This window comes from Benincasa hispida, chromosome 11, assembly GCF_009727055.1.
Source record: "Benincasa hispida cultivar B227 chromosome 11, ASM972705v1, whole genome shotgun sequence".
NCBI lineage: Eukaryota > Viridiplantae > Streptophyta > Magnoliopsida > Cucurbitales > Cucurbitaceae > Benincasa > Benincasa hispida.
Window position 1 is genome coordinate 58792848 of NC_052359.1, and position 64985 is coordinate 58857832.

The 64985-nt window shown below is 31.8% G+C and overlaps 4 protein-coding genes across 5 annotated transcripts; 3 read left to right on the top strand and 1 right to left on the bottom strand.

The window, feature by feature from the left end:
• The first annotated feature begins 5563 nt into the window (after nucleotides 1–5563).
• Nucleotides 5564–8959, top strand: LOC120089909. 2 transcript variants are annotated; one of them, XM_039047349.1, is made up of 5 exons: nucleotides 5564–5882; nucleotides 8032–8187; nucleotides 8330–8417; nucleotides 8548–8614; nucleotides 8695–8959. In XM_039047349.1, the coding sequence occupies exons 2-5, from the start codon at nucleotides 8064–8066 to the stop codon at nucleotides 8746–8748; spliced, it is 333 nt and encodes a 110-aa protein (XP_038903277.1). In that variant the 5' UTR covers nucleotides 5564–5882; nucleotides 8032–8063; the 3' UTR covers nucleotides 8749–8959. The 2 variants fall into 2 exon arrangements, with proteins under 2 accessions (XP_038903277.1, XP_038903278.1); XM_039047350.1 differs by lacking the exon at nucleotides 5564–5882 and adding an exon at nucleotides 5931–6075.
• Nucleotides 8960–9864: 905 nt separating this feature from the next.
• On the top strand, nucleotides 9865–15508 carry LOC120091721 (FAD synthase). The gene is made up of 17 exons (XM_039049834.1): nucleotides 9865–10204; nucleotides 10431–10536; nucleotides 11150–11195; nucleotides 11276–11433; nucleotides 11525–11642; nucleotides 11786–11868; nucleotides 12061–12120; nucleotides 12266–12514; nucleotides 13032–13128; nucleotides 13376–13426; nucleotides 13521–13601; nucleotides 13773–13844; nucleotides 13913–13975; nucleotides 14141–14293; nucleotides 14703–14760; nucleotides 14847–14899; nucleotides 14993–15508. Exons 2-17 carry the CDS (start codon nucleotides 10436–10438, stop codon nucleotides 15086–15088), a joined length of 1539 nt encoding a protein of 512 aa, XP_038905762.1. The 5' UTR covers nucleotides 9865–10204; nucleotides 10431–10435; the 3' UTR covers nucleotides 15089–15508.
• Nucleotides 15509–33152: 17644 nt separating this feature from the next.
• Nucleotides 33153–35787, top strand: LOC120091401 (transcription factor RAX2). Its single transcript, XM_039049407.1, has 3 exons — nucleotides 33153–33608; nucleotides 33840–33969; nucleotides 34883–35787. The coding sequence occupies exons 1-3, from the start codon at nucleotides 33473–33475 to the stop codon at nucleotides 35535–35537; spliced, it is 921 nt and encodes a 306-aa protein (XP_038905335.1). The 5' UTR covers nucleotides 33153–33472; the 3' UTR covers nucleotides 35538–35787.
• Nucleotides 35788–47358: 11571 nt separating this feature from the next.
• On the bottom strand, nucleotides 47359–49195 carry LOC120091234. The gene is made up of 5 exons (XM_039049173.1): nucleotides 48769–49195; nucleotides 48288–48388; nucleotides 48021–48137; nucleotides 47832–47933; nucleotides 47359–47698 (listed from the first exon to the last, which is right to left on the bottom strand). Exons 1-5 carry the CDS (start codon nucleotides 49001–49003, stop codon nucleotides 47528–47530), a joined length of 726 nt encoding a protein of 241 aa, XP_038905101.1. The 5' UTR covers nucleotides 49004–49195; the 3' UTR covers nucleotides 47359–47527.
• Between the last annotated feature and the right edge of the window lie 15790 nt (nucleotides 49196–64985).

Consider the following 64985-nt stretch of genomic DNA (forward strand, 5'->3'; position numbering starts at 1 on the left):
GATCATGGTGATTATTGTGTTCGAGATTGTTGTGGGTCGTGCAGTGTAGCCGTCGAAGTGTTCAAGCGTTCGTGGTTGCCGTCTTGCTATGAATGGGGGTTTGTGATCAAGGGAGTTGAAGATGATTCTTCAAAGGTATGTGAATTCTTCCCTTGATCGTGTAATAAAACATGCTGTAATTTCTGTTTTGCGCATAGCCTGTTGTTTCTGTTTGTGATTGTAATTATAATGTTCATATATGAATTAAATTTGGAACGATCCTTCCATTGCTCATGGAAATTCTCATGTCCGATTTCCTTCAATGATAGACATGGCACGTAGTGCCAGTGTCTATCCACCACCCCTCAGAATCATCGATCACATTTTATTCTGTCATCATGGAAATTAACGTTTCTTCTGTCAAGTTTTCCTGGCCAGTAAGATGACGCCAGTTTCTATAATTCCTAGCCATGTGTTCAGGTTTATTACAGTTAAAGCAAAGAAACTGTACCGTTTCTCTTGAGGGGGGTTTTTGCTTCTTCTAATTGTTCTGGTTGTTGGAACCACGAGTACGACCTTTCCTTTTAGTTCCCTTAGACTTTTGGTCAGGCTTTATCACGATAAAGGCAGATTTTTTAAGAATAATGTTCACCTCCTCCCTCTAGTCCTGCTTCCGGGCTTCTTCCTCAATCTTCAATCGGGTGATCAGACTCTCCAAGAAAAACTTCTTGGTCTTATGCCTCAAGGTGTTCTTGAAATCCTCCACAAAGGAGGCAACTTATCAATAATAATGACAACTTGGAACTACTCGTTTAGTTGCATACCTTCACATATTATTTCATGGGCTATCTTCTGCAGCTTATGGGATTGACCTCCACATATTTGTTATTCGTCATTTGGAACTTAAGGTAGCGGCTGATGGCATACTTTTTCGACCTGACTTCCTCGGTATCGTACTTATTCTACAGGGCGTCTCAAACTTCATTTGTTGTTTTCATTGTCTTATAGTAACCATATAGATCATAAGTCAAACCATTTAATATGAAATTTTTACACAATTTTTTTTCTTCCCAGTCAACAGCTTCTTTTATTTGTTGTTCAGTCGGATCTTCGTTCGAAACAGTTGGCTTCTCCATGGTACAAATGTCAGTGACCTTGACTGTAAGGAAAAATAGCATCTTCTGCTTTCACTGTCTAAAGTTCGCTCTTTCAAACCGAAGCGGACAATTGAGGTCGGAGGTTATAATGGATTTTTTATTTGAAAAGGCCATGATAAAATAGGCAGATGAATTGTCTTAAAAGTGTTGAAACCGATTACCCTTCGACGGTCAAGATTTCATAGCAATGAACAGTCACAAACGTCAATTGTCAGAAAAATGGAACCTGCAAAACAGAAATTCGTTATAGGCTGAGTCGTGGATCTCGCTCTCTTTAAGATGTTTCGCAGATCTGCGCAAGTGTGCAAGCAGTTTTATAAAATTACCATGTAGTCCCCAGGATAAAACAAACCAGAATATATAAAACTGTCTCGACCGGAGCTGCATAGTAGCCTACTGGAAAATTCACTCTTCAGAAGACTTGCTCGAAAAGCAAGAGAATATGAGAGGTCGAAGGAGAAGATGGAAGAATTAATTTGCGTTGTGATTAAAATGAGAAATGGCTTGCGCCTTTTATAGGTGTTGAGGACCAACAGAAAACTACGCAGAAAACGCACAACCAATGAACTTGCAGGCGCGGAAAGCGTACAGAAGACTTGACCGGTTCGCAACACGTGTTGGAGAATTAAAATAATTAGTAATAAGAAAATAAGAAAAAAAATATTTTTAACCAAAAAATAATGCCAGACACTCACTTGGCTCGCATCGCCCGATTGGACGGCGATGGTGCGTATGTGTGGGATGTCTACCATACTCACATTATCCTATCTTCTCACTCACTCTAAAACATGGGCACCCTTTGGGGCCCAAACCCACAACTCAAGGTGGGAGTATAAAAAGAAGATTCCACTTTCCAACCTAAGCAATGTGAGATTTTTAAAAGCATTTTTCCTTTTTCAAACTGAAATTTTCACGAACAACAAAAAACAAAGTTGTTTCTTCTTCCTCCAACAATATCCAAAAATTGATTGCAACAAATCGAGTTTTTCACACACCAAAAACAAACCAAGTGTAGATGGTAAGAGTGATAAAATGAGCAAGAGCCACAAAAAAGTGAACAATAACTAGAGCAAGAGCTAGAAAGTGAGTTGAAATTAAAACGAGAACAAGAAAGCAAGGTATAAGGTGAGTTAGAACTAGAATAAGGAGAAAGTAAGCTAAAATTGGAGCAAGAGTAAGAAAAAAAAATATGGAATAGATTGAATGACCCCTTCAAAAGGTTAGAGCTTTGTTTAGAAAGTCAAATTATATTTTTCTATAATATATATTGACAAGAAATTTCCAAATATCATATGCATAATCAAATTGTGCAATTTTATCACATATTTTACTATCCAAAACATTACATATGATATTTATGACTCGAGCATTAAAAGAGAGTAATTTATCATTCAATTTTAATTTTGACAAATTATGTTCACAAACTTAAAAGATATTAAAATCAATAGCAAGCAAAATTGTCTTCATTTTCTTTTTCCAAACATCAAAATTTAAAGAGAAGAGGTGTATCAACATATTGACCTTTTAAAGTTGCCATAGCTCTAGCAATTAAGCTTTCAAATAAAATTTCAAAATATGAATAAAATACTTCAAAATCAAAAGAATATTTGAAAAATGATTTATGTAAAAGAACTATCTCTCTGATACCAATTGTAGGATCGGTATGGCAACTGTAGAGCGGTGAATAGAGTTTATTCAAACTAACTAAAACTTTTTGCTAATGCAAGCCCAATTAAACAAATTAACAAACTTTTTGCTTACAAATAATTTACAAATAATATCACTTTGAATTAAACAAGAAAATAAGAATCACACTTTAAAACATCCTATTTAATTATAATAAAAATATTGGTAATGAATATAGATCAAAACAAATCAATATAATCAATTAATTTACAATTAATTTAAAGAAAAAATATTTAATTAATTTAATGTAATAAAAAATAATAACACATTAATTACAAAATTAAAGTACATAGGGATAGAGAAATTGACACAAGTAATTTTATAGTGGTTCGGCACAATCAGCCTATATCTACTTCCCCAGCTCCTTTTGGGTATGTCACTACGAATGTATCTATTTCTACGGCTTAGAGTCGAATCGCTACAACATTTTTTTGCAGGAGTCAGAATAAACCTGATCCTTCCCACGGTTGAGAATCAAACGTTATCAATGACTCTTTTTCTAAGATCAAGAGCAACCTTTACAATAGTTTGGAAAAGTAAAGAGCATACTTGATAAACTCTCTACAAGAATGGATTTACAAATTTTAGCTCACAACTAACAATCACATAAAATAACTCTTTCAAGAAGAAGATGAAAAAGAAGAAAATTGAAGTTTAGAGAGAGAATAACAATGGTGACTTTGAGTTATGAAGGATTGAAAAAATGGCGTAAAATTGTTCTTGGAATTTAGGGAAGAATATGGATTTAAATGAAGAGGAAAAATTACTGGAATCCACATTCAATTTGGACCATTGGATCTTGAAAAAGAAAAATCAATGGTGGAAATTTTAAATTAAACTAGTCATTAGACACAAATATAATATATATATCTTAAGTCATTTTCTTTTAAAACCAACAAAAAGTAAAAGTTCATCCTGTGTTTAACTAGCCATTAGACACAAACATAAAATAATAATAAATTGATTTTTATTTTTTTTAAAATTCAACAAAAAGCAAAAACTCACTATGTGTCCAAAATTAGGTTAGATACAAATATAAAATAATATTAAATCAATTTTCCTTTTAAATTTATTTTCTTTTTAAAACCAATCAAAGAGTCAAAAGATCACCATGTGTCACTCCTCCTCCAGTACTCCAAGTGACACATTTTAATTGGTCCACTTTTATGACAAAAATTATACCATGTCATCCGTTCGAGTTTTTTATTTAAGATTGTTTCGGATCGGTCATATCTTTTTCGTTTGAGGTCCAATTTAGGCAATTTAAATAGCATTAGAATCGTTGTTCCGAACTCTGTACAATGAACACTTTAAAACACTCAAATTGTTAATAAATAAAAACACATTTGTTATCATCAAAATATTAATTAATTAATTTATTAAAATTAATTAATTTGAAGTTAAAGGCAAAAAGCCAACACCATGCCTACTACCCAATTTGTTGTATTAAAAAATAGTAAAGTTGTCAGAAATAAAACATTTTAAGTTTTCACATCACGAAACTAGCACCTTTTTGAAAACTTGTTCAAATAACTTTTATTGGATCATCTCGGGCGAGATTGACCACTAAGATTTAGTTAAAAAAAATTATTTTTTTCTAACTTATAGATTGTTTTGGCCCTTTTGAATTTTTTTCCAAAATATCATGTGATCTTTCTAAATCTTATACCAAATCTTATATATTTACAAATTTTCTTCAAATTCAATTATGTTTACCAAATATTATATCAAAATCTTACGTATTTTAATCTTTAGCCAAATTTCTAATTTCCAAATCAATATATACCAATTATCTAAATGAATTTTTTTAAATGGGTCTCAGATGATTGAGTTTGAATTTTAAATGTTTGGAAAGATTTTTTTAAAAAAATAAAAAATGGAAAATATATAAAATATCGGCATGAATCTTGGTTAGATTAACTCCGACAATAAATTATTGGGTAGATTAATATTGAGATTTTATATATTTTTATATCTTACCTTTTTTATTTTGTAAAATTTAACATTTTCGAAAATTTAAAAATCAAAATGCAATCATCTATTTGAAAATTTTAATTAGTAAATTCATTTGGAAATTTATATAATAATGTAAACAGAAATTGGCCTAAAATTATATAAGAATTGAATATAATATTAGACAAAGATAACCGAATTTAGAGTAAATTTGAAAATGTATAAGATTTGGTATAAAATTTGAATAGATTATCTACTATTTGGAAAAAAAAAAAACTAAAATCTTACCGTTTAATCTCTTCTAGATGTTCCAAGCCAAAACAATTTATAAGTTAGAAAAAGTTAATTTTTCAATTAAATTTCGATAGTCTCCGATATCCACCGATAAAAACTAGTTTAACCACTCATAAAAAAAAAAGAGTAGGGTAGTTGTGAAAGATAGAAAGTTGGGATGATATTATATTAACGAAAATATAAGCTGAAATTGTGATACAATCAATAAGGGAGAAGAATTTACTTAGGAAATGAAACGAAAACAGAGAAAAAGGGAAATTTGATGATGACCTCCAGGAAGATCCGAAAGGCTCCATTATTGGTTCCATAAAATCTTAAATGAAGATCGTACGATCTGTACCAGTCCCCGGCATTACCAAACTTCATAAATTTGGATTCATAATTGAATGGCGATGGGGTAACATTTTGAACGGTCTACAGAAAGATGATAATCCGTATCCCCAAGAAAAATACAAAAGTGAAATGCCATTAAAGCAAGAGACCCAAAATGTAGGATTCCCAAATCCACCGCACCCCAGACTCTGTTCTTTCTTCTTCATTTGTTGGGACCCCAGATGGGGTTTCGACAGTAACCTTCAACCACACATCGCTAGTCACTTGGCAGCATTTCAGCCGTTGGATCAAAGGAAACTGTCAGTATTCTTCGCCGTTTAGTGCAGAAGAATCCACTTTCTTTCCCCCTTTTCTGTAGTGAATGCTGAAAAGGGGGGGCTGTTTCTTCTCTTCTTCGGTAATTTTCCTAAGGATCAACCCCAATCTCAACGCTTCACTACAGGAGGATTCACTGTTTACTCCTTTTTTCAGGGTCAAAAGGTACTGAGACTGACTACCCTCTGCCCTACTTGTTCTAATTCTTGTGCCATTTCTGTTTATGTGAAGGTTTCTGGGACCTTTTTGCGTTTCACTTTCGAAAATGGATGTGGGTTTTCTGTAATGAGCTGATCTGAATCATAGTTTCTTTTCTTATGGTGATTGTTTCTCTGATGATTTGTAGTTCTGAAATGCGGTAAGCCATGGATTTGTGAGTTTATTGACAAACGTGAATAGTTGATTCTAATTCTGAGAATTGAGCATGATATTTCATTGATGAATCTTTAATTTATATGTCTTAAATGTGGATTTCTTCATATGGTTAGGTGTTATTTTGTGTAATGAAGAGAGTGGATATTAAGCTAGAGCAGTAGAGAGTGCACTATTTTCAGTGGGATGGAGTGGAATATCCTTAGGGACAAGGTTCACTTCCTTGACATTTTGAACTTTCTAGGATTAGTTCGAAGAGTGAGTGATTCGCTTTCAGTTTTGAACTAGGTTCGGCTAGATTAGGGATTTCGAGTAGTCTGAGGGGGGAACCCTGTGGCGGTGTTGGAGGAACAAACTTGATGTGACTAAGGAGTTGGCCGGATGAGCTCAGCAAGAAAAAACTCTTTTATGTTTCAGTAATTACCATATTTCTCCGGAATAAGTAGAGTTGTATGTCATGCAGGAAACTAGAGAACAAAATAAAAAATCTATTTTCTTTTCTGCTGGCTTTAAAGTCTAAAAGACGATGACTGCACACAAGTAAGAGGGTCAAAATTGTTTTGGAGAAGTTAATGAAATATCATAACTTTATTGGCTGAAGTTCCCAACTAGGCAAATCGGAAGGTCGAAGCACAGGTCTCGCACTTTGGTTCATGTTGAGCAAGGCAATGCCGCTGAAATATGTTCCCTTTCTGCTTTGATGTAATTTGTGTTGGCATAGACTTTCAATATTTTCATACTTCTTTTAACTAATAAAACACTTTCTGAATTCTTCCATGACATCTAGCTAGATACACATCAAAATGTGTTGTAAGAAGCACTGAAGTGTTTATGGAGTAAACATTTGATTAGTGTCTGATGTCTACTAGAACACTACTTTACCTAGTTATTTATTTATTTTTATGAGAAACATGAACCTTTATTTCATTGATGCTTCGAATTACCAAAAAGAAAAAAAGGGCAAAAGGAGGCCTTATGTATTACAGAAGACATTCCCAATGCATAACGAGGGATGTAAGACTACAATCACATAAGCATGTAGAGAATTTACAACAAGAGATAGCGAGAAAAATCAGATGTTAAAAAAAGGAGTCAAAATCCACAGCCTTATGTTAAAAACTACTTTACTTGTAAACTAACTCCAAAAGTTATGTGGAACACAATCTTAGTTGCTCATTGTATCTAGACACTTGAGTGCCTTTTCTTTTCATTTTCTTACCCACATCACCAAACGTTGGTGGTTGTTTCTTGTTATAAGTTAATGCAACAAAAAGACCAGAAAATAAATAATAATGAAACTATGCTTGGCTTCTTAGCTCTTTCTTCTTTTTGAGCATATATCCCTTATTTTTTTCAGCAGTGAGAATATATTTGCTATTATAGAATCTTTGCAACTAACAACCTTCATGGTTTTAAAATAGACAAAGTGTTATATTATAACAGTGTCTTCCCAAAGTATATTGTTAAAAAATTTATGCATTCATACAATTTTGTTGCAAGGGTTTTAAAACACGTCTTCTTATTAGAATTCAAGCTCAGTTATGCATATGTAATATTTGATTGGTAATTATAGAAACAGCAAAATAGTTGATTGGAATTAGTGAGCACGAGATAAAGGTTTGTGTGATCTTGTATAGTATGAGATGGGCAAGGTGTTAAAATCAACAATATTTCTCTTCAATAGGGTGGATATTTATAATTATACATTACGTTATATGGTCAAGTATTATAAAATTATCTACGTTTTGCTCTTTATTAGATTATTAATGCGGATATTGTAAAAGGTGAATGTGTATTGTATATAAAATATCGACAATTCATAAGGATTACATCAAATGATCTCAAACTTCAATCCAAAACCATACTCTTGTCTCAATTTTTTTTTCTCTATCCCCCATAAATTCTCTTAAAGGGACTGTTTATGTTTATCTCATGTGTACAGGTCACAGTTTTTCAAGGCAATGGTTGTTCATTATGGAGAAAATGGAAATCAATGGTAGAAATCCTAATTTGAATGGAGATGGGAACCATTCTTCAGGTGATTCAAAGGTTGCCTTAAATGGCAAGTCTAACGAGACGCCTATGTTCATCAACCACGGTAAGTCTCCTTTGCTCAAACCATCGATTGTCAAGATATAATGTTCAATATCAACACACCATAGTCTTTGGTGACATCTCCATTGGATTTACGAGCAAAGTATCCTCGTAAATATCGTGTTGGTGCATCCTTTTCTATACAGCGGAGATAGCTTGGCATGAAAGAAGAAGGGAATGGGTAGGTGACCATTCTGAAAATGTGCAACGAGCACCTATGGAACCAATCTTGAGGTATTCATTTAGCTTCAGGCATTCCCTGTACTTGGTTATTGAAGAAGGCTTTGTCCACAAGATGGTTATTTTCAAATTTCAATTGATGTATCGATTTGTTTAGTCCTTGACGACGTGTTTCATGTTGTAGTTGGACAACAACTTATGCAGATCTTCTTTTAACTGCAGAGCCTTTTCAGCAGCCTATTCCTTTAGCTGTAAGGTTTCTTTGTTCATCCTCACCTTTTCCTTTTGTTTATTTTTACTTTATAAAGCTTCTCTATATTGGATTCTGCAGGAAATGGTGGACTTCTTGGTTGATATCTGGCATGAAGACGGCCTCTATGATTAGGCATTCTCATATAATCTATCAGAATTGCTTTTTTCTTCTTTCTTTGCCCCTTTTTTCCAAGGCTTCTATTCATTTTTGCTATTATCATTGAACAGATTTGATGATCAGAATAGATGGTTCTCTTTTACTCTATACTGATTTGTAACTAACAAAGTGGGGATTTCTAATTCACGAGTCTTAAATGCTATTTGTCATTGATTTAACTTGTTAATATAAAATTTATCTATGGCTATAAAATAATACCTCTCTTTACGTTTTCACTCATAAATTTTTGAGTTCGAACATTGAATTGAATAATAATAATAATAATAATAATAATAATAATAATAAAAATAAAAATAAAAGCATGGAGTACTGCATTTTTAATTACTAGTAAATAAAAGCACACACTTAGTTATAATAATAAAACAAGAAAGTGGAAAAATTCGTGCATGTATTTTTGTTATTTCTATTGCATCTAATTAATAAGTATTTTCACACAAATTTTTTTGAGCTCTATAGCAAGGATAAAAATATCCGTAGATATGTTGATATATCTGCTGACATATCTGCAAATAAAGGGTTAAATATTGATATTAAGTATCTACAGATATTTTCAACATATTTTATATCTTAAAACATAAAAAATATCATCTATTTAGTCTGACATGAATATGATTACTGATAACAATATCCACAACTTAGTTTTGGAGTAAAAATAACTTAATTATTGATTCAAATAAATTTTTAAAAATTTCACGACTTACATAAATATCCGTTAATGATATTTTATCGATATATCTGTTGATATATCGGTAACGATATCAAAATCGATATTTACCATAGTTTCACATCTTCATTTCTTTTTTCTAGCAATCCTTGCCATAGATTCAAACCTACATCTACAAATTTAAAATAATGTTGTAAAAGTTCATTTTACAATATGGAAGATTTTTAAATTGATTTAATTGTGATGTTCTACTTAACTTTTGGGCTTTCTGGTGGGCCGAACCAAATCAAATCCGAAATTGAGCCCACATAAAATGGGCCGTGGACGACATCTAGAAGAACACAAAAAGGGAAGGGGATTAATAAAAATAGAAAAAAGGCATTTTGTGTGTAAACTGTAAGGTGCGAGGAAGGAGAGGGCAGAGGGGATATTACCAGAGAGAGTATCCATTTTCATTACCATTACACGACGAATTGAATCAAATTTCAGTTTTCACTTTCAACTTTCAACGGCATGAGCCGTGCCCACTTCCCCTTCTTTCCATTTTCCCTTCCACGATTAGAGTAAGACCAAGACCCTCAACAAAACTTCCAATCAATTTCCACAGATAAACAATCTGTGGCATTCAAACGACCCGTCTTTGAGATCCTTTACCTCAATAAAGGGGGGTCCTTTTTCTCTTTTCTCCCCCTTCTCTTTGTTTTCCACTTTCCCCTCTCAATTGGCGCATCTTCTGTGTTGATTAAGGTGAGTTACTTCACTTTTACTTACGTATCTTAGCTGAATATAGCTTCTATACTTCAATTCATGAATACCCATTTTGCTTACTTGGTTTAAGAGAGGTTTCATATTCTTGGAAATGAGCGAATGCCCCATCTCCCCATCTTCTGGGTCGCAAAAAGTGTTTCAGACTTTGTTTGTATTTAGTTTTATTCAATTGAAAAAGTAATGTAAATTGAGTTTAATGTACCAGAGGGCATGGAAATCGATAAAGCAATCAGAGATTGTGACGATCGAAGACTCAAGACCAAGTACAATAACGCCATCTATGTTGTTAAGAGAGCTCTGGCTTTATATTCGTAAGTACTTCTTTGTCGATTTCTGGTGATTGTTTGGCGGGTTGTCCTTCTTGAGTTATTGTTGATTGGTTTTTTGCTCGTTGCCTCGAAACTTGTGGTTATAGAAAGGGAAAATTTTAAATCTTATGTTGACTTTAATTCGTAATGTACGAAGAACCTTTTTAATTGTTTGAATTTTTCCACTTTCACCGATGTAATTGTTGGTAGTTCTTGTATGGAAGTTATTAGTTGAACTTGGGAAAATGATTTGTTTGAAGGGATTCATTTAGTACATGTTGAATGCTAGTAAAGGAAAATGACAGATGGAACCCATTCAACTTATTTAGAATTTGCATCACTGGTAACTCTGGTTTCCCATGCATCTGCATCTTGTAAGTTCTTTTAACTTCAAAAAATTCCATACGTTAATGAAGTTAGTGAATTGGCATTGTGATTGCAAGTGTTCAGCATTTTACTGGTGACTAGATGTTGAATGGGATAGGTTAAAAAATCTCAATAATAAGCTAAGGAAATGAAAGATTGACATCTATGGTACCATTTCCTGAAACATAGAATTGCTATTTGCCTCAGTTTTTCCCATGTTATAACATATTGTAACTTGCATCATCAACAGCACTGAAGAGGTCGCATTCAGCTTCAATGGCGGAAAAGATTCAACTGTAAGTTTTGATGTTAGACCTTCTGTTCATTACGAGCCTCTTTTTTCTTCATTGATTCTCATGGCAAATTGATTGTGCAGGTTTTACTGCACATACTTCGAGCAGCATTTTTCCTGCATAAAGAGGAAGAAGGCTGTTCTGTTGATGGACTCAAGGAATTTCCTATTCGAACAATATATTTTGAGAGCCCATCTGCTTTTCCTGAAATTAACTCATTTACTTATGATATGGCAACTAAGTAAGAGAAACACCTTTGATTTCACTTCAGGGATTTAAATCTATAGCCTCACTTTTAGCTAACTGTTAATAAACTCATTCTTACATAACAGCTATGGCTTGCTAATGGATATCATCCGGACAGATTTCAAATCTGGCTTGGAGTCTTTATTGAAGAATAGACCTGTTAGAGCTATTTTCCTTGGTGTTCGCATTGGGGATCCAACTGCGGTATTGTTTGTGCTTTATCTCCATGAACTTCAACTTTTGTAGTAGGTTATTAATTTTGATCCATTTCTTTTCAAGTTCTTATAAAGTCAGTTGAAATGAAGATGCCTTGATTTGTCTACTCCCCTCCCCCTCAAAACAAACAGGTTGGCCAGGAACAATTTTCCCCCAGTTCACCTGGATGGCCACCATTTATGAGAGTGAACCCCATTTTGGATTGGTCGTACAGGTGTGGTCTGGTTCCACATGCTCCTCTATTTCTATTTTACCAGCTTAATTTTTCTTTAGTTAACTCCTCAATTTGAGATGAAAAATCAATGAGTACAATGGCCGTGACAGAATGTCCACTTTTTTACTTAATGTGACTTGGTTAATTTTCTCCTCATTCTCTTCTTCTTCTTCTTCTTCTTCTTCTTCCCAGAGATGTGTGGGCATTCATATTAACTTGCAAGGTCCAGTACTGCAGTCTTTATGATCAAGGGTAATGATACCAAGCAAACACAGAATGCTAGTTATTTATCTTGCTCTTGTAGCTGCAGGGTTGTGTTTGTTTGTGATGCCCTACTTCACTCGTTTCAAAGCTTTTCCTTGATACTTCAAGTTACTTATTTAGTTTTCTTTTGTAGATATACTTCAATTGGGAGTATACATGATACTCTTCCAAATGCGTTGTTATGCATTAGTAATTCCTCTGGAAGCAAGGAGAAATTTAGGCCCGCATACCTGCTTTCAGATGGAAGGTCAGAAAGAGCAGGGAGAGCAAAAAGGTTTTCACCTTCCGTACTAAATTCTATGAGTAATGGGACGAGCAATGTGGATTTGCAGAAACAGAGTATGCTCACTGCGTCAGTCATAGCTGTTGGAGATGAGATCCTGTAAGTTTCTCGTTTGCACCATGATTAGTTACTAAATGTCTCCATTCTTCCGAGTAAACTGTTTATTTTATTTTTAATACTAAAGGAAGTAAACCTTTGTTATAATGAATCTCAACCAATCTTCTAACCTTTCGCTCTTGCTTTTTGTTCCCACAATTTTGAACATCTTGTCCTCGTCGAACTGATCGCTTTTTGTGATATTCTGCCTTGTGATATCTATAAATATAAACTGCTCTGGATTGAATGAATGAAAACTTTACAATTCCATTTCCTCTAAAACTTCTTACTTCGTGTGATTTATGTGATCACCCTTGTGCTTGTATGATCATAAGTTTTATTCTCTGTCTTAAATTTGCATGCGCATGCTGCCATGTTGCAGTTGCAACAGTTGTATGGAATGTCATTGTTACTGCAAAAAAGAGTGAAGAAATAGAAAACAAAGTGCTGTTTGGTTTTGAATTTTATGGACTGTTATTGCTGAAGTCCTTCATTATCCTTTATCTGCCCCATAGCTCAGCTTCGGCACTGTTGAGGATCAATTGGGACTCTCACTGCGAAGAAAGGTGCACTCTATTGGTTGGTCTATATCACATACTTCCATGGTTCGGAATGATGTAAGTTAACTACGACAACAGACTTCTAGATCTTGGTTGAATCAGCTTACCTGTTTGAATTGTGTATAGTAACTTATTGTATGTAATAATTATATTGAAGACATCAGAAAATTAGTACCGGCTGTATTTCTTTAATGACGTTTAATGTAAATTTCGTGTATGTGTTAGACTTACACAAACTTTCTTTTTTAAGAAAGAGATGGACCTTTGTTAATCTTTCATCTTCTGTTCTTTCACCTTGTATCAGATAGATTCTGTTGCTGAAGAAGTAGAGTTAAGAAGGTCTGCCAATGAGATGGTAAACTACTCAACCTGCAAACAACTTTTCTTTTGGTTTTTGTTGTCATAAAATTATAAGAATCTAGACTCCTTTTACTTGCTGGCTATTGCAGGTGTTTATATATGGAGGAGTTGGCCCATTGTTTTCTGATGCAACTTTAGGGGGTATTGCAAAGGCATTTGGGGTTCGACTGGTGCGTTGTTTTATTTATTTGGCAATTTTGAATTGAGATAATTGAAAGAAATTCACAATATCATACTCTGAATGGAAGGAGAACTTTTTTCCTTTGTGTTTATCAACTGGCGTAAAAAAATTAAATCAGATTATTGGTCTTCATCACATGCTTGTATTTAAACTTCAATAGGCTCCTGATGAAGAATTTGAAGAATACCTGAGGCATCTTATAGGAGAGCATTGCACTGGTGACCGAAATGAGGTAATTCCGAACCAAACATAGATGTTTGGGTTTGGTTCTGTTGTGATAAACTTGTGTTTTCTTTTCAGATGGCTCAGCTGCCTGAAGGGATCACTGAATTATTGCATCACGAAAAGTTGCCCGTCCCATTGGTACGGTTAGGATGTGTGTGTGTGTGTGTGTTTTCCATTCCCCATGAATTGTAGAAGGGACGGTTTGCCTTTAATATGTTGAATGTCCTTGAATTTAAATCTATCTGACATAATTTCTGCAGTGATGTTTCTTCAAATCAGTAGCTAAAGATTTCTCTCTTGTAGATCAAGTGTCACAATGTGATAGTTTTTACTGCAACAAACATAGTGGAACTGGACTTGCAGTGGGATTGTTTGATTGAGTTAACAAGAACTGGTGACCTTTTCCCATTGTTGGAACCATATAAGTCGAAGCACTTAACCACAAAACTGTCAGATGTATGTGTGAGATTTTCCTTTCCTTTCCACGCAGCTGAATTTTTGGCATATTTGCGGATGAATTATTTCATTAAATCTTTCTATAACATCGATGTTCTGTGCCAAGTTGGCTACATAGCCACACTTTTAAGGGTTTGGACATGCTAGTAAACACTTAGGACACCTCTGGTAGACTGATGTGGGAAATGATCAAATGATTATGTACTTGAACTTGCAAATAATTAAATTTAAGGTACTAAAGATATATAAATGTTCTTCAGCTTGACTTTTAATATGCTGCTTGCATTCAGTTTATTCAACCAAAACACAGAGTTGGTATATTTGCCTTTCTCTCCAATCTGTTTACTGGTTCCATTAGTCTCCAACTCTCCATTTGTGTTTTTTTTTTTTTTTTTTGTATTAAATGCAGGTAGAAATTGCTCCATCTCTGGCCAAACTCTGTCTTGAATTCCCAGACATACAAATTGGTGAGTCTTTAAACTGGTTTAGTTTTCACAGTCTGACTATATATATTCTGCAATCTCTTCCCAACTATTTCATTTGCCTCGTTAAGGATGTTATCGAGAATCCAGATCTGGGCCGATTATTATAAGTTTCAAAGGCAAGGTACAAGTAGTCTCCCCCTTCCCATTAAACAATATCAAACCTATGAATGGAACCAAACGAGAAGGTTGTAACGTTTTGCTTGTTTGATCTCAGAATGAAGAAAGAAACCAGTTAGCTGCAGAAGCCTTGAGCAAGAAGTTCCAAACTGGGGCGTTCTCCGACATCAACTTGAATTTTCAAGAAACCTGAAGGCTAAAATTTAGAAAGTTGCAAGCAAACAGCAGGCATTACCAATATCACACAGGAAACCCGAAGCTTTGATAAAGATGTAAAGATGTAGGTGGAATGAGGGTGCAACTAGGATTTGTTAAACTGAGAAGGAAGGAGAGAAGATTAACAAATAGCTCTTGTTCATAACCGTGCTAAGCCATGGAAGACGAGGAAGGAAACTATCAAATTTACTGCTATTGACATACATTATATAATAAAAATGGTCGGTCATTGTTGTTTTCTGGGTAGGAAGGAATGTATAACAGCCCAATGTTGGAGTATCAAAAACCTTATAATTTTGGATTTTTTCTGTAGTTGTGCACCAGATCATTCTCAAACTTACAAAATAATGAAACCAAGAAGCTCAAGATGGGTTAGATAAAAGGTTTGGAATTTCAATGACTGATCATCATTAAACAAAAAAATTTACTCAGAAAACTTCCCTACTGACCTCTTCCTTACTTTCATTTATTATTATTTTTTCTTTCAAAAGTGTGTTCAAATGCAAGTCAGGGCTGGAGGTTTTTGCAGCATCCTTTTGGAATGTTCCAAAAAATCTATGTTGCAACTTTTTCTGTTTAATTAGAACTCATCTGTTTGCTGTGTTTTGTTTTTGTTATTGGTTTTCTTACAACATTTAATTTTCTTTTATAACTATAATTTTCTTTATTCTGCTAAAAGGAAGTTATTTAACTGTGACAACTTTTAGGTGGCCCAACCTGCCTAAAGCTCTGACACTTTTAGCCAAATACAAACTCTGAGTCATTGGGAGAAGAGAAGTTAATGTGGGAAAGAACCAACTTTTGATGGTTGAGAATGGATGATCAATATTTTTTGTTTGGGGGAGATCTTAACTAGGGATCTATATATAACTTTTGTCAACTTGATAAACTATTAGATTTATTAATAATTTAAAATTGAATTAGGCGGTTTGAAATGACACATATTTGTTTCCCAAAAATTCTTTTTCTTTTAAACATTTTTTAAAAATAAAAACTCCTTAAAATAAAAGCACACGTCTTTCTCAAAAGTGTATTTATATACAAGTTTTTGATTTGTAATATACTAAAAGTGTTTTTATTAATTTCAAATGACTATAATATAGGTGGCCGATAGCGGTCATCGAAGGTGGTGGTTGGAGTTTTGCTGATGGTAATTGTTGGAGGTTGTGGCTGAAATTGACTGGAGGTGGCCACTAGTGATGGTTGTCAGAAAATAGCCGCCACTGGTATTCGACAAAGATGATAGGTAGAGGGCGGTGGTAGCCACACAATATAGTGGAAGTGCGAAATTAGAGAGAGATTAACCATTAAACACTCAAAATTCATTTTTTTAACCGTTGGTTTCAAGTGTTTATCTTAAATCAATTTATTTTATAAATTTATTTTTTCAAAATCCATTTTGAATGGTTGTCAATCACTCAATTTTTTTTCTTCTAAAATGATTTTTTTTTTTTAAATTAAACACTTGAGAAAGTATTTCAAACAACGTTCTTAATGTTTGTTTTTATATTTATAGGTGATTTTCCTCTATCACAATTGATTTTAAAACATTTGAACATGTTAAAAATGATTTTGACAATTTTAAAATCACTTTTTAAATATGCCTTATATTATTATTTTAATTGGTATAATAAACTAAATCCATTTGCTAGTAAATTTCCTTGTGATTTCAAGTCAAACCTGAACAATAATAACTTGAACAGAAAACAATCAATGGAAGGATTTCAACCCCACATATTTTCTACAAGAAACTAAAAAACATTGGTTCTCACAAGATAAATATAGATTTGGTAGCTAAGAAGAAATTTACAAACTTAGACTTCACTCTATACATATTTATTTAATTAATTCGATCAACGTCTTAGGCCTACATATAACATTGGTCTTTGAGTACGTGATGCTACAAAAATATACATGTGAATAATATCTTAACTTTTAAAACAAAAATGTCTTAAAAAAATATGAATGTCCTCATATTTGTATACTTTAAAAATAAAGGTGGTTACAAATATAGCAATTGGATTCAAAGTATTAACAAATATAATATGATGCAAAAATTTACAGATACAACAAAATTTAGATTAAGTTTTTAAAGTATGTCAATAATAAACTCAACTATAGGATCTATCACTCATAGAAGCCTATCAGCAATAGAGTATACCATTGATAGATTTTTCTATGTTTTGTAATTCTTTAAAATTTTTATTATATATTTAATTATTAGTCTTAAAAATACTACCCACTGCAATTACTCTTAACAAAATGATTACTTAAATTCAATTGACTAAATTAAAAAATTTATTCCCTAAATTTTTAAACTTATATCTAAAAGGTCCACATCTATCCCCGAAGGATTTTGTGTTTAAGAGTTTCAAAAATTTTAAGAATGTCTAAATAGGTATTGAACTTTTTAATTTTGTATCTCATACATCTTTATCATATTCGAAAATTTTAAAAGATAACTACTACATTAAACATAAAATTAAATTTTGTGTATGAAAGGACTTAATAGGTCATGGACTTTAAAAAATGTCAAATAATAAAATTTCAAAGAGATTTATTGAAAATACAAAATACAAAATTTAAGAATTTATTTGACAATTTTTAATGTTTAAAGATTCGATAAATACAAATATAAAAATTTAAAGATTTATTAAACACATTCAAAAGTTGAAGAATCAAATAAAAATGGATTTAAGCGTTGTTGTAAAATAACCCATCAAAGTGTAATGGAAGAGGAGTACGGGTCAATTCTTCCATCCCAAAACACGAGACATTATTGTCTTTGTCTATATGCTTTGTTTTTCTAGAAAAATACTTTGAAATTTGAGAGAAAGAGAAAATCGTATAAATCACTAAAAGCTTTGACTTGTATATTTTTGTCACTATGCTTTTAATTAATAATAATGACTTGTAGTCATTCTTTTATATATCTAATAAAATTGCAATTTATTAACATATGGAAACTAAAAAAAGATATATGTAATGCATTCGGCTGAAAAATAGCAGTGACATCAAGTATCAACTAGTAATATATTAAAAAAAATTAAAGAACTTCAGTTTGATATACTATTTTTTCATGTACTTTGTTTTTCTATTCTCGTTATTTATTCATTGATGTTTTTTTAATACATATCACTTTACCATATATATACCTTTTGAGTATAAACACTTGTTATCTTACTTATATCTGACTCCAAAAGATCTCATATCAATGGAGATAATTGTCCTTACTTATATACTCATGAACACTTCCTTTCCTAACCAATGTGGGATTTTGTTCGCACTCCTAACAATCATCTTCACGAACAAAGTACCACATTGAGATGGATTTGTTCGAGGAGAGGCTCAAAGTGCTACTTAAGTTTCTTCAAATTCCAGTATGTCATTTTAGTGTGTCAGTGAGGAAAGAAAAAATATAGAGAGTATTATTTCTTGTTGGGTTGAGGGTTTTTCTTATTGTTTATTCTAAGTTACCGAGAATTGTGGTACTGGATTCAAATAGTTTCTATTGGGCTATTTGGGGAGAGATTTGTAGCGCGAATTTAGATTTCTTTGCTATATTCATCACAGTAGAACCTACTATAGCAAAAGGCTGGACGTAATTTCGAGCTTGAGGCGAACCAATATATTTTTTTGGTGTCGTTTTCTTTTTCCCTTATCCACTTTATTTGCTATTTTATGATTGATTACTTACTTTGGCTCTAACCTGTGAAGTAGAAGTTTGAGATATAATTTAGTTTATCCCACATTTATTTATATCTTGCATAAATTCCCAACAGAATAAATGACAAATAAATAACTAAAGTCCGTTTGATAACTATTTTAATACTAATAGATAAAGTTTATGTTTATAAGATCAATTTTTTATTCCAAAAATTGTAAATTAAATGGTTATTTAGGTCAATAATACAAGTAATTATTGTTGTGGAAAGTTTAGAGATATTATAAATATGTTAAATTAGGTGTAATGTAGATACTCATTATTAGTGTCCATTGGCCATATGCCACTTATCCATTATCCCATGTGTTGTCCATATGTCTCAAGATTACACACTATTAATATCCATGTAATCCACCTTCTACTTACCAAATTACCTATCCATATAATCCACCTTCTACTTACCAAATTACCTATAAATAGTGGTATTTGGTGGGTTTTGAAAGACACATATTGATGATCAATCCAAAAAGATGAAAGTAAGTGGAGAAATCCATTCTTTGTTATTTTATTTTATTTTTATTATTTATTTATTATATATATATATATATATTATATTATATTTTCTCCATATTCGTGTTCTCATTGTGTGTTGTTGTACTCCTTAAATTCATAACATGTTATCAGCACGAGCTTCTATCATTTTCCTCGTTAAAGATAGGTCCTAAAGGTATGTAGATTTTTCCCTCGTCTTTATAATCAATAAATTTAATGTTACTTTACATATTTAATATTTATTAAAATTTTAATATAAATACAATATTTTATGATAGTGATGCCATGACAAATCTCATAAAATTAGAATTTTTCGCCCTTGATATTAACAACAGTAATTATTTGTCATGGGTACTTGATACTGAAATCCACCTGGATGCTATGAATCTTGAAGAGACTATTAAAGAAGAAAATATGACATCTAGTTAGGACAAAGCAAAAGATATGATTTTTCTTCGTCATCATTTCCATGGAGGATTGAGAATGGAGTATCTTACAATAAAAGATCCTCGTTAAAGGAACTCTAAAACTAGAAGACCTTTGAGCGGAAGTAGATTGTTCTAAACTCTATTGTGAAAGAACTCAAACATTTACAATCATACTAAAATAGATTATGCATTAAAGATAAATTACAACATGCTTCTTAAGTAAATACAAGGGATCGAGTGACAATACCTTTGAAGAACTCTTTCTTCACGTATTTTCCTCGATCTTTCAGCAACGCAGCAAACAAAAACTCAAACTCAATCTCCCTCAAGCATTAACAACGAGTATAACTCGATCCTCGATCAATCAAACACAACCACAAGATTACCTTGGTATTCTCGGTGTGAGAATCCAGGAGTTTTGGACTCTAGATGATTTTGGATAGAGGGAATGATTGGAGTAAACGATTGAGTATGCGATCATACAATCGTGTAGTAGACGAAGTCTATCGTATAGACTCGACACTCGATCATTTAGTAAACGAGTACTATCGCATAGTAAACTCGATGCTCAATCGTTTAGGCTCTGTAAAACTATCGTGTAGTAAAACTCCTTTTACTCGATCGTGAATTATGTGAGACGTTTTCAATTCAATGATTTGAAAAACTATTTTTTCTTTTATCTCATGGTTACCATAAAACCGTGTATAACTACCCACTAAGGTCGGTTATTTAGAAAAAGAAATATTAATCGGTTATTTAGAAAAAGAAATATTAATTATCATATAATTAATAAATTATAAATAAATACAATAACTAACTTATCATATTATATTTATAATCTATAGTTTTAATATTGCATCATATGCAACATATAAACCATAGTTCTTTTTCTATTTTTATGACATTTAATATAAATCATATTTATATTAATTCCTCCAATTAAATAATGTATCAAATACATCATATCAATTATATCATATATAATTGAATTAATTAAATTATATCATATATAATCAAATTCCCTCTTGTTAATTTGAACATTTCAAACTAACCCAAAAACTAATTCTCAACATGAATCCATCGAGCTACCAAGAAGACTTTATGGACCTGTAGCTTGAAGCTCCAACGGTACATGAATAACTGACTAAACTCTTTAATCATGATATCCACCATCTGTTAACTGTTGGGCACTCCACTAAAGACCAACAACTACACTCTTCGCACTATAGATATATTTTTGTGTCCATTAGATATAACCAATCAACAGTGCGATGATCCTTCACAACTTGCTCGTAAGTATAACTGGGCCAAATTACCATTTTTCTCCTGTAGTTACATCTAACTTCTTAAGTACCACGGATTCCTCTAATGAACAATAAGTCATACTCCCACTATGACTGAGTCCTCTCTTCCCAAGAGAGGGTGTGACCACTATGTTCAAGACCCGGAATTAGCCCTTAAGGGAGCAATTTATCTACTTACTCCTGCATTAGGGAATGAGTGAATTCCGTCTTGTGAAGTTGAGTTCCCAGCTCCCCAATCAGATGAATCCTCAAAATGGTAGGCTTATTGAATTGGCAATCTGGTCACTCTCACCCATATAAATCAAAGGACCTCCTTCATGAGCAGGAGTTCACAACTCACTTAGGATTCAGATCATGTCACCTATGGTCATCCTAGTGAAATGTAAGTTTTTATTATCAACGGTGTTATATAAAGAGACTAATCATTTTGTGGTCTGGTTTTATATAAACTCTTTGTATAGGATACCCCCGCTCACATGTCTCCACATGAATGATCAGAATCAGATCGTTTGTAGCACTTTACAACATTCGTAACATCTACAAAGTAGGTCGTATCCATAGTGTCACCAAGTTAAGGTACCCAACCTTATTTATCTACTACAGACCATTTAGGTTATTATTTAAACAAGATCCACTTGTATGTCTCTACATACTAGGCACCAAACCTTATCCATCTACTACAGACCATTTGGGTTATTATTTAAACAAGATTCACCTATATGTCTCTACATACTTGTTTAAATTTACATAAAATAACCTTGAATCTTAGTTTATTGGATTGACTAAATGCTTATAAAATAACACTTATTTTATTAATAACAATATGTTTATACAAAGTTTACAAACTACGAGATTATAAGGAGATTTAGGACACCATTCCCAACAATCTTGTGAAAAATTTGAAAGAGAGGTATGATCATTTAAAAAAAAAATAGTTATTCTTCCTAAAGCTCGTTATGAGTGGATGCACTTAAGGCTACAAGATTTCACGGTAAGTTATTACGACTTCACATTATTTAAAATTACTTTGAAATTATTGTTATGCGAAGAGAAAATTACTGATGCTGATATATTAGAGAAGACATTTTCTACATTTCATGTCTCGAATATGCTCTAGCAGTAGTAATATCGAGAGAAAGATTTTAAACAATATTTTGAACTAATTTTATGTTTTCTCGTGGCCGAACATAATAACAAGTTATTAATGGAAAATCATGAATCTCGACCAATTGAGACAACACATTCCTTGAAATGAATGCTGTGAATTTTAATAATAATCGTGGTCGAGATTGTGTTCCTGGTCGAGGTTGTGACTGTTGCAAAGAAAGAAATAATTATTATTTTCATGGTGGTCGTTCTAATCATTCAAATTTCAAAGATGCACACAATGATGATCACAAAGAAAAAGCTCCACAAGATAAGAGTTCAAAAAGTGTTGAAAATAAATGCTTCCGATGTATAATGATTGAGCATTGATCACGTACTTGTTATACGTCAAAACACTTAGTTGATCTTTATCAAGCATCCTTGAAGGAAAAAAAGAAAAATGTGGAAGCAAATTTTGCATACTAGGATCATAACATATTTGACCCATTTCATATGAAAAATTTGGATGTGGTGAACTTCTTTAAATCTCTTGAAAAAAAATCGACAGACTTGATGGAACATCAAGTGTTTCCTTTGACTTTAAAAATATCTAGACTTAATGTTGTTTTTTTATTCATCTTTATGTTTTTTTCTCCTCTTAGTAGATGTTGACCCTTGTATATTTCAAATGTTGTTTAATGAACAAACCTGGATTATTTTCATATGTTAGGTGACTAAAAAATGAGTAAAGAAGATCTATGTCTGGAAAACAGTGCAATCACACATACAATATTTCAAACTGATAATGTTGGAAGCAAAAGTCAACACAATATCGGGTTCTGTAAAACAAACCTAATTGAAGGGTTTGAAAAGGAAAATATTATTTTGTCTAGAGAAACAAATTTACAATTGAGAATGCATTGTTCTCTAGTCAATCAAAGAGAAATCTACTTAGTTTTAAAGATATATGTTGCAATGGTTATCATATTGAAACTGATAGAAAGAATAATATGGACAGAGTTTCCTGCTTTATCTTTTGGATTATATTATACTCATATACGAGTAATTGAAACATATGCAACAATGAACCTGAAATTCATGGATCCAGATATATTTACAATTTGACATGACAGATTAGGTCATCCAAGGTCTATAATGATGAGAAGAATTATTGAAAATTCAAGTGGACATCCATTGAAGAGCCATAAGATTCTTCGATCTAATGAATTATCATGTGATGTTTTCTCTTAAGGAAAATTAATCATTAAACCATCACCAGCCAAAGTGATGACTGAATCACCTGCATTTTTAGAACGAATTCATGGTGATATATATATGGACCTATTAACTCATCAAGTGGACCATTTAGATATTTTATGGTATTAATAGACGCATCAAGCAGATGGTCACACTTGTTTTTATTATCAAGTCGAAATCTTGCATTTGTAAGATTACTTGCTCAAATAATTAAGTTAAGAGCATATTTTTCTGATTATACAATTAAGATCATTCATCTTGATAATGCTCGTAAATTTACATCCCAAGCTTTTGATAATTATTGTATGTCAATTGGAATAACTCATGTTCATACACAAAATGGTTTAACAGAATCATTCCTAAAACGTTTGCAGTTAATTGCTAGACCATTGCTTGTGAGAGCTAAGCTTCCTACATCTGTATGGGGACATGCTATTTTGCATGCAGCGTCACTTGTACGCATTAGGCCAATATCTTATCATAAGTACTCACTATTACAATTAGCATATGACCATGAGCAAAATATTTCTCATTTGAGAATTTTTTGATGTGCGGTATATATTCCAATTGTTCCACCACAACGTACTAAGATGGGTCCTCAAAGGAGGTTAGGAATATATATTGGATATGATTCCCCATCAATTATCAAATATCTTGAACCCCGATAGGTGATGTATTTACTGCACGATTTGCTAATTGTCATTTTAATGAGACAAAATTTCCAACATTAGGGGGAGGAATTAAGAAGTTTGAAAAAGAAATTACATAAAATGCATCGTTATGGTCTCATTTAGATTCCTGTACATATTAATGTAAACTTGAAGTTCAGAAGATAATTCATTTGTAAAATATAACAAATCAGTTATCAAATGCATTTATAGATGCAACGAAAATAACTAAGTCACATATACCAGCTGCAAATATTTCATCGAAAATTAATATCCCAACACAGCAAGTTGTCACTAATGAGTCTAGAACACGCTAGAAGCGTGGGTTCCAAAAATAAAAATCTTCGAAAAAGAAAAATAATTAATAGTCAAGAAGATTTAGTCGAGGAAGTAAATACCCATGAAAAAATTCATGACATGACTAATAAGGAAGATGAAATACATAAAGATAATAATGAGATTTCAATAAACTATGTCATGATAGAAAAAAGATGGAACTGAACTCATGTAGTTATTGACAACATTTTTGCGTATAATGTTGCTTTTGATATTATATTTGAAAATGAGGATTTTGAATGAAAATTTGTTGAAGAATGTCAACATAGAAAATATTGGCTTCAGTGGAAAGAAGCAATCGAGGAAAAATTAAACTCACTTTCAAAACGTCAGGTTTTTGAACCAGTAGTTCGAACACCAGAAGGTGGCAGACCTGTAGGATCCAAATGATTATTTGTGAGGAAAAGAAATGAAAATAATGAGGTCACAAAATACAAAGCAAGACTAGTTGCACAAGATTTTTCATAAAGACCTGCTATTAAGGGTGTACATGGGTTGGGTTGAGTTGGATTAAGGGTATTTTTTCCACCAATCCGGGTTGACAATCCAAAGGATCTAAATAAAGTCTCCAACTCTATCTAACCCAACCCAAACCTTAAAATTCAGGTTGGGTTGGGTTGGATTGTCGGGTTATAACTTATTTTTTCTTTTTAGTTAAAAATATTAACTTTATATACAATACATGACTAATAACTAAAATCTCATAAAATTCAAATGAAAATTACTAAATATCTATGATATCTATTGCAAACTTTAAATAAAGATAAATATCATAACAATTTTAAAAGAAAATATTAAAAATTCACAAATTAATCAATAGAAAATAATCAAATTTTAAACAAAGAGAAATATATATAACATATTTTATCAATATATATATATAATTTAGGTTGAAATGGGTCAATCCAAATTTTTTAGCCAACCCACAACCCGACCCAACCCAACAAAATAGAAAAAGTTTAACTCAACCCAATCCTTACATTTTGAGTTGAGTAGTTCGGGTTGTTCGGATTATTTGAACACCCCTGCCTGTTATTGATTATGAGGAGACGTATTCTCTAGTGGTGAATGCAATTACATTAAGATATTTAATTGGTCTGACTGTGTATGAAATTATGAATATGCATCTTATTGATTTAGTCACAACATATTTATATGAGTCTTTTGATAATGATATTTATTTGAGAATCCTAGAAGGATTTAAGGTACCTAAAACATATAAATCAAATTCCTGGGAATTGTATTCAATAAAGTTAAAGAGATCGCTATATGGATTGAAACAATCAGAACGAATATGGTACAATCGCCTAGGTGGATATTTGTTGAAAGAAGGGTATCAAAATAATCTAATACGTCCATTGTTGGGGCTGGTGCCCTAAATCTCGTAGAGTCCTGTAGTTTGTAATTGTATTGTATAAACATTTTTATTTATTTAATAAAATATGAGATCTTTTATTTAACATTTAGTAGTATTAAACCCACAAACCAATAAACTAAAAAATAAGGTTATCATATGTAACTTAAACATGTATGTAGAGACATATAAGTAGATAATGTTTAAGTGGTAACATAAATGGTTTGTAGTAGATGGATAAGGCTGGATACCTTATTTTGGTGACACTACGAGAACGACCCGTTTTGTAGATGTTATAATTATTGTAAAGTGCTACAAAAGATATGATCTTGATCATTCATATGGAGACATGTGAGCGGGGTATTCTATACAAAAGAGTTTGTATAAGACTAGATCATGAAATGACTAGTTTCATTATATAAGCCGTTCATAGTAGAGACTTACATTTCACTAGAATGACCATAAGTGACATGACCTGAATCCTGAGTGAGTTATGTTTCTTATGAACTCCTGTCTATGAGGACGGTCCTTGGATTTGTATAGGTGAGGATGATCAGATCGTCGACTCAACAAGCCTACCATTTTGGGGATTCGTTTGATTGGGGAGTTGGGAACATAACTACACAAGGCAAAATTCACCCATTCCCCAACATCGGAGAAAGTAGATAATTGCTCCCTTAAGAGGTGATTCCGAGGCTTGAACAATGTGGTACCACACCCTCTCCTATCCCGCGAGGGATTTAGTCATAGTTGGACTATGATTTATTGTTCATTAAAGGGATCGGTGATACTTAAGTAGTTAGATGTAACTACAGGGGCAAAACGGTAATTTTGGCCTAGTTGTACTTTCGAGCAATTTATGAAGGGTCATCGTACTGTTGACTAGTTATATTCAATGGACACATAAATATATCTATAATGCAAAGAGTACAACTGTCGGTCTTTAGTGGAGTGCTCGACAGTTCATGAATGTTGAATAATATGGTTAAAGATTAAAGAAGTTTAATAAATTATTCAAGTACCATTGGAGCTTCAAGCTACAGGTCCATAAGGTCCCCTCTGTAGCTTAACAAGGATTAAATGAGAATCAGTTTTGGATTAAGTTGAATTGTTCAAATTAATGAAGGGAATTAATTATATGTGATATAATTAATTTAATTTAATTATATATGATATAATTATTATAATGTATTTGATATATTATAATATAAAGTTTATTTGATAAGAAATAAATATTTGAATATGATTCAAATATTAATTATGTGAATTGGATTCATATGATTAAATTTAGTATAAATGAGATTTATATTAAACACCGTGCATTAATGAGAAAATGAAAACTATAGGTTATATTGTATTTCATACAATATCAAACTATATGTTTTATGTTATATTTGATATAATATATAGTTTAATATATATTATACAATATGTTATACGATAAAGTGGTTATCAAGTAAATAATAATTGTTTTTAATAAAATAATTTTTTATTATTTTATTTTTAAAATTATTTTGGGTGGGAGTTGTAACTCCCTTCCCTTTTTTTTTTCTCTCTACAACGTGTAGAGTGGTTTTGTGATCACCTAATTCTTCTCAATTGAGTGAGACATAGAAGAACATAAAAATATTTTCTCTAAGAAAAGTTCTCAGAATGTCACCTTCTCAATTTATCCTCTCTTAGTCTTTCGCACACTTCCAAATACCTAAGAGCCCACAAAACTCCTTAGAGATTCTCTTCCCCTATAGGAGATACAGGAGGTTTTGAGTGGTGGTGGCCATTTGGAGATCGTTTTGTTCGCGACCATTCTTGGAGAGGAAAAAGGTGAAGGAAAGGTTCTTCAAAAGTAAGGATTTCCTGAAACCCTAATTCTCTTCTCTTTTTACATTTAGCATGCTGTAAAAATTTCATTTAAATGAATAATATTCTGCATGTTTTTGTAAAATTGTGCATTTTGTAAAAATTGAGATTTGGGACCGATCCCTGTTTCCGTCAAGGACCTTCACCTGTTCCTTCATCCATGTGTTTTTATAAAGAACCCACAGTCAGGATTTGCTATTATAACTGTATATGTCGATGACTTGAATATAATTGAGACTCTTAAATAGCTTTCAAAGACAATAGAATATGTTAAGAAAGAATTTGAGATGAAAGAAATTTTTTTTCCTTGACTTGCAAATTAAGCATTTAGCAAATGAGATATTTGTTTATCAGTCAACTTATACAGGAAAAGTTTTGAAAAGATTTTATATGGACAAAACACATCCATTGAACATTCTAATGGAAGTTTGTTCACTAGATGTGAAGAAAGATATTCGACCTCGAGATGATAATGAACAACTTCTTAGTCCTAAAGTATCACATCTTAGTACAATTAGTGCACTTATGTATCTTGCTAAAAATACAAGATTAGATATTGCATTTTTTGTAAATTTATTAGCAAGATTTAATTCTTCTCCAACAAAAAGAAATTGAAACGAAATTAAGCAATACTCTGTTATCTCCAAGTAACGATCGACATAGGGTTTTTTTTTATTTATTTTTTATCTAGTTGGTTATGCAGATTCTGAATATTTATCTGATCCACCAACTAAATTTCAAACAAGTTATCTATTCACATGTAGATGAACTGCTATATCATAGCAATTAGTGAAATAAACTATAACAACCATTTCCTCAAATCATGCTAAAATTCTTGCAATTCACAGGCTAGTCGAGAATGTGTATGACTAAGATCAATGGCTCAACACATTTGTAGAACATATGGTTTGTCTTCTAGTAAAAATCTATCTACAATATTATACGAAAACAACACAACATGGATATCTCAAATCAAAGGAGGATATATTAAACGAGATAGAATAAAACATATTTCACTGAAGTTTTTTTACACTCATGATCTTGAAGAAAACGACGACATCACTGTACAACAATTTTGTTCAAAAGATAACCTGAAAAACTTATTTACAAAGGCATTACCTACCACAACCTTTGAAAAACTGGTGCTCAACATTGGAATGCGGTGACTTATAGAACTCAAGTGATGTTTCTATGAGAGGGTGTAAATATACTTTTTAAGAGTATCAGATTATATGAAATATGTACTCATTTTGCTTCACTAGGATTTTTTTTCAGTGAGTTTTTTTTCCGTAAAAAGGTTTTAACGAGACATATTTCATATATAATGGGCATCTAAGGGGGAGTAGTATAGATATGTTAAATGGTGTAATATAGATGCCCATTATCAGTGTCCATTGACTATGTGTCACTTATCCATTATCCCATGTGTTGTCCATGTGTCTCAAGATTACACATTATTAGTGTTCATTTAATCAATTTCCTATTTGCCAAATTGTTTATAAATAGTGACATTTGGGGGGTTTTGAAAGACATGCATATTTGTGATCAATCCAAAAAGATTAGAGAAAGTGGAGTAATTCATTCTTAATTATTTTATTTACTTTTTGTTTTTTTTACATATTTATATATATTATATTATATTTATTTATTTCATTATAGACTATTATTATATTATATTTTTCTATATATGTATTCTTGTTATGCGTCGTTGTACTCCTTAAATTCACGATAAGAGAGCTTTTTTTTGTTTTTGAAAACAAAAGTAAGTAAATATATTATGGAGAATAATGATTATAAGAAGAGGATTTCTTTTTTAAAAAAAAATGAAAAGGAGAGATGTTGAACGAACGACAGGGTTGCATATGTCGTTCGATAAGGTGACAATTTACAATCATGTCTTTACAATATAATGAAAAACCAACTTCAAACCATATTATTCTACATTTGTTTGTTATTAAATTACCTTGTTTTTAACTGTCAAAAAGAAATTGTGGTTTCCTTTCCTATCCTTTTTTTTTTTTTTTTTTTTAAATTTTTTTTCTCACATCAATTATAATTTACGCTCCGCGAGAGCTTTTGGATGGCAATAAAAAAAGTAATAATTAAAAAAAACCCTAACGTGATAAGTTATTTTTAGATGTAATAAATGAATCTTATGATGTGATATTTCGTCACTTGGGAGTCGAAAAGTAGAATGCATACTAAGACCAATCTTGTTATAGGATATACAAATTAAATTAAATTGAAACTAAAGTTGAACATATAGTGGCTAAAAATATTACTCGATGGGCAGGTTTTGAAATTTTTCTTTATCAAGTACTAGTTAGGCAAAGGGTGAAAATGATACTTCTTTTTCACGGGTATAAGCATTTGACCAATGAAAAAAGGTTAAGTATAACACGTTTCTACGTAGAAAACTTTTAAACAAGTGGGATTCAATGGGTCAACATTACCAAGTTGGCAAAATGAAACAAGGGAAAAAAATAAAAAAACCATAGTACGATAGTATTATTAGCAAACTTTATAACATCTTACTTTTTCAACATATATATTAATGGTACATGTTGATGAGAGAATAATTTGGATGTAAGTCTTTGCTGATTTGGATAGTAGAGTGGAGTATTGGATAGGAGAAAGAGACGGGTAAAAAAAAGCTCACACTAATGTTGTATTGTATTGTGTTGAGATAAACTAAAATGAAGTCAAGTACGTACTGTGACACTACGATAAGAATCAACTCGACTAAAGCTATAAGTCTTTTGGTTTGATCGATGTTTGGCTTGTCTCCATCATGGCCTCAACATGTTGGTGACAGCAAGGAAACCATAGACTACCATGTGTTCTTCATTATTAACAATATAATTATTGCAAAGAATAGATCACAATATGGTGAAAAAGGAATTTATAGATGTTTCACAGTATATGAATTTATGAATGTTTTTTTTTTCTTTTAAGATATCTCTATGTCGTCTACCCTTACAGTAAAATACCAAAAAAAGAAAAAAAAAATGAACGAGTTTAGATTAGAAAGGATATGTGAAATTCCTTGATTGGTTCTTCCACTAACAAATTATCCATTGTATTTGATTTGACTGACACGGATCAAACAAATTATAACAAATATCTATATATCAAAAATTGACTATGTCTCTGAGGAAGAATTGAACGAACGACTGATGAATGTTGTCGGATTTGACGAGCGAATAGCTCGAAGGCCTTGGATCTGTGTTTCGAGCAAGAATCAGTGTTACCATAGCTTTACCATGATACAGACTCCAAGTTGAGACACAACGTACTGGATTTGTGGAATCCAATCGAATTTGACCGTAGCTTGAAGTTCAAGTGTCGTACTGCAGTAGGGCCGGAAAGGAAGGGGCTCCGAACCTCCTTATTATAAGATAAATTCAAAGTTACATTCCTCTCTTAAATTGAATTTTATAACATTTTTCATATACCCTTTCACTCCTTCTCGAAAACGAAGTCTTAGACTTCTAAGACCGAGAACCAATTCTTCATAGTAGTGCCTTATGCTCCCCCTAAAATTGAGAGTTCCTTCTTTAGATGATGAACGATCTAGAGAAATGTTCAAGATCGGCAATGGTAAAAGTTTCCCAATCTCAGAATAAATCAACTTTGCAAAGAAAAAATATAACAGAAAACGAAATCTAGAAAATCCAATTGATAGATAAGGAAAAAAAAAACTTCGGTAGAATTGGTTGCTTTTCACATTATAGATGTCACTGAAAGAGTTGTAACATGTTGTGGGATATGTTACAGAAACATATTGTTCAAGTTTTGCCAGTAATAAATAAGTCAATCATATTGCAATAACAACAAACATCCTAATAGTATTAAATTTTCATCAACTCGATATTTTCATCAATATTTTTATATCTCCATGTTTTAATTGGTTTGACATCGATATTTGTCATTTCCATTATACCTAAAAAGTATAAAAAAATATAACAATAATAATAGTAATAAAAATGTAGCTTATGCAAATATAAATAATCAACATTTTAATTGGTTTAAAATGCATAGAACATTTAAATTTAAATATTTTTTTGTTATAATTTTATAAAAATATTGAATGATATCAATATTTTAAACATGTTGAATTTTCAAACTCCTCGCAAAAAGGTATCTAGAAGATATATCTAAAAAAATTTAGAATTGGATGAAGAAAAAAAAGAGAAACATTGAAAATTACATACCCATAAACTTAAAATCTGAAAAGAAAGTTTGAAATTGTTGTATGAATGCTAAGTGGAAAGTTAATATTCTTGGTAAATAGTCCCCTTTGCCGTCTTCCATTTTGAAATAATGAATGAAGTTGTTTGAAAATTAAAACCCAAATTTTGACACCAAAATATTTAATTAATTTCTATCCTTTTAATTAATTAAACAATTCTTCAAGTACTTTATACAGTTTGGCAAAACCCCACTTCACAATGATTTAATTCAAAATAACACCTTTCTATTTTTTGTCTTAAAAAAGATTATACCTTCTAGTTGAGACAATATAACCTCGATCAATTATTGGGATCTTTTCTTTCATAAATTTAGTATATATAGAAATTAAAGGGGAAACTTTACCTTTTTTTTAATTTCTGTCGAAGTCTATTTGGTCCTAGATTTCATATTATTACATTTTTAATCCTAAAGTTTTAAGTTTGATTTCAATTTAGTCCAGACATTTTAAAATGTTGCAATTTACCCTCGATATTTCAGTTTTATTTCAATTTAATTGCTAGATTTTGAATTATTATAAGCAATTAATGTTTCATTATTTTTTCATCACCATTAAAATTTTATTTCATAATTATTTTAAGAACTGTATTTAAATATAAAAAAATTGTTGAAAATATTTTCTAATATAGCAAAATGTCACTATCTATCAATGATAGATTTATTACTAACAAGTAGTGACATTTTGTTACATTAACACCAAATACTAAAGTGAGTATTTAGTAAGAAAGAAATCGAGAATAAAAGTTCAAATCTTAAAAGTTTGAGATCAAATTAAAATAAAATATAAATTTCAAGATTAAAATTGTAATATTTTGAAACTTAAAGATGTAATAGAAGTTATAATATATTTTTCTCAGAGAAAAAACAAAACAAGGAGGAGAGAAGTGCACTTTCTATGTCACTTATCACATTCCAATCCTCTATGATATAATACAAAAAATGAAAGGAATAATACATTGCATGAATAATAATTAATTACAAGGATTCCCTACACACAATTAAATACGAGTATATACATCAAGCTTTTGAGCTAGCTAGGTAATATATAATACATAGGGCGTGACAAAGCGACAAATAGCACATATAATTGAACCACTAAAATAAAATAAAATAAAATAGTAAAGGGCACAATTCCATAAGTTTTCATAACCAAGAGGGTCTAAATAATTTTAGGTTTATGGCACCAAAATTTAAAAATATCCACATCCCATCATTTTCAACGTGCATATAAATATATAATACACATTAACATCTTTATCTATTCATATTTTTTGGAGCTAAAGTCTTTGGATTCCTTTGAAAATTAAGAGGCTGCTCAAAAAAAAAAAAAAAAAGAAAAAAAAGAAAAAAAAGAAAAAAGAAAACTTTGATCCTCTTCATGATCATGATCTCTATTTTACGAGTGTTGGTTTTAATTTTTTTTGACTTTTGTGTTGATTTCTTTCTCAATAAGAGAAGGAAGGGTCTTGCCTATTTGAAACATAAGTAAATTAAATCTCTCTCCCTTTTCTTAGCTCAAGGTTTTGAGGTTCAAAACTTCTCAAAATCGTTTTCTTTTTTAATTTTATTTTTTGGTTCTAAATTTTGAGATCGAGAGAAATATGGGTAGAACTCCATGTTGTGATAAAGCAAATGTGAAGAAAGGGCCATGGTCTCCTGAAGAAGATGCAAAGCTTAAAGATTACATTGAAAAACATGGAACTGGAGGCAACTGGATTTCTCTCCCACAAAAGGCTGGTAATTAATATTAATCAATCTCTCTTTTTTCCATTTTTCTCTACGTGGGTTTTGATAAACTTCGTGTCTTTTTATTGATATGAAGTGAAGATTCGAACTTTTTCCCACTGACAACTCGTATTAGTATAATTTTTTTATTACTAAAGACCTATCAAAAGATATTTTTAACCTATTTTTTGTCGGGTATTTCTGTTGAACTATGCTCGTATTGAAGTTAATTTTGTTGTGTAGGTTTGAAGAGATGTGGGAAAAGTTGTAGATTGAGATGGTTAAATTATTTGAGACCTGATATCAAACATGGTGATTTTTCTGAGGAAGAAGATAGAATAATTTGCAATCTCTATACTACCATTGGAAGCAGGTTTTTGTTTCATTCTCTTTTCACAGCATCTTCCACTTTTTCTTTTCTTTTCTTTTCTCTCTCTCTCTTGTTTGATTCATAGTTATCCTTTTGTGTGTCCACGAACTTAAATTAATAATGGAAAAATGTTTGATGTTGAATTGTTAGTTGTTTATTCACATGATATGACAAATTATTTGTAACAATCTGTTGAGAAGTAAAAACTATATACACATTGATATAAACAAAAAAGAATTGATATCATCAATAGAAAAGTTGAAAGAGAAATAACAACAAAATTGATCAAATGTCAACACGAGTATAGTTTCTAGCATTAGTTTGTAATACTGTCTTGAGATGAAAGGTTTGATAAAAAAAAAAAAAAAAAAAAGGAAAAACCTGAACCTATCCAACAAAAATCTGTACATTGTAGAAAATAATTGCACTTTAAATCAATATTCATACCCTACCAGCTCAGTTTTAAATTTTTTTAGTAAAAAAACATTTTTGGGAGAGGTGAATGTTTTGAGTCTGATATTTGTAATGATTTCAAAGTGCTTGAGAGAAGCTAAAAAAAGGTTATTGAAAACCTTTTAATTGAGTTTTATTTGGTTATATGAAAATGAAAAATAAAATTCTAAAACTACTTAAAATTAGAACACTTGATGAGAAAGCTTTTTGTAAAACTACTTTGTAGGAGAAGTGTTTTTAACTTAAAAACCCTTTTATAAAAAAGTCACACTTAATAACTAAAATCACTATCAATAATAGTCTATCATTATTTTGACAGCCTCAACTCTAATTATTATTATATCCATAACATCCATAACTATAATTTTAAATCATATATATTTAAATTTAGAAGTAAAACGATTGAGTCTAATCTAATAATATAAATATATTGACTTTTACAAATTATTATAAATATGTACAGGTGGTCAGTAATTGCAGCACAATTACCAGGAAGAACAGACAACGATATAAAAAACTACTGGAACACGAAATTGAAGAAAAAACTAAGTAGTCCTCAAGGGACAATGGTGCCCCAATATATTCAACCTTCAACAAATTCATCTTCATCTTCTTCTTCACCATCTTCATACTCAAATAATGGGCCCTTGATTTCCACCTTTTTAGAACCCATCTCATTCTCATCCAATCTTCTTCTAAACCCCACCACCAATAATAACAATAGTGCCACTCCAATATTCCATTATCAACTCTCTCAAGATCAAAGCTTTATGATGAGTCCAATGGTAGGAGCTGAAAATAGTAATTTTCATGTGAAATTAGATGATCATAGGTTGCTTGTGTTTGGAGGGGATCAAGGGAGTAGTAGCTCATCGGACGTCGAGTACGGGGGCGCCGGAGTCGAGGAGAAGAGGAGATCATCATCTTCATCTTCATCAATGAGTTTTGTAGAGTGCTCTAGAGTTGTGAATGGATGGAATAATGAGAGGCAATTAGAAGATCAAGGGATGTGGAATAATAATATGGAAAATAATTATAGTCCATTTATGGATTATGGGCTTGAGGAAATTAAGCAGCTGATTAGTTCTAATAACTGCACCACCAATGTTCTTTTTTGATGAAACTACCACATTGATGATCAAACTTTTGGATGCTCTGTGTGTGTGTGTGTTTTTTTATTGTAAATGATACTCTTCTTTTTTTTCTTTTTTTTTTTTTCTTTTTTTTTTTTTGTATTTTCTTTTAGGGAAATGGTGTATATATATGTTGGAAGTACAGTTTATATATAATCATGATCAGCACTGATTTTCTTTTTTGTTTTTTATGCTAGGTTTTCAATTTGATTCATGAGTTAATTGATTTTTAGTTTAAAAAGGAGGATTTTAGTTCTAATTGAGTTGCAACATTTTTTTTCTGCCTCTTTTTACTTTAGTGAATGAGTCCATTTTAGTTTTGAATTGAGAGTTTCATTTTTTTTTTAAAAAAAATTGAAATATTGAACCAATGAAATACAGTTAATATCTTTTTCATAGCTAAATTTGTAGGTTTATGTCAAAATGAGTATGACTCAACTAGTATAGTGCATATACTATCAATCTCGAGATCAAAGGATCGATTGTCCCACCCCATGTATATAATTCAATGCCTTTGCCAAAAAAAAAAAAAAAAAGCTCATTGACCAGCCCAATTAATCAAATAAAATTCAGTTTAAAAAATATTCAAAATTATGTCAAATAAATGCTCAACTTTACTTAAACCTAGCAATATTCAAAAATCCAACAAATTGATTTTTTCTTTTACTATATGAAGATTGATAAATCGAATTTCTAAACTCAAAGTTGAAAATACAAATTAATTTATACCAGTTGAATTAGGCTATCAACAATTAAAATTTTTAAGCACAGTTAGACGAATTAATACAAAAAGAAAAAAGAACTATTAAAACTCATACATATAGTTTGTCATCAATCTTTGGAGAAAACGGTATTGAATGAGCCCCTTATTTCCTTATTTAAGTGCTAAGATACGTTCCGATACTTATTATAAAACACATAAATCTAAAATTATGGTCCTAACAAAATTATAAAATTATGAAATAAAAATTTTAAACAAAAAAAAATTATTGAGATCAAAAGTTTAAATCACCTGTACTTCCAATTTGTACTTAAAAAAAATTAAACAGGTCGTAAGACTTATTTATAATCTAATAATTAAGAGACAGAAGTACATGATCAAAAGTCACCAAATATAAATAATGCAAGATTTAAGAGAATAACAAAACTATTAAACAGCAGCACAAAGTCATAATTATTATCAAATATATATTTTTATGCCCTTAGATGATGGCAATCAAGATCATTATGATTAAGTAATATCAACCGGTGAAATTTAAGCATTACAAGTCCACTTAATTTAAAGTTCTGATTTAGAGTTAATTTAGATTTCTTCCCTTGCAACTACATCTTTGACAAATAAAAATAAAATAAAATAAATAAATAAAAATAAAGGGTAATTAATTAAACTTTAATTCCAAGTTTTTCCTTAAATAAATCAAATTGGATTTGTAGTCTATATTTACATCATATAAACACATGGATTATAGAAATGATATATAAGTAAAACATTTAAAAGGTTGATATCAACTAAAACGTGGAGATCTCAATTTCATACAATGCGATGAAAATATAGAAAAATATCAATGTTTGCATATATTCTTGAAAAAAAATTAATTGAAGAGATTATTTAAATTAATAATAAATATTATATATTTTTTAAACAAATTAAAATATTCATTATTTATATTATATTCATATTAGTGACATTTGTTATTTTTTTTTTGTAGATGAATGTTTCTTTAATGTTTTTAATGATGTTTTCGCCATGTTGACATGGAGTTTACGAAAATGTAAAAATATTACTAAACATGTATTGATATATCGACAAAAATTTAATACTGACAATACAAATATGGATAATAATAGAAAATTAAGCCACTACTTTTAATTAATGAATTGAGTAAAATCCAAAAGCTAATTGATATCTAAATCACATCCATCAATCACATGTGGGGCGATGATTAAGGCTGACAATAGGAGGAAATTAGGAAAAACTTGTACAAAATTTGCAAATTAATTAATTATTTTATTTAAGAAAGAGAATTAATTATTTAATTAATTTTTTTAAGTGTTGCTGAAGTGTTGTATTAATTATTATAAGTAACCCTAAATTATTGAAGTCTGCAAAGTGGGAAGGATACCAATTAGTCAGAAATGAGAGATTTTTATTGTTAAAAAAATAACATATATGCAATATGGAGTGGATTAATCTTATTAAATGAAATGCAAGATATTCCTATAAATTTTTATTTCCAGGAAATTGCTTTATAACTCAAAAGTTAAAATCCAGTTTGTATTTAATATATATATATATATAATTTGTTTACATAGTTGGATTACACTCATAGATAAGTGGTGCGTTTTGGAATAACATTTGAAAACATATAATATGCTTTTCTAGACAATTATTTTTTTTATAAACACATTTGATAAAATTAATAATCTAAAGTGATTTAGTATAACTGTTTGAATGATTTTAGATAATTAAAAATATATATTATAAATAAAAAGGGTCTAAAACTTCTAAAAATTTGTAGTAAAAAAAAAACATTTTTCTAATATAATTAATATAACCACTTTGAGAAGTGCTTAAACTAGATGGTATTTGAAATTGATCTTGTAAACTCAAATTACAAAATTTAATCATTCAACTTTTAAATTTGTATGTAATGTATTCCTAAACACACACATGATATACACATTTAGACTTTTCAATACCAAATTTAACAATTTTAGACTTCTTAAAAAAGTTAAATTATAAATTTCATCATTGAACTTTCAGATTTTTATTTAACGTGTTTTTAAAATTTTAATATTGTGGTGGTGTTATATCTTTGCTATATAAAAAAAATGTTAATGGCATTTGGTTCGATATAATAGAAACTTTTAACATAATATAGCAATTAGGCAAGTAATAGGAAAAGAGAATCTCAAGGGGAAGCAGCCAAGAGGAAGGAGATGAAAGAGCATGGGTTTTGGTGTTATTGTATGGACAAATTGTATAAATAAAGAGTGGGGTTTCAATAAAAAAAATAAAGAAGAAAAACAAGAAGAAAACAATGAAGATAATCTCATTGACCAATTCAAAGATTTGTTTGTTTATCCATTAAAAAAAAAAAGAAAGAAAAAGAAAGACTTGTAGGGTTTGATGGGAAACCAAAGTCAAATAAGGGGGGGGAAAAACTATTTAAATACTATTTTGATCAATATTTTGAAGTTGGTCTAATTTTAACACTTCTATTTTTAATTGTTAAATTTTAATAGTTGTATTTTCAATAAATCTCAAATTTAGTCTTTTAAAAATAAATAAATAATAATAATTTTTTTCTTATATTAACATGTAAATGTGTATAAAACAAAATTTTCTTTTAGAAAAATACCAATAAACTAGTATTATTTGAGACTAAATTTAAATTTTAATAAAAATAGAAAGATTAAAAATTAAAAAATTAAAAGTATATGAATTAAAAATTACATAAATTTTAAAATATAGAAATGAAAATGGTATTATTTTATTTTATTTTAGAAAAAACCCTTCAAATCTGACTCTGTCTAGCTGTGGGTGTGGGACAGTCTTTCCACCCATTTCTGTTTCTAAATCAACCCTCCCTCGCTCTTTTACCTTGAAGTTTCTCCCTATATTTTTAATTCCATGCTCTATTTGATTTTTTCCACTTTTAAATTATTTACTTCTTTTTTTTAGTACAACCAATTGTCCGGTGGGGATTGAACTTCCGATCCGACCTCTTAGATCATATTGTATATCAACATAATTGAGCTTAAGTTCATTTTGACATTTTATTTACTCTTAATCATAGTATAATCATATTAGATTTTCATTGATATTACACTTTTTTACAGGTCTTATATTGACAAGAGACATGAATCAACATTTTTATTATATGATAAAAATATGTGAAACAAGAAAAAATAAATAGCAAAATGTTACTAATGTGAACATAATATAAATAATAAATATTTTAACTTGTTTTAAAAATATAAAATATTTATTGAAAAAATATAAAATATTTATCGAAAAAATATAAAATATTTATCGACTAATTTAAATATTTTTTTTTTATAATTTCTTTTAAGCTATCCATCAACTTTGAGATTTTATCAATATATTTATTTTTGTGAAATTTTGAACTCGACAACTTTATCCACATCAACATTTTAGATCTTGCCCTGCCAAAATTTTGCTTCCATTTTTTAAGTGAAGTAAATATAACACTTTTGTTCATATCAATTACAAGATATTTGATTGAAGGTATAATATAAATAGTTAAGATGACATTTTGGTAAGCTTTGAGATTTATTTACCAATGCTTTCAAATGTTTTTCTCAATAAATCTTATAATGTTAATGTTTGGTCCATAGTTTTCTTCTTCTTTTTTTTTTTTTTTAATCTCTCTAGGCCTTCCTTTATAAATTATGGAGACATATTCACATTATATCTCTTTTCTTTATGTGAAAATTATTATAATTAATAAGTTCAATGAAAATCAACTATACAAAAATAATAAGAACTAATTTTAAGATTTATTGACAGTATGATGATTAAATTTAGATAAAAGAGAAATGGATTGAAACTGAAAGTACAAAAATCAAAATAGTACTTTAACCGGTATAATATACTCAACCTAAAAATTTAAAGTTGATAGCTTAGGTAAATTCAATTATACCAACATTTCAACAATTAACTTACGTATGGACTTAAAAAATGTGAAAACCTTATCAAACGGAAATCAATATTGGTTGAAGAAGAAATAATGTTATAGCACTTAAAATATAGAAAACATAAGATTTCGTGTTCTGATACCACCTATAATAGTTTAATCTAAGGATTCAAACTATGATTTGAGATCCAAATTTAAATTATATTATATAAAAAAAAAGTGAATGGCTTTATTTTATGAAAAAGTGTTTGTAAATATATGGTTTTATAAAAGTAATTGCAAGTATAGATTTTTTAAGTAATTAATATATATGGTTAAAAAATCATAATATATTTTTTTGACTTTGACAAGAGCGGTTGATATATATGTTATCTTATAACAACAAATTGTAGGGAATAAAAATAAAAACAAAAATAAATCATGTGCTTTAATCTCAAAGCTGTGGAGATGTTAGCATAATTATTACATATTTTTTATTTTATTTTTATTTTGAAATATTTACATAGAACCTTTAATATTAATATTGTTGTTTTCAAAACTTATTAGAGAAATATTGTTGTTTTGAAATTTATTAGAGAAATATTGTTGTTTTGGGAGTTCGAGACTAGAAGTCGAGGGTTGAGGATTCGATTAATGTAGAGGTCGAATGTTGAGAACTCGACAAACAAAAAAGAACTTGGAAACAATATGTATAATAGGGTTGTCGAAGGTCAAAGTTTCGACATACATAAATCTCGCTAATTTTGTGATAAGGATCTCGCTCTAGAAGAAAATCTCGCTATAGGTAATCGAAGGTTGAAGTTTTAACATACAAAAGTCAAAACTTCAACCCTCGACAAGGAGATAAGTGGGTGAAGGATCTCGCTCATGAGAATCTCGCTCATGAGCATCTCGCTCATGGACAGGATCTCACTCATGCTTTTTTTCTCATTGGTCATGTATATCTATATATATACTCATGCTTTTTTTCTCATTGGTCATGTATATATATATATTTTCTATGGAAAAGTAAAATAAGTGAAGACAATTATGAGTGAGATCCTGCTCGAGGATCTCGCTCATGAGCAAGATCACGCTCATGAGCGAGAAATCCACGCTCATGAGCGAGAATTCCTTCACCCACTTATCTTTTATTGTATATTCAATTTTTTTTATTATAAAGTTGTACATTATTCTTTTAATTAACTTGTACATTATTTTTTAATTAAGTTGTACATTATTCTTCTCATTAAGTTGTACATTATTCTTCTAATTGAGAAATATATTTTTTTTTCCAGATCATGGTTTTAAAACCCAGGACCTGTTGATCCCGATGTTTTGTGCGACCAGTCTATTCATCGATCATTTAATTGTATGACGGATTGTACTACTGAGAAATATTTTGCAGGTGTCGAGAGGCAATTCTCCAGCGCACTATCCCGCTCCACCCTCGAATCTACCCCTACTGCTCATATCTGGATTCTATGAGGTTGTCAGATTAGGATTTATTCAGTTGGACTGGCATCTGATTACAACCTTTGTCGAGAGATGGAGGCCCGAGACGCATACATTTCATATGTCTGTTGGAGAGTGCATTATCACTCTACAAGACATAGAAGTGTTGTTGAGGTTACCTGTTGACGGTGAGCCGGTCACCGGAGTGATGTATGATGACTGGTTAGAAGTTTGTCAACTGTACCTCGGTGCGACCCCACCTGTCGACAAGATTAAAGGATCGAGGTTAAGTTTAATATGGTTAGGAACATATTTTTGTGAGCTCATAGATGATGCAGATGAGGAAAACCGTTATAAGATATGCGTGAGCATATATACTATAAATGATGGGTGGAAGTCTGTTTTCAAATAAATCAAAGTCATTTTGTTCACTTGATGTTTCTGCCACTGTTAGCTAACCTCCATGATGCGGGGCAGTATTCGTGGTGGAGCATGCTTTTGCATGGTTGTATAGACAACTATGCAAAGCAACAAGACCTGAGGTTCGAGAGATAGTTGGGCCTCCCATACTTTTGCAACTATGGGCTTGGGAGCGATTTCCAACAATGGCTCCAACAGCTACAACATGTTAATGACGCTCAGTTAGTTGGACGAGCCTACAGTTCTTGGTATGTTGTTTTAATTCAATTTAATTTTTATATCACTGGTCTAGTTAATTTAAATTCTAAATTATCAATTTAAAAATTTAGGTAAAGAGAGAAATTTTGTGTGACTAGAATAGGCCACACATGTAGTCAGCCAGTATAGATACATGTTTGATCTGCTTCAACCTGAACAGGTACATTACACTGAACCTAATTGATTATTTTATACACATTTTTGTTGTATTTGTCTTTAATATCCTTTTAATTTTCCCAAGAATAGCTACACAATATCCTTTTATACACAATTAATTATTTTTATTGTATTTGTCTTTAATATTCTCTAATATAATATTTTGTGTTTCAGGTTATTTGGGAGCCGTACAAAATTAGTATGCATACTTTGCCTAATTTTTGTACGAATGGTCAAAATATATGGCGGACGATGAGTCCTCTCATATGTTTTCACATTGGTGAGTGGCATCTTCCTGATAGGGTGATGAGACAATTCGGTTTTCAGCAGAATATCCCATCGCCTTGTAATACTGAACCCATACTGCATGATATTGACCTAAGGACTGAAGATTGGTCCGAAAAAATTGCACATTTGGTAGTGCGATGGCACTATCGTGCAAGGTTTATTGTAGTAGGGGTTTCTCTTAAACAGTTTAACGCAGATGTCACTCCATAATATATTCATTCATATAATAATATCACAAGGCGCTACGTCACTCGTCCGAGAGCAGCTGTGGGTCATCTGATAAATGAATGAATATTATCTAGTTATTTTTTATTTAAATTTATTTTAAATATTGTCTAATTGTTTTATAATTCACAGAGATCGAACAACAGTAGACTCCGTGAGGTTGCGAATGATCCGAACTAGGTTCTTGCTATATGTAGTGACAACCAAAGCTATATGGAAGAAATTCATTATATGTAAGATATAACTATTGTTCCTCCACCAGCTCCTAGACGTAGATGACCTGTTCGGGAAGAGGATGAGTTTGATGAGGTTGCACATAATGTGGAAGAGTTGCCCCTAAGATGCAGACACATAGTCAAACTGATTATGTTAGTCCGATGATGATGATGCTAGTATTTGGTTCAGGACATTATAACTCAGAGGCTGGTTTTCGTCTTCATACGTGCATGGACATAGTCGAAGTCATCGAGCACATAATGAATATTTATATTATGAAGCGCCTGCAGATACCAGAGCAACATCAAGAAGAACCCGAACAACCTCAAGTTCGAAGTCGACGACGACAACCAGCTCGAAATCGACGATGTCCGCTTTGTGGAACACATTGAATTTTGTAATTATTTTTATATAAAAGAGATATTTAATTTACATTTTTTTTATTTTTATGAGATATTATTTTTTTTAATTTATTCTTTTTAGAGTTTAAATAAAATAATAAAATATTTTTAGAAATTATTTTTATAAAATGAAAAATTAAAAAAAAATAAAGGAAGAAAAAAAGAAAAAGGTGGAATGTGTAATAATTAAAAAAGAAAAAAAAAAAGGTAATTTGTACGGATGACCCAAAAATTGAAGTGTACTCTCGCTCTCTATCAAAATCTCGCTATCTCGCTCTCAAAAACTTTGCTCTCTCTCAAAATAATAATGTTTCACCTTTCTGAAAAACCGAAGGGCAAGGTCGAGGGAACCCTCGAGTTATTAAAAAAAAAAAAACAATATTTTTACAAATAGTTTGAAAACAACAATATTTTCCTAAATGGTTTCTAAAAGGACAATATCCTTTTAATTTTTCCTATTTATATAAGTAGTATATTATAAATGTGTATTTTAAAAAATAACAAGTTTAAAATTTTATAAAAGTAGTATAATCAAAATCTAACTCATATATATTCAAACCGAAGGAAATCCAAAATATATACTATATTTGATATTTTTAAGAGAGAAAATTAAAAAATATAAAGAAAACTAAAAGTGATAAAAAGAATTTTAATATGTATTGAATTTCGATTTCAATTTTTAGTGTGCTACTAATTTATGAAAAAAAAAATACTTAGATGCATCTCGAACATCATCTATCTTTATACATCGCAATAAATTATCCCATCATAATTTGTTAGATAAAAAATTTGTATTATTTATAATTTGAAATATTTTAATTCGTTTTTCTATATGTATAATTAAAGTGGGATGTACAAAAGATGGATGTATCTCGAATATTCTCATAATTTATTGGCTTATATATATGAATTGACCATTGTTATAATGGTCACTAACTAATTTAGATCTTTAGTTCACTATGATCACAATAATTTTAAAATGTGCTTTTTAACCATATTTATAAAAATAATTATTTTTTAATTTACTGACTTATAAATATGTTATCTCAAACATGCAACTCTATTGACTTTTATAATTTCACATTCATTGTTCTTTTGAATTTCAAAATATGATCCTTAGTTCTTACCACCCAATCCCAACTCTATACTAAAATTACTATAGAAAGAGTGAAGTTTTTATATTTTTATTTTTGAGTAAAAGCGATAAAGAGTGGATATTCAAATATTATACAAATCGATTAGTCTTTGTTAATTGCAAAATGTTTTGTTTTATGAGTTCTACTATTACAGAATTAGAATTAAATTATGGATCGTATTTACTAAGTCGTATTCTATTAGTTATGCAAATTAGAATATAGTCATATTGATTATTGAGTAATACAAAAATGAAAACAAATTTTAGGTTTGGGCCACTATGCTGGCAACTCTTGATACAGGCCATTTTGCTGGATCAAAACTTAAAAATACTTATATATATTGTTTCTATAAAAGTGATGGTAAAACAAAACCTTTTAGGTCCCATTTGGTAACTAAATAGTTTATAAACGAATGAATACTTAATTTTCAAAGATATATGCTTTGATTTTTTTGAATTAAACTAAATGAAAAATTAGAAATGAAGGTATCGTCGGGAATGTTTCACTTCTATGTGTATATTAGTATCTGTACTTTCTTAATCGTTGAGTATATACAGAATACACATTTAAAATGATTTTTCCAACAAAAACATGTATGTAGAAAACGTTACACCTGTACCAGTATATGTATGGTTTATAAAGTGATAAATACTTAATTTTGAAAGGTAGCTACCTGGATTTCTCTAGATTAAACAAACTTGAACAAATTGGCTAAGGACCATCAATTTATTACAATTATCAAACACACTACAAGAGATCATCGTTTCAATTTCATAAATAAAATCATCATGCCAATAAATCATTTGCTAAAAGAAAACTCATCTCTTTTTTCTCCTCCCTCTACTTATCCTCAAACAACGACGACAGATAAAAATATTTTGATAGATATATTATGTTCAATGTGTTCAATATTTCCCCTAGGGACTTTGATTTTTTTCTTGAGTCAATTCAAACGGACCCTTAATCATTTTTTAAGTTGGTCCTTTTTTATTAGCTATACAACATAATTCCCTTACCATTTGTTTTTAAAACATAATTCCCTTACAACATAATTAGCTTCATAATCTACTACTAAGGTGGCAGGTTCATGTAGGCTAGAAACCCCATGTGTTGAACCAGCCCAAAAAAAACCATATCACTCCAATATGGAAATGAATACATACACCCAAAGAAGGAAAAAAATTGCCTCTAGTCTTGACCAACCATTTAAGTTTTTGACAAGAAGAGAGAATGCAAGAAGGTGATTTGTCTTTAGAAAAACAAATAGATGACAGAAATTCTTAGGAGTGGTTATCCTTCTCCTAAGCTACCTCTATAAAAATGAACAAGTCTTTTAAGTTTAAAATGAACTTAACCACTTATGTGATCATGCATTTGCAAACCATTTGAAAATGGTGGTCAAGAAATGAACTGTGTACGGAAATATACAATCATGAGGTACAATGACATAGAACACTCCAAGCACTAACCACAAACATGGATATGATATCCATGTTAATGGAGGACGAGGAAAGTGAAGAAAAAGATGAGAAAAAATATTCAACAGATGTCGAGAGAGAAATTAGAAATGGAAATGGATCTCCGATCAAAATGAAAGTGGATCGAAATGGGAATGGTATTCCTTTTGACGTTGTTTACCTTTTTTTGTTTACTTATATCTAGGATTTGAATGAAACTAGATGATTACCATAATATCGTTTTATATCTAAAATCAATTAACTAAGAAGTATGCTGCAAGAATTAAAATGTCATTTCTTTAGTTATATTTATTTATTAAGATTTATTGAAAATAGGACCAAAATGAAATACAATGCAAAATACAATCAAATGCTATTTTAACCAAAAATAAAATAGTTAAAAAAGTTGTCTTTAGTTTAGTTGTAGAAGTATTTTTCAAAAAATAAAGAAATACCACGATATGCTTCTATTAGCTATAGTAATGGAGGCTAAAGTGAGAAGGATGATTGACATGCATTTCTACCCTTCAGGTGGAAGGCTCATCCTCTCTTTCCTACCATAGTTGTACACAAAAAGAAAAGAAAAAGACTATAGTAATGGATATCTGCGAACATTGGAAACTTAAAAGACCAAAATGCTACTAAACTCAAATCTTGGAGACGAAATAGGAAAATGGGAAATCCAAACCTCTAATCTCAAGGTCGAGAGTATACATCTCAACTAGTTTGAATTCTCATTAACCTAACTCCATTTCCCACTTTCCACAAAGGGTATATTCGTCCACCCAAGCCACCACCTAAAGAGAGCCAACATTCTTGGCAAGTAACCATTTGCTCCTTTAGGTACTTTCTTCTTTCCCTTTCAAAGAAAATAGCAAAAAATGCCTACCCACACCTCATGAATCACATGGTTGGACAAAACAAAGACACTAACCCAATAGACAAGAAAACTTTAAAAGATGGATCTAATAAGTTAGAACCCACCCCCTAAATAAGAAAAGCATACAGGCAAATCAACTTTTAACCTTCATGATGAAGTACTCTATTAGAGATTGACAATCTCTGGTAAGTCAGATTAAAAGTGGAGGAGAATCCAAGTTTCTAACTGAAAGTGTTGTTTATTCATCAATCAACTAAATGGTAAAGGGGAAAGATATTGAATTAAATTAGCTGATGAGCTATAAACTATAATTTGATACATTTTCAATATTTAGTTAATAACATGTGACAATTGCCCTTTTGAGTTTTGTACATATATTTACATCAATTTTATGTACAGAATGCACAAGAGAAATGGTTAAAAGGCTGAAAGAATATCATAATTTACAAAAAATCCCATTGCCAATACACTTTCTCCACAATACCTCCACCACTCTGAACAGCTAAATGAAGAGTTTCAGAAGCAGGAGGAACCCCCCATAGAAGTGGCACAGCAACTGTCATGGTTAGCTTCTCCTGCAAACCCCCTTTACTTGCCTTCTCTGCTGCTACAACCTAAAACATCATCAGAACATGGAAAAATGAAACTCAAACAAATTCGCCCCCATCACCGAAACATGGATCGATCATTGAGGGTTAAAACCAGGGGCAGAGGCGGGGAAATGGTGCATATGGATTTATAACAAACCTCTCCACCTTGCTCCAAAACAATGTCCTCCACAACATCACTTAGCATCTCAACAGAACGGCAAAAACCATAGATACAAAGTCTTCTTCCCATGTCAAGTCCCTAAACATAACAAGTAAAGCATAAGAAAAATCCTAGAGGAAGGACTTTAAGGCTTTAACTAAATACAACACTGCCCAAAAGGCTCACATTGGTCGCTGCGATATCAAATAGAGCACCAAGACATATGCTCTGTTTTGGATCCATGTAATCACTCTCTTGAAACCGTTGGAATCTTTGGTAAGCCTTTGATTTCCCTTGTTTTTTCTGTCAGAAGAACATCAATTTAATCCAGACATGAACTAGGTTGCATCAACTTAGGCGCTAAAGTAATTAACAATACAGAACTCGCAAGTTTCGATCAGATTTGAAAATAGAAGTGAAGCATCAACAAGGCTATATATGTAAAGGGCATACATCTGAAGAGGAAATTCGTCGAGGGACAATGGAGCCTCCAATCTGAACAAGCCCATCAGGAGTGAACAATGTGACTCTCTCCTCAGGAACCCAATGGATTTCTGTGCATAATTTCAATTTGAGCAACACCTTGTACAAGATAGATGGCTTCATAAATAAACAGAATTCAAGTATTTCATTCCCATCACTCGAAGTATAAGAAACCACTCGATGCACTTCGAGTAAATCTAAAACCCACCCTCAAATTCAATAAGAATAATCAAACATACCCTAACAACAGAACAAGAGAAAAGAACCCTTTTCTCAATCAATCGAATGAAAGGGGGGAAACCCCTTTTGACAATCAAACGAAATCTAATCAAATTAGGTAATCAGAATTGGGGGAAATGTAAAAAGTGTAATCATACGCGTCGATCCTTCAGCATAATCAGAAGATTCCTTAACAAACGCGAAAAGAAAGAAGGATGGGCAAGAAACGTACCGCTATCACCATCAGACCAAGGAAACAATCCGAACGAATCGTCTCCCATGAAGCTTCCAGAGGAGGATTTGAGGGAGAAACGAAGGAGACGAGATGGGCGATGATGAGAGACCGAGAATCTGGGAGAATAAAGAAAAGGGTGTAGAAGGAAAGAGGGGGAAAGGTGGAGGGAGCGGGAAATGGAGAAGGAAGAGAAACACAAGGAAAGAGAAGGGTCGGCCATGGAAGAGAGCATTGGGAATGGGGAATGGGATTGGTGCAGAGAGAAGGGAAAATCCGAAGAGGAAGAATCTAAGGATGGGAAATGGCAACCGACCGAAGGGAGAATGGAAAGGAGAAGCTTCGGAGGCCACAAAGGACACGTAGCGTACAATGTGACGTTTCAAAGTGAAACTGGGGGAAAATGGGGTCGCCTTTTGCCTCTTCCTTCTACAGAAATTTCTCTGCTTCACGTTTTAGAATTTTTGTGCCATTTTTGAATATTTCTTCTAAAGATATTTCTATCCATTGATATTTTAATTTTTTTTTAAAGATAACTTCATTAAAAAAAAAAAAAAAAAAACACAACAAATCAGGTCCTCATTAAGAGGAGAGGATACCCAATTTTGAAAGTTAAAGCTCCAACAAGTTTCATAAGTTTCTAAACTAGAAAAAAGTTATACAAAAATATCTAGAGTAGCTTACGCTAAAGAGTGAGCTACAAAATTACAAGAGCAATTACACTTAACAAAACTATAAACACTCATCCGACTTGCGAAATCCAACACACCCTCAACAACATTCTTTATTTCAGAAATGTCGAATGACGGCTGGTTAAGAGCACAGATGATAAATGTCGAAAGTAGTGATTTAAAGTTGGAGGATTTATTTTGAGGTTTATTTAATTAATTGGAGAAGAGGTGAAAGATTTGAGTTTGATATGACATATTTATCAAGGAAAGAATATATATATCTATTTGTGTGTATATGAGTTTTGGAATTTAAGAAAAGAAATGGAAGAATATATTTTAGATATATATTTGTGTGGTGGAGATTTAAAAAGAAAAAAAAAAGAGAGATTTAGAATTTTTGATTAAGTTTATAAAAGAATTGAAATTTGAAGAGATAATATGAGAGGATTTAATTGAAGAATTTACTATTACTGTGGGTCTACATATATAGAAAATAAAAGAAAGCTAGGTTTTATTTTCTTTTATTAGAAGCTCATGCAGACCCCAACCACCCAACTCTTTCTCTAAACCCTCGCAAGCAAAGTCCCCATCCTAGTTTTTCTCCGTTTCATGTAACTCTACATCACCTCTCTAAGTCGCACATCCACCATCTGGGGGTCTTGCTACTTGTCTCCAATTGCCATCCACAACGGCTTTCTCTTTCCCCCTTGCAACCATCTATCGTTGGTCTTTAACCAAACACACCTAGCCGTCCGACACTGCCCAAAGCCGCCACATCAGTTTCTTCTTCACGTCCTCCGTTCGGTCACTGCTCAAGTGTCGTCTACTTTTGCCATCACCGGATCTATCGATTTGGATAAGATTTCTATTGTTTGGGTTGTTTTCAGTTGATTCTTAAATGCCCATTTACTTTTGACATCAATCGGTTGATGCCCATTATGTTTCAACTTTGGATTCAAGTTTTTGAAGGTACAGAGGTATTGTTCAGTGAAGTTGGAGTTTTTTTTAGCGAGTTTTGGTAAGTTTTATGCTTTGATGACCCTCTTGTAGATTAATTTTGGTCGTTGAGAAATTTTGGTAAAGTCTTTTGGAAGTGATTTTTTTTTCTTTTACGAAACTACATATGGATAATTTATTTGAGACATTGGTAGTGAAGTATGTGTATGATTTAGGCTTTAATTATGTAAGCCTAATTTCAAATTATGATTAGGGGGGTTGATTCAAGAATTTCATTCAAGATGAAGAAGAGTTTGGTTTGCTAATTATTTGGACTTAAAATTGGAGGTTGGGAAGGTGAATTTGAATTGAACCACATCTTAGGTTAGATTATCATTTTGTAATATTTGGGTGTTTGGAATTTGGCCTTAGTTTAATTTAAAGCTTGGTTTATGTTTAGGCTTGATTAAGGATTCAAGAATTTCAAAAAGATTCAATTGCTTTTTGGTTCGACCTAATATCAAGGTAAGTAATCTTACTATTGGAACCATCTTTGTGCCGAGCGATAAATTTAAGATTTATTTTGAGAATTTTAAGATTGTTTACAAAGATAATTTTGATTGTTCTGAGATTGAATGGACTGTTTAGAAAAGATATATGAGCGTGTGATAATATTTCTGAAGCATGTTAATGTATGAGCATGATCTAGAATTTATGAGACATATTAAAAGGACGATTGAGCATGACCCTAAATTATGAGCTAAGTGACACTACTACTGGAATGTCTTAAAGCTAGGCAAAAGTTAAAGTATTTGTTGATGTACATATTTATGTGGTTTATTATGAAAGTATGTATGCTATATGATGTATTATGAAATTTCGAACGTGTGATTGTTTACATGATTTAGTGCATGAGAGTGATGTGCTAAAGTTGATCCATTTAAAACTAGATTAAATATGTATGTTGAGGTTAATTAAAATGAGGTTGATGAGGAGATTTTAGAGGACTCAGGATTAAGTTAATGTTATATGTAATATGAAGTTAGATGCAATCTCATTTCCTTTCCAGACTGTGTGACCGTATGAAAGTGATGCATGCTCGAGGGCGCTAGTACATGAAAGAGATGTACTAGGGCTGGTGTATATGAAAGTGATACATACCTAGAGGGTAGTGAGGTGTACGTAAGAGGTGCACACTCAGTGGGTTATGTGTATACGAAAGAGGTATATACATAACCATGTGTACGAAAGAGGTATGCATCCCTACATTCATAGAGAGGATCTGGGGTGTACGAAAGAGGTGCACACTCAGTGGGTTATGTGTATACGAAAGAGGTGTATACATAACCATGTGTACGAAAGAGGTACACACTCAGTGAGTTATGTATATATGAAAGAGGTGTATACATAACCATGTGTACAAAAGAGGTGCACATTAAGTGGATTATGTGTATACTAAAGAGGTGTATGCATAACCATATGTACGTAAGAGGTACACATTCAGTAGGTTATGTGTATACGAAAAAGGTGTATGTGTAACCATGTGTACGAAAGAGGTACACATCCCTACAATCATAGAAAGAATCTGGGTGTACGTAAGAGGTGCACTCTAGGGGAAAAGAGAAAAAAAAAAGTGAGCCATGTAAGGAAAATTTTCAGGTCCCACTGGTAGAGAGTTTCAGTTCGTGTCGCAGTTATTGGACATAAATGCTTAGCATGACTCCGATAGTGGGATTACTTACTGAGTATTTTACATTCACCTTTTCTCATGTTTATGTTTCAGGTAAGAGTAGAGACGCGCTGACGAATGACAAGCGAAATCCGTGATCGAGCCACGGGGACCAGTTTTATGCTTCTGCTCATGATATTTAGATTTCTTTCATGTTTTTCCACTTTCAGTCTTCATGTTTGAAACTTACTGATTAGTATTCATTTCTAAACTTTTATAGTTTTCTAGACTCATTAAATTTCTCATTATGATTTATGGGTACCCTGTTATTTGACTTTTATTTAGTTTTAATGAAAATCTTTTATTTGACTTTATTTATTTAGCATTTATTTCACTATAAAAATGTATCATTTTAAATCTATGCATGCATGTGTATAGTCACAGCCTAGCTCGAGTCCTAGGGAGTCGGGTCGTTACAGTTGGTATCAGAACCCATGTTTTGGGTTCTGTAGACTTACTTACTATGTAAGTCCATATTGTCCTTATGGCCTATGAACGGATTCCTTGTCATCGCCAGGTATGTCCTATCAATTAAAAGTTTTATGATAGTTGTGTGTTAAAATATTGTTTAGCTTAAATGCACTAATATGTTCTAATGCTAGGGTACTGACACGATAGAAGTTATTATATCAGGTACGACACTACAAAATGAGAAAAATAAAATAGAATAAATTATAAGGTCACTTGATCTTAAAGGTTGTGTATGTGTGTGTGCATCAACCTATCCAATCGTGCGTGTGTGCATTAACCTTTAAGTGGAAAAACATCGTGCGTGTGTGTGTGTTCGTACGTGCGTGCGTGTATGTGTGTGTGCGTGCGTGTGTGCGTGTGTGTGTGTGTGTTGAAGAGATAACCTAAGAAGATTTAATTGAAGAATTTACCATTACTGTGGGTCTGCATATATAGAAAATAAAATAAAGCTAGGTTTTATTTTCTTTTATTTAGAAGCTCATGCAGACCCCCAACCACCTAACTCTCTCTCTCTAAACCCTCGCAAGTAAAGTCCTCATCCTAGTTTTTCTCTATTTCATGCAATTCCACATCACCTCTCTAAGACGCACGTCCACCGTCTGGGGGTTTTACTTGTAACACCTCAGGCTCAGGATTCAGACCAGGATTCGGAATCCGGATTCGGCCCCTGATGGCCCCAACATTCCCCTGCGAAAGAGGTACATATTCAGTGAGTTATGTGTATACGAAAGAGGTGTATGCATAACCATGTGTACGAAAGAGGTACACGTCCCTACAATTATAGAGAGGATCTAGGGTGTACGTAAGAGGTGCACTCTAGGGAAAAGAAGAAAAAAAAAGAGTGAGTCATGTAAGGGAAATCTTCAGGTCCCACTAGTAGAGTATTTCGGTTCATGTTGCATTTATTGGACATAAATGCTTAGCATGACCCCGGTAGTGGGGTTACTTACTGATTATTTTATACTCACCCTTTCTCATGTTTATGTTTCAGATAAGAGTAGGGACGTGCCGACGAATGACAAGTGAAATCCGTGATCGAGCCACTGGACCAGTTTTATGCTTTCGCTCATGATGTTTAGATTTCTTTCATGTTTTTTCACTTTCAGTCTTCATGTTTGAAACTTACTGATTAGTATTCATTTCCAAACTTTTACAGTTTTCTAGACTCATTAAATTTCTAATTATGATTTATGGGTATCCTGTTATTTGACTTTTATTTAGTTTTAATGAAAATCTTTTATTTGACTTTATTTATTTAGCATTTATTTCGCTATGAAAGTGTATCATTTTAAATTCTATGCATGCATGGCCTATCTCGAGTCCTAGGGAGTCAGGTCGTTACATTTTTAGAGAACTTACACAACATATAACATGAGTAGTAGTCTCCCTAAGGCTCCTGCAAAAAAGACAACGAGGGTTAATATCAATCCTCTATTTTTGTATGTTAGCTTGGGTAGGGGTTGCATCTTAAGAATCTTCCAGGTATAAATCTTGGCTCTCAAAATGGTTTTGTTTTTTCAAAAGGATTTTCAAATAGGAATTTCACCAGATAGTGTAGATGAGGACCCATTTACAGGGGAATTAAGTGTGGTAGCAAGATAAGAAGTACTATTAACAGAAAATAGGCCTTTAGCATCCCTACTCTGAATGATTTCAGATTTAGACTATCGATTACCTGGGGGAGTATTAAGAATATCCTTGACATTGGCAGCCAGAAAATTTTCTTTTATAGTGGTGACCTTTCAGCTAACCCAAGTAAATCATTGACCCTTTTGTTCTTGAACTTATTGCTAACCCACATCGAGTTACAATTCCCCTCTCGACCAAACCAAGGATCCTTTGCAATAGATGTATAAGCATTGTTTCCAACCTTCCATCATACCCTTTATAAAAGAGCTCTCTGCCCCATAAGATACTTCTCCATGTCAAAGATGGATTGGACCCTAGAGAAATCTTTAGAAAGTCGTCGTCTTTAAAGTACCTGTCTCGCAACATTTTGAGAGGAGGTTGGATTCCTCAATATTCTCTAGCTATGCTTTGCAAATATAGCTATTTTAATTGGATTTTGTTTTTATAGTTCATGTAGATGTGAGATGAAGATTAAAATTTTGACACTTTAGTTGAAGATTTTTCTTTTGGTGTACAACATATATACAGACAAAAAAATAAAAGCAAAAGAAAACTTGACATAGCGAATCAGAAAGAAGAGCAAATCCACCCATTGAAGGTAGGACTTCAAGCCACACAAATGAGTACTAAAACCTTCGAGTATGGGTAACTCATGTGCAACAAAATTACACCTTTGGTTGGCTCAAAGGAACCATAGAAATGGAAATCTCGTATGGCATCAACAAAAGGTTAAGCCTCATTCGCGTGTTGACAATTCTTAACCAAGAGATTCCAAATAATTTCGGAATTTGATTCGACCCAAAATGGGAAAATGCTAGCCTTGAGAGCTCTAGAAATACCATTAGACATGGCAATGGCCTCAACAAGTTTCGTCGATTCTGTCTTATCGTAGTGACTATCCATAGCAAGAAGAACATCATAATTTATGTGATAAACAATGACTTTGATACCCACTTCACCATCCAAGAAAGTCGCATCAGAGTTTAGCTTAAAAGTGCCTAGGGAGGGGCAGACCACCAGGAAGATCCTTCGTCAATTCGAGGAGAAAGTTCAATACAAACAATCCAATTTTTTTTTTATTGTTGCCTGCAAGGCTCAAAGACCATGGACAAGGGTCAAGCTTAAGAAAAAATAGAGAGGTGACATGGAAAAACACGCATCCTAAAAAAGAAAAGTCAAACCTCAGGTTCTGGACTGATTGGCCAAACCGGTGAATATGTAACCAATTAGGAAATAACCGAGCCACACCCAATCTAGTGCTATAAACCATGCTGACATTGCTAGAGTTATAGGTAAGTATAGGTGACTGTCAAATGAATGACATTATAAATAGATTCAACAACTCTAAAGGAGAAAGGTAAGTAATCTTTATACCAAAGCCCTAACCTTATTTTTGTGTGTTAGCTGAACTATATACTCCATGTATTAACTTAGACATCAGAGTGTGGTAGGATTTTTCACACAAGTCGGCTCGAAAAACGAAGCCAAACCAAGAAAAACGGCTCGAAGATCAAGCCCTCAAGGGACTCATGATGATGATGAATGCTTGCAAGCTCCAAACACCAACACAAATTAATATATTTATCTTGGAAAATAGTTCAATCCCAATAACTAAATATATGAAAATCTACCTATAATCTATAATTTTATTAAAAAGAAGTTAACTTTGAGAAACTTATCAAATCTATCCAATCTATTAAATTTACAAACCAGTGTCACTAACAATTAATACCTATACCATCGCTATGGGTTTGTGACTCGGAGTGGGCGACGTTATTCCCAAGAAGAGAAAAATAGCATCGCCATCAATCTTGATTTAGAGAGTGTGACTGGACACCCAAAAAATGTCAAACTGGTTTGAAACGAAAAGATACAAAGCTTGGGAATTTTTTGTGTATGAGTAAGGTATTAATATCCATAATATTCGTTATTAAAAAAAAGGCCTTTTATAACAAAAAAAATGTTTTGATTTTTAGATGACCTATATTTTATTGTTCACTATTATTATAAATAATGAACAATAATTATGAGTGACCAAAGTTTATGAAATATATATATATATTTTTTTGTGCTTTTTATTTAAAAAATGTCAACGAATTAGTTTAGAAAAAGTCAAAGTTTACCTTTGAAAAAAAAATGACTTTTTTTTTTTTTTTTTAATGAAATTACTATAGGAAAGGAAATAGAAGGGAAAAAAATTTAACAAACATTAAAAAAAAACACACACACATTGAAATCAAATTTTGACATCCCAATAAAAGGTTCTCTCACCTTAGGAGCCCAAATATCAGTATGTCGAATATTCTAGGTTTCATAATTGAAAAAGTTTGTCTTTTAGAAAGTTAAACCAAATACTAAAAATAAATCTACATAAAAAACATAGATTAAATATTATGATATAGGAAAATATTTAAAAAATCAATTTTAGATATTTTTAAAACCAAACAATAATGATGTGAAAACCAAATGAAAATAACATTGACTAAAAACAAAAATAAGAAAGCAGAATACTAACTCAAATATGTGCAAAATTTGAAAAAACTTATTTTGTACGTACGGATCAAATGCATAAAAAAGTGTTTTATGATTAATATTCAAACAAGTATCATATTATTCGTGGATTAATAAAATAAATGGAGAAGGACAAGAATTAAATACACTAACATATTAAATAAAGGAATCATAGATAATAAGAAGCAACCATATTGCTCGTGGAATAAAAAAGATGAAGAAGCACAAAACTTAAACATATGCTAGCATATTAAATAGAAGAAAACATTAAAAAAAAAAAAAAAAGAAATAGAACCACTTACTTGAGAAAATAGAGAAAAGTAGGGATTGTTGGAGTGAATGAAAGAGTTTTTTAAGGAGAAAATAATGTGAAAAATACATATGTTTAGGGAGAAAAGTCATTAGAAAAAATGGAGAGTAAGAGAAAAAAGAAATTTTGAGAGAGAAATCGACTAGATTTTTTGAATTTTATATTGCGTGTAGTATTGATCTCATGAACCTCCAATTAATATAATTTCAAAGTCTTTCTTAAATAGAAAAAAATAAATCAAATCAAATTAAAATGAAGAAATAAAAAAAATAATTGAAAACTATTTGATTAATTTTTAAAATATTTGGCATAATTAAGTCCTCTTAAAATTGATTAGATACAATCTTTTATTCAAAATTTTATTCTCTCTACACAAAAAATATTTTATTTTATTTTACAAAATATGGATATTAAAACCTCAAAAATTTTGTTATTCTAAAATGCAAAAATGAAAAAAAGAAATCTTTTATTATATTTTATCAAATATGAAAATCAAGGCTCCGTTTGTAAAAAAAACTAAACCTATAGACAATACTTCTACAACCAAAATTTCTTCCTTATTATTTACCTTTTATCAATGGTTTAAAAAACCAAGCCAAATTTTAAAAACTAAAGAAAATAGTTTTTAAAAATTTATTTTTGTTTTTAAAATTTGGCGAAGAATTTAACTATTGTACTTAAAAAAGATGTCAATCATTGTAAAAAATAGAAAGAAATAGGCTTGATTTTTAAAAACCAAAAATAAAAAATGAAATGATTATCAAATGGGACTTAAAACTTAAAATTTTTATTTTCCTTTAAAAAAATCTTTTATTTTATTTTATTTTACTTAAAGAAAGAGAAGGAAATGAAACTGATTTTTTTTTTAAATTTATCTTTATTATAAATTGGTGAATTTTAAATACAAAAGATACACAAAATCACACATGCAAAAAAAATAATGATGAAATAAAATTCCAGATAAATTTAGAGTCTACATATATCTTTATGGGCTATTTTATTCTACACTTTTACTTAAGATCTATGTTGTACTTCATTTAGAAAAACATGAAATTTTTTTGGTATCATGGAATTTCATTTAAATTTTTCTCTAAAGAATAAAAAGAAAATATAAGGAAAAAAACCCACTTCCCATGACATGAATAGTTAGATATCAATTGCTAAAGAAATAAAGGAAATAACATAAAAATAAATACAATAATTAAAACGATGGAAATGGTTAAACTGTCAAATTAATTGCACATGTTTTACATCTCAATTAACGTTTAAAATAGGAAATGGAAAGCCAAAGAAAAATGACCAAATTCTAATTATCGTTTGATTAATTAAACTTTGTAATCAAGTAGGGAAGAAAAAAATATGAAACAACGAGTCTATTCTTATTCTCTCTAGACATACCTATAAATTCTAATTATCGTTTGATTAATTAAAATTTGAGTCACGCTAAGAATAACAAGGTAGTTTGCCTATTTGTTTTTCAAACATCATTATATTGATCCAACAAAATGACTCGAAATCAATTTATTTACATAGACGTCAACATTACGTTGAGATGCAATATGAGGAGTGCTACAATATAAGGATGTTTAAAAAATCTGATGACCCAAAAAATCTGATCAACCCAATCCATATAGTTTGGGTTGGGTTCAAACAAATTAAAATTTTATGGGTTTGGTTGGTTTATGGGTTCACAAAAATACCCAAACCAACCTGAACCAACCGAAACTTATTATTATTATTATTAATTTTAAAAAGTATTTCTTACTTACGATACTACATATATTGATTTTAATTGGATTTAATATCATGATTTTTTTGGATAATTTATTCTATAACAACTCCTTAAAATAATTTTTTAGCACTTTGATTTTCATAATACAAATTCAGATTGAGTTGTTAATCTTAATTTAATATATGAAAGTAATTAAGTACAATTTTTTGTATTAATATTTTACTTATTTTTACAACAAAAATTTAAATAAAGGACCCGAATAACCCGAACCAACCTAAATATTTCATGGTTGGGTTGAATTGGGTTCATTATTATTAAGAGTTTTGAAGAAACTCACAACCTCAACAATTGGATTAGATCCAAAAAGTACTTCAACCCAATCTACGAACACCCATATTATAATATAAGATCTATACCTAATTGAAGAGTAGTGAGATGATCAAAGTGAGTTACTACAATTACAAAAGTGACATGACTTGAATTGTCATCCACATATATAGATGTAATTTTATCTAGTGGAGTGTATTTTTGTTGACGTGTGAGTACAATGCGCTGAATCGATAGAAATTATGTATAGAGTCGCAACACTCACAAGTTAAAAGTAAATACTGTAATAGCTATTCAAACTTTAGCTACAAATTAATTAAATTAAGTAGTGTTTATTTAAAGGGTATAGGCTTGGAATGAGTTAGACATTCTAAGTTCAATCCTTGTTTAGGACAAGGATTTAGGAAGCAATGCTTCCTACATTTTTTTCTCATGGCTTTGAATAGTAAACACTATTCAAATCCATGTGTTACACTTTTTTTTTTTTTTTTTTAAATTTAATTTAGGAAGTTTATCGGCCAACTTCTATACATCACCTCTAGTGACCATCGTCATCCAACTTTGACCACCAAGTTCGACGACCGCCATTTGCCATCTCCGGTCTCAACTTTCGACGACTCTGTCGGTGAACTTTTAGCCATCGACTTTGACTAAACTTCGACTGCCACATCCGGTGACCGCTGTTGGCCAACTCCGACGACTGCTACTAACCACCTCTAGTAGCCATTTCCGACGATCCTGCCAGTGAACTTTCAATGACCGACTCTGGCGAACTTTCGGCCGCCACCGGGTCAACTTTGAAAATTAATAAAAACACTTCTAGCATATAACATACTAAACAAACTTGTATATAAAAATACTTTTAAGAAAGAGTTGCCAAATTCATGTGTGTTTTTAGTTTAAGAAGTTTTTTTTCTAATCAAAATGTTTAATTAAAAATGAATTTTTGAACAACAGTTTTTTCTAAGTCATTCTAAACAGGCTCTTAGTCTAATTACAATAATATTTTTCTCTTTCTTCTAATCATTTTTTATTTAGAGTTTTTCTTTTTAATTATTATTATTTATTAGATTATCTTTTTTTATTCTCTTCATGATGTTTTCTTTATTTTAGGAAGTTTCATTTATTTCTTTTATTTCTTTTATTTCTCTTAACTGTAAATCGACCACTACAAGAAACATCTCTTATATGCTTCTCTTCGTATTATTATTATGTAGACATATTTTTAATAAAAATTTAATAGTAAGGATGGTTAAAAAGTAAATTGGACTAGATTTTCGGGTAAAATAATAGTCCATTAGATTGCAATTGTGTAATTAAATATATTTATTTAAGCTATATGTATATAAAACCCTAATTTAAATTAGTTAAAGTGACAAAAGTCTATAACGTTTTATTTCAAAACCTAGCAAAATCAAAATATTAAATTATTAAAACAATAAATTAAATAAAATTACAATTTTAGTCAATTTCTATTTCAAAATTCAAGAAAACAAGTATTCTTCTAATTTTTTTAGATTATTTAAACTTAGCTATATTAAAATAATTAATATGACAAATTTAAACTAATATAAAATCCAACTACTCATTAAATATAAAAAATACTTCACATTTTCAAGATTTATAAATCTATACTTCATTCCCAAGCTTTCTAAGTCTCCACTCCAAATACATGCTTCTTAAAAGACTTCCACAACCTACACTCCAAACACAGTTTTGTAACGACTTGAATTTCTAAAACACCTGATAGGGTCGTTATCTCGTGCATGTATACACTTTCTAGTTTGCAGTTAAAACCAGAAAAAACCACTTTATTATAAAGAATTAAAAAAAAAATTGCTCAAAATTTAATAACTCCCCGTTTGGGCTACCTCTAAAACATAAATTTTATAATAATGAAAATTAACTGAAAATGAAAATCTCCACCACTGAAATTTTTGTCCAAAATCAAGTTCATGAAAGAAACCGTAAAACATGAAAAAGACATATGAACTCAATGTAGGAGCATCTGTCTAATCTCTTTGGCACTGTCACGGATTCTCTCTGGTCAGTCACTCAAATATCCTTGCTCTTACCTGAAAAACATTTAAACATAAAAATTGAGTATAAAATATCAGTAAGTGACCCCATTATCGAGATCAAGCTAGGCATTACATGTAGTAAATGCTTGGGCAAGTGGGTTAAGCACACTGTAACAGTTCCTAAATGGCAAACTAAAGAGATAACATATCTCATCTTAACTCGCATGTCTAGTGGCTTGATAGCACACCGTCAAACATGAGAAAAGAAACATGAACGTGAACCTTTCAGTTCACGCATGTCTAGTGGCTTGATGGTGCACCATCAAAATATGAAACTAGACCCATCGGTACCCTATAATAAAACATGCGTCGAGGCGAGACGGTAGATCACCCATGCTGGTCAAATCTTGCATCACGTACATAATTTCATGAGTAAACTCACAACACTATTCATAACATATCATATAGATTCAAACATACTCAAACTTCTCATAACATTTATTCAACCTAAAGAGTATCACAAATTCCAAACTATGCTTTTAGAATCTATTAAAAAATCTTGATAAATCTAAATTAGGGCGCCTGACACAAAAGCACCGGTAATAGTATCACTTACCTCAAAGCTTAAGCTCAAATAACAAATAAAATAATCCTCTTCTTGGCTTAGGAATCTTGAATCAATGTCTCTAATGCAAAACACTGTTGGGTTTTATGCCCTAAAACTCATAGATAGTAAATGTTATCAATTGACCGTCATCAATAAAGAGTTATCAATGTTAATTCAATAAATGTTATTGATTGTGTTGTATTATATTTTGTCTTAATAACCCCAAATCCAATAAACTAACATCCAGGTTGCCTTATGAGTCTTAAGCTGTATGTGGAGACATATAAGGATTAATATTCAAGAAACAACCTAAAAGGTCTAGTATAGGGATACGGCTGGGTACCTTATCTTGGTGACACTATGGATACAACCTACTTTGTTTTTTATACAAACACAATGATCCAATACATTCATGTAGGTGATATGCTAGTGAAAGTATTCTATGCAATGAGTTTGCATAAGACCGGACCATGAAATAATAACCATAAGATATAACGTCATTAACTAGTTTGGTTCCTATTTCAATTGGATGACCTAGACAACTTAATTTTAATCATTAGTGTATTATGGACTCCTGTTCATGAGGGATTCTCCTTTGATTTCATATATTCATAATGTTTCAATCTTCTGATTAATTCATTTTTTGACATATTTGCATGCAGATTATTTGGGAGCCATATAATCATCTGATCCAACTATTGTCGTCATACTGTCTCGATGGCAATGAGATATGGACATCCAGGTGTCCATTCATATGCTTCTTCGTTGTGGAGTGGCATCACCCAGATCGTGTGATGCGTCAATTTGGGATGTTGCAATAAATTCCTCAACCAAAGATTTTTTTGCTAGCGGTTACAAAAAGTTACCTCCAATAAAGGAAGTGGAACTAAAGGGTTGACAATAGTTTGATTATCAGCGATCGAGATAATGATAAACAGTCGAATGGATGAAAATGCAATTCATAATCCATGCGACTATGCATTCTTAGCGACGGTGATTGCCGACGAGAAAGTGGCGGCACTTACCATAGGGTCAAACGCGGTTGCTAGCATCAAAGAGAGGGACAAGGAATTCCATTAATAACTGGCCGTTTTGATTCTTTGGAACAACTCGATGAATTTAGTAGAACTCTTTTTGGAGGACCAAATGACTCTCGATAAAACTTATCCTATTTTTTAACAAAGATCGCTTTTTCACTTCGTTCAATAAGAGTTGTACCTATACGGAATTCTTCTGTTTCTCCGTATGATTCTATCATCATCTCATATCCACCGTGAGCAGCAAACGAGTTCTATTCCAAAATCGTCTAGCGCACGGCTTTTTCACATCGTTCTGAGACCCTGGGTCGCGTTTTTAGATTTTACCCGCTCGGAGAAGTGTTGCGCACAAAATTTGGCCCCAGGCACCCCCACCGGGCCTAGTCGTTTGCGGCACAAACCGAGCTCTGTTCCCAAAACGTCTGCATGCACGGCTTTTTACTCATCGTTCTAAAACCTTGGTCGTTCTAGATTTTGCTCGCTGGAAAGTTCACGGACAAAAATGGCCCCGAGGCACCTCCGCCGTCTCGACGCCTGATTGGGGCAGCCAACGAGCTTCCCGTTTTTTCAAAAATGGTCTTCTGACGAGCACGGCTTTTCTCATCGTTCTCGAACCTCTCTTGCCGGTCTGTTTTCAGATTTTCGTCCGCCAAAAAGTTTGCGCACAAAAATTGGGCCCTAGGGCACCCTCGCGAGGCCCAATAGCCGTTTAAGGCCCAAATGAGCTCCGTTCCCAAAACCGTCTGCGCGTACACACTTTTTCTCATCTTTTGAACCCTGGGTTCGTTTCAAATTTTCGCCCGCCGTAAATTCGCACACAAAAATTGGGCCAGGGCACCTCCGCGGGCTCGATAACGTTTGGGGGCATCGAACGAGCTTTGCCCAACTGTTTGCGCGCATGCTTTTTCTCTCATCGTTCTGAACCCGCTACTTCCTTTCAATTTTCGCCCACGAAAGTTGCGCATAAAAATTGGGCACCGGGGCACCCCCACAGCAGATAGCGGTTTGGGGCACCAAACGAGCTCTATTCCCAAAATTGTTTTCGCGCACGACATTTCTCATCGTTCTGAACCCCTGGGTCCGTTTCAGATTTCGCCTGTCGGAAAGTTCGCGCACAAAAATTGAGCCGGGCACCCCGCCCACCGATAGCTGGTACCCAACGAGCTATGTTCCCAAAACCTTCTGCGCGCATGGCTTTTTCTCATCATTCTAAACCTCTTGGTCTGTTTTCATATTTTCGCCCGCCGATAGTTCGAACACAAAATTTGGCCCAGGGGCACCCTCGTCGGGCCCGATTGCCGTTTGCGGCACCAAACGAGCTCCGTTCCTAAAATCGTCTACGCGCACAGCTTTTTCTCATAGTTCTGAACCCGTGGGTCCGTTTTCAAATTTTCGCCCCGCTGGAAAGTTTGCGCATAAAAATTGGCTCTCGGGCACCCGCCGGGCCGATAGCCGTTTGGGCACCAAACGAGGTCCATTCCTAAAACCGTTTGCACGCACGACTTTTTCTCATCATTCTGAACGCCTGGGTCTCATTTTCAGATTTTCGCCACCAGAAAGTTTGCGCACCAAAATTGGGCCCCGGACCCCCGCCGGCTCGATAGCCGTTTGGGGCCCAAACGAGCTCCGTTCTCAAAACCATATGCGCGCATTGCTTTTTCTCATCGTTCTGAACTCCTGGGTCCGTTTTTCAGATTTTCACCGCCCGAAAAGTTCACGCAAAAGAATTAGGCCCCGGGGCACTCCGCCGGCCGATAACCATTTGAGGCACCGAACGAGCTCTGTTCCCAAAACCGTCTGCGCGCACGGCTTTTTCTCATTGTTCACCATTGAAATATCGCACTCGATATATCGAAGTGAGTCTACGCAAGGTTCTTTGAGCAATATTTGGCAAATTTGGAAGCTCGGCTTGAAAAAGAATTGAATAACAAGTTAATGACTTTAAAATTTATTTTGGTGTGCAATGAAGAAATAAAATCAAACAATCATAGTAAACAAAAAACTCATACCAACAAGTGATAGGATGCTCTGCTTTAGTTATTTACCGCTGGTCACAGTGGAATACCAATCAATATATCTAGGCTCGGTACCTACACCGTTGTTAATAGGAGATCCATTAACAACCAAACTGTATCAATTTTTCCAGATTGTAATTTGAGGAGCCAGATATGCAATCCAGTCTTACTCATCGCTGCCCCTAGATCGTGTGAATGAAGTCGGGCGTCCGTGTTGCAAA

What these genes read in the sequence shown, in the direction of transcription:
- LOC120089909 (XM_039047349.1), top strand. Translation starts at nt 8,064, where the DNA reads ATGGAGAAAATGGAAATCAATGGTAGAAATCCTAATTTGAATGGAGAT. An exon ending in CCTATGGAACCAATCTTGAG is followed by an intron (nt 8,418 to 8,547) that starts GTATTCATTTAG and finishes TTCATGTTGTAG; the next exon opens with TTGGACAACAACTTATGCAG. An exon ending in AGCAGCCTATTCCTTTAGCT is followed by an intron (nt 8,615 to 8,694) that starts GTAAGGTTTCTT and finishes TGGATTCTGCAG; the next exon opens with GAAATGGTGGACTTCTTGGT.
- LOC120091721 (XM_039049834.1), top strand. Translation starts at nt 10,436, where the DNA reads ATGGAAATCGATAAAGCAATCAGAGATTGTGACGATCGAAGACTCAAG. An exon ending in TGCAGTCTTTATGATCAAGG is followed by an intron (nt 12,121 to 12,265) that starts GTAATGATACCA and finishes TTTCTTTTGTAG; the next exon opens with ATATACTTCAATTGGGAGTA. An exon ending in GCACTGGTGACCGAAATGAG is followed by an intron (nt 13,845 to 13,912) that starts GTAATTCCGAAC and finishes TTTTCTTTTCAG; the next exon opens with ATGGCTCAGCTGCCTGAAGG.
- LOC120091401 (XM_039049407.1), top strand. Translation starts at nt 33,473, where the DNA reads ATGGGTAGAACTCCATGTTGTGATAAAGCAAATGTGAAGAAAGGGCCA. An exon ending in TTCTCTCCCACAAAAGGCTG is followed by an intron (nt 33,609 to 33,839) that starts GTAATTAATATT and finishes TTTGTTGTGTAG; the next exon opens with GTTTGAAGAGATGTGGGAAA. An exon ending in TATACTACCATTGGAAGCAG is followed by an intron (nt 33,970 to 34,882) that starts GTTTTTGTTTCA and finishes AAATATGTACAG; the next exon opens with GTGGTCAGTAATTGCAGCAC.
- LOC120091234 (XM_039049173.1), bottom strand. Translation starts at nt 49,003, where the DNA reads ATGCTCTCTTCCATGGCCGACCCTTCTCTTTCCTTGTGTTTCTCTTCC. An exon ending in TTGGTCTGATGGTGATAGCG is followed by an intron (nt 48,389 to 48,768) that starts GTACGTTTCTTG and finishes AATTATGCACAG; the next exon opens with AAATCCATTGGGTTCCTGAG. An exon ending in TTGATATCGCAGCGACCAAT is followed by an intron (nt 47,934 to 48,020) that starts GTGAGCCTTTTG and finishes TGTTATGTTTAG; the next exon opens with GGACTTGACATGGGAAGAAG.